At 43.9% G+C, this 72089-nt stretch overlaps 1 protein-coding gene and 1 non-coding gene across 2 annotated transcripts; both read right to left on the bottom strand.

Annotated features, from left to right (window-relative positions):
* Positions 1-19029: 19029 nt before the first annotated feature.
* LOC124803409 (facilitated trehalose transporter Tret1-like) lies at positions 19030-63350 on the bottom strand. The gene is made up of 4 exons (XM_047264593.1): positions 63109-63350; positions 43805-44084; positions 29575-29862; positions 19030-19467 (listed from the first exon to the last, which is right to left on the bottom strand). The coding sequence occupies exons 1-4, from the start codon at positions 63348-63350 to the stop codon at positions 19030-19032; spliced, it is 1248 nt and encodes a 415-aa protein (XP_047120549.1).
* Positions 42981-43054, bottom strand: Trnat-ugu. The gene has a single exon. It is a non-coding gene; the product is annotated as a tRNA-Thr (tRNA).
* Positions 63351-72089: the final 8739 nt, after the last annotated feature.

The raw sequence follows: 72089 nt of genomic DNA, 5'->3' as shown, positions 1-72089 counted from the left end.
CAGATTCGAGCGTGTTTGCTCATGACGTCACCAAACTGCGTGAGACTGCTGCAGCGACCAGCAGCCATTTCACATCAGACTTTGCAAATGACCAGCGTGTGAGTGAAGCAGGCACTATTCAGTTGATAGGACTCAATCCTCCCCATGAACACCCAGAATTTCTACACTTACCCATGTTTCACTTCAGTAGCAATGCTTACCCGTACAGGTAGGTTTGTGATGGCAGCTGACATTACTGCACATATGAGGGTGTTGAATAACCGATGCAACACATTTTTCTCTGCCAATTTTGGTTGAAAAAATTGCAAGATTCGTTGTCGGACATAGTCGAATATTCCTGCTCCAGCCCCTATGGTTTTTTGAAGTTCCGATAGATGGCAGCACTATATGTACCCTTCATATGGCGTCTGGAACAGAAGTACGTTCCAAGCAGAATGCTGTTATTGAGTTTCTCTTGGCGGGAAACGAGAACGTCGAAGATATTTAAAAACGCTTGCAGAATGTCTACGGAGACCTCGTAGTGAACAAAAGCACGATGAGTCGTTGGGCGGGGCGTCTGTCACCATCGCAACAACCTCCCATAAACCTGTACGATCTATCGCATGTCGGCCGGCCGCACACGACTGTGGCTCCTGCGATTTTTGGAACATGCGCATACTCTAACTGGAGGTGATCGACGGATCGTAATTAGACATCTCGCTGCTGAACTGGACGCCACTGGTGGTGGTGGCGACACTCTCATCCACCAGCTGGAGTACTCAGTGGTGTGTTCTCCCTGGGTTCCTCGCCGTCTAGCAGAAGACCAGAAAGAGCAAAGGTGGACCATATTGTACGGTAAGAGTCTGATCGTGACTATTTTTTGTCCAACATTATCTCAGTTGATGAAGCATGGGTTCATCACTACGAACTGGATACAAAACAGCAATCCATTGAGTGGCACCACGTCATCTCTCCGCCAAAGAAAGCGTTTGAAGCTGCATCCTCAGAGGGTAAAATCATAGCGACGGTCTTCTGGGACTCTAATGGGGTTATTCTGCTTGATGTCCTCCATGCAACATGGTGCAACGATCAATTCTGAGGTGTATTGTGGTACTATTAGAAAACTGAAGAAAAGACTTCATCCTGTTTGTCGCCACAAAAATGCAAACGAACTTCTCCTTCTCCATGACAACGCAGCACGTCACACAAGTCTACGCACCAGACAGGAGATCACTGAATATCCTTGGAATATTCTTCCACATCCACCCTACAGCCCAGATCTCACACCTTCAGATTTCCATTTATTCAGCCCAATGAAGGTTGCATGCTGTGGGAAGCAGTACATGGGTGATAATGAGGATATCGATGCAGCAAGGCGTTAGATCCGACTTTGATCAGTGGAGTGGTATCATGCAGACATACAGGTCCTGCCAGTAACGTGGCCTTAAGGCTGCCGCACTGAATGGAGATTATGTTGAAAAATAGGGTTTTGTAGCCAAAAGAACGGGAATCCTGAATAAAATCAACAGTCTTGCAGAAAAAAAGGTGTTGCGTTACTTATTCAACACTCACTCACTTTTCAGCAGGCATCGTAAGAAAACTACTGTTACAAGAGCGCTAATGTGGGTAATAGTATGCGCTGTCCTTCTAACCCAGGTCACACCCTGTTACCTTATTTCCAAAATGCTTAAAATACTATTGTGGATAGTAGCTAGCAGTTGTTTTATGTGAATTAGTTGAGTCAGCGTGGCGTAAATGCTTCGACAATACTCGAAAAGTGTCACATCAGTGAAATTTGGCGGACTCGAAAAAGCTTTGCAAGAGTGCTGTATGATGAACATGTATTGCAAGGTAACGAAACGAACTACGATCAACTGTGATCATTTCAGTACAAAAATCAAAAGACCGTTTTGTAAAATTGCATATATTAAATAGTTGTAGTTCTGTATTTTGCCGCTGCAGATGAATACTTCTACAGTGAAGAGCCAAATAAAATGTTACATTTGCCTAATGTTGTGTAGGGCACCCGCGAGCACTCATAAGTGCCGCAGTACGATGTGGCATGAAGTCGACTAATGTCTGAAGTAGTGCTGAAGGGAACTGACACCATGAATCCTGCAGGGCTGTACATAAATCCGTAACAGTACGAGGGGGTATAGATCTCTTCTGAACAGCACGTTGCAAGGCATTACAGATAAGCTCAATAATGTTCATGTCTGAGGAGTTTTGTGGCCCGCGGAAGTACTTAAACTTAGAAGAATGTCCCTGGAGCCACCCTGTAGCAATTCTGGACGTTTGGAATGTCGCATTTTCCTGCCGGAATTGCTCTAGTCCGTCGGAATGCACAAACGACAATAATGGATACAGGTGATCAGAGAGGATGCTTATGTACGTGTCACGTATCTAGAAGTATCACGGGTCCCATATCAGTGGAACTGCACACGTCCCACACCATTACAGAGCCTTCACCAGCTTGAACAGTCACCTGCTGACATGCAGGGTCCATGGATTCATGAGGTTGTCTCCATACCCGTAAACGTCCATCCGCTCGATACAATCTGAAACGAGACTCCTCCGACCAGGAAACGTGTTTCCAGTCAACAGTCTAATGTCGGTGTTGACGGACCCAGGCGAGGCGTAAAGCTTTGTGTCGTGCAGTGATCAGGGGTACACGAGTGGGTTCAAATCAAATGGCTCTGAGCGCTATGGGACTTAACATCTATGGTCATCAGTCCCCTAGAACTTAGAACTATTTAAACCTAACTAACCTAAGGACAGCACACAACACCCAGTCATCACGAGGCAGAGAAAATCCCTGACCCCGCAGGGAATCGAACCCGGGAACCCGGGCGTTAGAAGCGAGAAAGCTACCGCACGACCACGAGCTGCGGACTACACGAGTCGGCCTTCGTCTCCGAACGCCCATATGGATGGTGTTTCGTTTAATGGTTCGCACGTTGACACTTGATGGCCCAGCATTAAAATATGCAGCAATCTGCTACAGCGTTGCATTTCTGTCACACTGAACGATTCTCTTCAGTCGTCGTTGGTCCCATTCTTGCAGGATCTTTTTCCGGCCGCAGCGGTATCGGAGATTTGATGTTTTACTGGGTTATTGATATTCACGATAGACTAGTGAAATAATCACACGGGAAAATCTCACTTCATTGCTCCATCAGAGATGCTGTGTCTCATCGCTCTTGCGTCGTCCGCCCCGGTAGCTGAGTGGTCAGCGTGACAGACTGTCAATCCGAAGGGCCCAGGTTCGATTCCCGGCTGGGTCGGAGATTTTCACCGCTCAGGGACTGGTTATTGTGTAGTCCTAATCATCATCATTTCATCCCCATCGACGCGCAGGTCGCCGAAGTGGCGTCAAATCGAAAGACCTGCACCAGGCGAACGGTCTACCCGACGGGAGGCCCTAGCCACACGACATTTCCATTTCCATCGCTCTTGCGTCGACTATAACACAACGTTCAAACTCATTGAACTCTTGATAGCAGCATTAACCGATCTAAGTACTGCGCGAGACATTTGTTTTATATAGGCGTTGCCGAACGTGGCGCCGTATTCTGCCTGTTTATATATATATATCTCTGTATTTGAATACTCATCCCTATACAGTTTCTTTGACGCTTCAGCGTAGTACTTTGAGTTCTCGTAGAGAAATGAAGCAATACGCCGTATACGAAAAATACCTGTGTAAAACGATGTGTCATAACCGCAAAATAGTGTATTTGGGGTCGAATACAAGAGCTGGCAAGTAATAAAACAGTTTAGTACCAGTTGCAAAATGTATAAATCAGAGAAAATGCAAAGTTAGTGAAAACTGCGAAAAGCTGCTGTTGGACGCAAACCTGAGCGTGACGGTCGAAGTACAAACGCAACAGAAAGCGGCTGAAAATAGGTTTTGGATTACTGTGACTGCTCTTGTTTCAAACCGCAGGTAACGGGATGTCAGTAACACCGTATCTGATGGATGGTTGAAGACATCTAGCGACTGCCACCACAACACAATTTTTTCTTAGTTGCAGTTGGCATATTTGATATAACGAATTGCCGTATTACTGTTATTTTGAATTTCTATACCCTACTTTAGTTTAACTCTAGTTGGAAATAACCACCATTTTTAAAATCTTTTCCTTACTTGTCCTACGAGCTATATAGTTATTACCAATTTTTTAAGTCTTCAACGCTGGACTGTACAATTTACGTTTTTGGTTTTATCCTTTGTTTTGCTGTTGTCTTTCATAAATTTTAGGTAATTACCGTCTAAGGACTATATCTTTTCCAGACAGTTTGGAAGAAGCCTTAGGAATGGAAGTCGCGTTTACGCTAAGAGCGATATGCATCGAATGCCTCACTCTCGAACCTCACTGTCGAGGCGGCGAATTTGTACGTTGTTTTTTTGCGCTTACGGTGGAATATCATTTGTAACGGTGTAAATAGTAATGACTGAAGGCCTCCGTCGACACGCAAAACATTGAGCGTTTGTGGAAATCCTTGAAGTTATCTACTGCATTAAGAGAGAGCGTCTTCTCGACGAAAGAGATGAACCGTATATATTCCGATGCTTATACTTCCGTCACTTACACCTGTCAGGGAAGCATCTTCATCTCAAACTCTCCCCATAGTTCTCAGAGGTATTGCGCCACTTTATCCTGGTTACGGAAAACAAAGAATGCTGTCGGCTGCCTATACCACATGTGGCAACGGCTGGACGGTCAGGCATTTGCAATATATAGCTCGTAGTGCGCATGCAACTTGAGATACCCAAGGCTTCTTCCAAATTAGCCTTCCTCACACAGTTTTTGCGAATTTTGTATTTGTATTTTGATTGTGAAATTGATGTACCGGTATGTGAATTACATCCTTATCTTTGTAATCCAGTATATAGTTCTATTTAGTTCCTCAATTTGTGACTGCTTCTTCTTGTCCGTCACCTGTTGATTACATTTAGGGAACCAACGTGACGGAGATAGGAACGCACAATGATAAGATTTTATACGTCGACAGACAGGTTCTGCTTCATATTTTGGATATTTCGACAAGTTGCTCGTAATAACAGCTTGGTGGTAGTTAACGTGCCTGATGCCTTACTTACCAATTACACTGAAAGAACAATGCGTTGTTTTAGTGTATTTAATGTTTAATGTTTTAATGTTTCTTATAATTTTATGTTTTAAAAACGATTTGGCGGTTTTTACGAGCTGTTACCAAACAGAACATCACCAGACCTGAAGTTGATTGTTTGCCAACCGAAACCGGTTGTCTCGTTACTGTTACATTGCGTTGCGATCAAGATTACTATAATATATAATAAACTAGTTGACAAACCCGGCACTGGTCGCCTGCTCGCGTTTTCATTTTGCGATTTCTATTAGAAACTAAAACAAAACTGATGTTTGTAGTGAAGTATCAAAAAAAAAAAAAAAAAAAAAAAACAAAAAAAACCTCATTTCCGTGTATTCGTGTGAACATCTTTGAAATTATGGAACGGTCGCACACAGAAATATACATAATGTACTAATGTATAAGTACAGTATCCAAATTAAGAAACATGATTCCGGACACTTTCTATAGGTTAGGTGCAGCTGCTTCTCGTGTCTTCAAGGCGGCATTGTAAACGTCTCTATGGCAATGCCTCTTCGTAACTCTGCAGACGGCTTCTGTTTTAGACTGCACTCGTTTGCGCTCCGAAATTGAAAGATGTCAGAAGCGCTGCCAGGTGTCAGGGATTTCATTAATTTGACTCGGCTGTATGAGTATCTTAGTAATAAGAAAAAAGTGTATTAAAACTTCATGCATGATGCGGCAACATCTCACGCATCTCAGTGCTTACGACGTCATATCTCTTGAACTAGACGTCTTACAATGATGTATTTACAGGGTGTTTCAAAAATGACCGGTATATTTGAAACGGCAATAAAAACTAAACGAGCAGCGATAGAAATACACCGTTTGTTGCAATATGCTTGGGACAACAGTACATTTTCAGGCAGACAAACTTTCGAAATTACAGTAGTTACAATTTTCAACAACAGATGGCGCTGCAAGTGATGTGAAAGATATAGAAGACAACGCAGTCTGTGGGTGCGCCATTCTGTACGTCGTCTTTCTGCTGTAAGCGTGTGCTGTTCACAACGTGCAAGTGTGCTGTAGACAACATGGTTTATTCCTTAGAACAGAGGATTTTTCTGGTGTTGGAATTCCACCGCCTAGAACACAGTGTTGATGCAACAAGACGAAGTTTTCAACGGAGGTTTATTGTAACCAATGGACCGAAAAGCGATACAATAAAGGATCTGTTTGAAAAATTTCAACGGACTGGGAACGTGACGGATGAACGTGCTGGAAAGGTAGGGCGACCGCGTACGGCAACCACAGAGGGCAACGCGCAGCTAGTGCAGCAGGTGATCCAACAGCGGCCTCGGGTTTCCGTTCACCGTGTTGCAGCTGCGGTCCAAATGACGCCAACGTCCACGTATCGTCTCATGCGCCAGAGTTTACACCTCTATCCATACAAAATTCAAACGCGGCAACCCCTCAGCGCCGCTACCATTGCTGCACGAGAGACATTCGCTAACGATATAGTGCTCAGGATTGATGACGGCGATATGCATGTGGGCAGCATTTGGTTTACTGACGAAGCTTATTTTTACCTGGACGGCTTCGTCAATAAACAGAACTGGCGCATATGGGGAACCAAAAAGCCCCATGTTGCAGTCCCATCGTCCCTGCATCCTCAAAAAGTACTGGTCTGGGCCGCCATTTCTTCCAAAGGAATCATTGTCCCATTTTTCAGATCCGAAACGATTACTGCATCACGCTATCTGGACATTCTTCGTGAATTTGTGGCGGTACAAACTGCCTTAGACGACACTGCGAACACCTCGTGGTTTATGCAAGATGGTGCCCGGCCACATCGCACGGCCGACGTCTTTGATTTCCTGAATGAATATTTCGATGATCGTGTGATTGCTTTGGGCTATCCGAAACATACAGGAGGCGGCGTGGATTGGCCTCCCTATTCGCCAGACATGAACCCTTGTGACTTCTTTCTGTGGGGACACTTGAAAGATCAGGTGTACCGCCAGAATCCAGAAACAGTTGAACAGCTGAAGCAGTACATCTCATCTGCATGTGAAGCCATTCCGCCAGACACGTTGTCAAAGGTTTCGGGTAATTTCATTCAGAGACTACGCCATATTATTGCTATGCGTGGTGGATATGTGGAAAATATCGTACTATAGAGTTTCCCAGACCGCAGCGCCATCTGTTGTTGAAAATTGTAACTACTGTAATTTCGAAAGTTTGTCTGCCTGAAAATGTACTGTTGTCCCAAGCATATTGCAACAAACGGTGTATTTCTATCGCTGCTCGTTTAGTTTTTATTGCCGTTTCAAATATACCGGTCATTTTTGAAACACCCTGTATGTAAGTAAATTCAGTGGCATAGGTGAATACTGTCTGCAAAATGTGTTGCGAATGGCGTTAATAGCAAAGAAGTACTAAATTTAAACGTCAAGCATGATGTGGCAGATTTTCACGCATCGTATCTTAGTCATTTACTAATTTGCACGTCCAGTTCTGTTGGACTAAATTGGTGAGCGAATCTCCAAGGTCATGGAACTCATCAGTACGTGAAATTAGAACATAAAAGTAATAACTGATAAAAAATAATATGTTTACTAACACAGAAAAAATCATAATAAAACGTAAGAATAAGCTTAAGTTTTCAAGGAACTCTCCAACAGAATAGAAGGAGTGATCCATGAGGAAAGTCTTCAGTTTCGATTTGAAAGAACGTGGATTACTGCTAAGAATTTTGATTTCTTGTGGTAGCTTATTGAAAATTGATGCAGCAGTATACTGCACAGGTTTCTGCACACGAGTTATGGGAGTGCGATCCAAATGCAGGTTGGATTTCTGCCGAGTGTTAACTGAGTCAGAGCTGCTTATTCTTGGCACTAAGTTGATATTGTTAACAAGGAATGACAGTAAAGAACTTATGTATTGAGAGGCCAATGTCAAAGTACCCAAACTAGTGAACAGCGGTCAGCGGTCGACAAGAGGTCCGTGAACTTACACCACTTATTGCCCGAAGCGCCCGTTTTTGAGCCAAAAATATCGTTTTAGAATGGGAAGACGTAGTCCAAAATATAATACCATACGACATAAGCGAATGAAAATAAGCAAAATAGACAAATCTTCCTGTCCAACGATCACTTACTTCAGATACCGTTCGAATAGCAAAAATGGCAGCGTTAAGTCTCTGAACAGGATCCTGAACGTGGGCTTTCCACGACAGTTTACTATCTATCTGAACACACAGAAATCTGATCAGTTTCGCTAATCGTATGCCCATTCTGTGAAATTAAAATGTCGGGTTTTGTTGAATTGTGTGTTAGAAACTGTAAAAACTGAGTCTGACTGTGATTTAGCGTTAGTTTGTTTTCTACAAGCCATGAACTTATGTCATGAACTGCACTATTTGAAACCGAGCCAATGTTGCACAAAACGTCCCTTCTGCCAAGCTATTATCATCAGCAGCAGAACTATTTTACACTTACCCGTAATACTAGAGGGCATATCATTTATATAAATAAGGAACAGGAGTGGCCGTACCCCACTCAGACCCCAGATCACAGCCATTCTCAACACTGTGAATAAAAGGTCCTTTGCTGTCTGTTGTTAAAGTAAGAGTTGAACCAATTGTGAGCTACTCCCTTATTCCTTAATGGTCCAATTTCTGGAGGAATATATTGTGATCAACACAATCAAACACCTTAGTTAAATCAATAAATATGCCTAGCGTTCTAAACCTTTTGTTTAACCCATCCAGAACCTCACAGAGAAAAGAGAATATATCATTTTCAGTTGTTAAACGACTTATAAAGCCGAACTGTACATTTGATAGCAAATTATGTGATATAAAATGATCAATTATCCTTACATACACAGCGTTTTCAATAATTTTAGCAAACACTGATGGCACAGAAATAGGTCTAAAATTGTTTACATTATCCCTTTCTCCCATTTTATAAAGCGGCTTTACTACTGAGCACTGTAATCGCTCGGCAACTGACAATGCCTAAAGAAAAAAGTTATAAATATGGTTAATTACCGGGCTAACATGTGCAGCACAGTATTTTAATATTCTGCTAGGCACTTCATCATATCCAGAGAGTCCTTAGTCTTAAGTGATTTAATTATTGACCCAATCTCCCTTTTGTTGTATCACAGAGGAGTATCTCAGACATCAATCTCGGAAAGATATTTGCCAAGAGAGTAATATGACTCCCTGTAGAAAATGAATTTTTATTTAGTTCACCAGCAACGCTCAGAAAATGATTGTTAAATACTCTACACATATCTGATTTATCAGTAACAGTAATATTTTTACTACGAACTGACTTTATATCGTCGACCTTATGCTGCTGACCAGATACTTCCTTCACAACTGACCATATGGCTTTAATTTCATCCTGTGAATTAGCTATTCTATTTGCGTACCACATACTCTTTGCCTGCCTAATAACATTTTTAAGCACCTTACAATACTGTTTGTAATGGGCTAGTGTAGCTTGATTGTGACTACTTCTAACATTTTGATATAATTCCCGCTTTGTTCTACATGGTATCTTTATCCCACTAATCAGCCACCCAGGCCGCCATTTACTGCTAGTACCCCGTTTAGACCATTCCAGTGGAAAGCAACTCTCAAACACCACCAGAAATATGTTAAGGGAAGCATAGTTCGCACTTACATGTGAGATTTGTTTGAGTACAAAAGCCTTCTAGTGTTAAAATTTGTGCATCGTTGCCTGAAAGGCCATTCACCCTCTTACTAACAGAATGCCCATCTAGTAATGAAGAAAGCAATAAAAGTATTGTCTGCAGCTGTGCTACTGTTCCCCTGCACCCTAGTTGGAAAAAAACAGTCTGCATCAGATCATATGAATTTAGGAGATCGACAAACATCCTTTTTCTTGCACAATCATATAAAAAATTAATTCTGAAGTCACCACATATAACTAATTTCTTGTACTTCCTATGAAGTGAATCAAGAACCCTTTCTTGCTTGAGCAGAAATGCTCTGAAGTCAGAGTTAGATAACCTATAAACAACATCAATTATAAGTTTACTTCCACTAAGTTCAACTGCCCCTGCACAACATTCAAATATCTATCGAGTGCAGTGCTGTGACACATCTATTGACTCAAACGGAATACTGTTTTTTAATTATGTTGCCCTTGCCCCACTCCCAAGGAACTCGTTGAAAAACAGCCAACTAATATATATTCTGGTAAAGGAAGCTTCTGAATCGTCTAATTATTTAAGTTGTGCTCCGATGTACCAACAATACCTCCAGGAGTAATATTTTATCGGAAAAGGATGAAGGAGAGTTCGAAGACTAGTGCCCTTTCTGTGGGTCACTAATGATGTGTTCGGGCACTGCTTACATCAACTCAGACCTGTATCTCACATGGCTACAACATTCTGAGAAACACACACAGGCAACAGAAGAAAATCCAGTCTTGCTAATTTTTGACAATCACTCGTTACATTTGAGTCTGCATGGCGTCCTTTATTGCAGGGAGAATGACATTCATGTGCTTACCATTCGACCACACAGCAGCCACAAACTGCAGCCACTGGATAGCTGCTTTTTCAAGCCGCTGAAAGGCTGTTATTCACAAGAATGCAACCAGTGGCTCATTAACCAGATTCTGGATATGTAATTAGGCAAGAATTTATTGCTGAATTGTTTGAAAACTCTTGTCAAAGGATGGCCATAATGACAGACAACATATGCGGCATATATACAATCGATTGTCAGATATTCACCGAGGAAGATTTCCTGCCCTCGACTGTTAAAGATCAAAGTGACAAATTTAGTGATGCGTCCACAGTTGAAACTGGATCTCTCTACAGCCAAAATTCACAGACATCTACAAATGAACCACAACCAGGACCAAGTACCTGCGTTTCCCTGAAAGACATAATTCCTGTGCCAAGAAGAAAATAATGCTAGAAAAGACAGAAAAAGGAAATAAAGTCAGAAATAGTATCCGGAACGCCATTAGAGAAGCAACTGAAATCCTAATCAACAGAACAAGAAGTAAAGAAACCAAAGAGGACACTACCTGGTTCAGATCAAGCAAACAAAACGAAAGTAAGGCAAATCTTAAATACGTCAGCGGAAAATGAACATACTTTTCACTGTCCAGGCTGTACTGAAAAGTATAATAATCCACCAACAGAAGACTGAATTCTGTGTCTCAAGTGCGAGGAGTGTTAGCATGAACTCTGCACTTGTTATGAAGATCCTGGGCACTTTATTTATCTCTGTTAAACAGCTTTTCCTCCGATTGGAATATTTTCGCATGTTTTTCTTCACACGCTCTAGGATCGTTTATTACATCAAACATCATCTACAGAAACTGTTATACGCTGAGAAACAAGGAAAATTATGGAAGGTATACTACGTTCATGTACGCTATAAATTAAATAAGTAAGAAGAACTGAATGACCCATACGTTTTTCTCATTTAATAATAATGCGCAAATTTAACCACTAGAAATGCACTCTTGCCCCACGGTCGGATAAGACTGCGCGTTTGCATTCTATTTTTAACTAAGTGCGAGTTACACTTTAAATTGTAACTATGACTTTCGGACTTTGTTAGGCAATAGTTAATTTGCTTGTGAAATATCAGTTAAAATATAAGTGCAATTTGTGAAATTTTCTTCAGTATATTGCTAATTAAACTTTAGGTGCACAATCTTGCCCCACTTTGCTTTGTGTTCGAAGCTCTCTATGTTCGAAAGCAAACGGTGTGGAAGACAACTTTTGTCCTCAGAGCTAATGCTGAAAGTGTTCACTGGAATGTATCTCCATTCGTATACACAACAGTCGTATGTACGTTAACTCTTGCGTTCGCTTTCTAAGACGTTGTTATTAAGTGCTCTAGGAACTTCACACAGGAAATTACTTCGACCCTTAGCACTGCTTTAGTATATATTATCAACCCCTCTGCCGAACACATCCACCAGATCGTGATGATTTGATTATTTCTGGGCAATTCAAGTGTTACTTATATCTCATAGGCTGCATGCCGGTAAATATAATGAAGTCATCAACGGGGCAGTTTCCAACATTTGAGGAGCCGGTTTTTAGATTTGCTGCTATTTGTGCATTGTTTTTTGTCCGTATTAGGTCGATACAGTTTCATACGTACTTGTGACGTCAAATGAATATCTGGATTCTGGTGTATAGCCCATAATGGAAATGGCGGTACAGAGTAAACGGATACGAATATTTTCGCTGTTGTAATCCAGTAAAACTCGACACTCACTAGCGGTTCTCTGTCTATGTACGTACTGTGCAAACAGTGTAACATCAAGTTACTCCGCTTTATCGTTAGAGAGGCCTTTAAAATTCGCATGAGTTTTAATTAATCCAGTGAAACCACTAGATAATTATTTAGAACGCTAGATGTTTCATGCGCAAAAGTAAGGAAAAAAAGGTACCATTTTCATCGCAGTGACATGGCGTATGAGTCACTCGCACGTTGTGTTTCTGGTCCATTTGACAGACAGGGAGTAGGGGGTGTCAGTTAGATCCTTCACTGACGCGTCTTGCGTTTGACCGCAGGTACGAGAACCACTATATAACATAATTATATGAAAACCAGTACCTCGATCAGCTGACGGGTGAATAGTGAAAGAAGTCTTCTTATGGAGTAAACGTTAATTTTTTTATTGTAATGTTTGAACTGATTCTTTTTGTTATAACGTTGAAGTCTTAGGAAGCAGTTGGATTCATGGACTGATAAATGACATGAAAAAAATCTGTCCACAAATAATGTTGTTTTACAAGTAATAAATTTTTGATACATTTTTGTAAATCAGGTCATTGAATTACAGGCTTAGAGACTAAAGACGTGACGAGCAGAGCTAATCATCTATTTAAGAGCATTTCATTATGATTTCTTTGAATTTATTGATAAGGATCTTTCTGCAACTGTCTCATTAATGTATGTGTGTAAAATTAATATTGTCTTTCTTTTCTTCTGTTCACTATACGAATTTCTTTTTTATGGAATCGTCACTACTGGTAACAGGTTTACAGAAAGAACATATATAAATTTAATTTCTGTATCATTTAAAAATGGCTGCGCCTACAAATTGTGTGTTTAATTAAGTGCCTATTTGTATTTTCTTTGTTAGGTTTTGTTTGTGAGAGACAAGAGTAAGAAATAAACAATTTGGCATGCCCTTCTTTGGAAATGCACTGTGTCATTAATTCTACCTGCTCAGGAATTAACGCTTGGTGTTAGTTTCAGAATGTTATTCAGCATATTTAGCTTGCATAACTTTTGTGATTTGTAAATAATTTACTATGAGCTCAAAGTTTGCGCAGTAACTGTTGCTCTTTTCTCTCCCACATGCAGTGTTGTCCATACCAGACTCAACCTGACGTTTTAAAATTATTGGCTGAGAGAGTAAATGTCAAAAATAACAAGAAGAAATTTCCACAGAGATTTAAGTTTCCCTATGCAACAGACATAAGTAAAGATAGAGGTTTCATTGTTATTATGGTACTTATTATTCTTTCACTTCTTTTTTATTGTCATAACTTGCGAAATATCGACTCCTAGCATAGAAGTCATTGATTTCTGAGTCAGAAACGTAACTGTGAATGGCACATACCACAACTACTCTCGTGACTAACTTAGATTTCATAGCTCAGTGATGATCGTAAACAAGGTGAAGCGTTGGTAGGAACTGAAAATGATCCCATTCAGGATAGATTCGCTTACCTGTCCTTTCTGTAAGATTACCAAAACGGTGTTGTTGCACAATGGGAACATGTTTGGATGTACCTCTTTGTCCCACAAAGTTCATCCGCGAGGGTTTTAAAACAATAGTAACAACCGAAAGTAACAGGAAAGAAAGTTTTATTGCTGCAGTCATATCAACTTTATAGTGACGTTACTAGGATAGCGTTCAGGATATACTAAAATGTCTTACTATCCATGGGACACTATGAAAGAGAATGAGACATAATAATGTGAGAGTTTTATAAGGTATGCACACTGTTTTGGCTAGAAACAATATGTTCCAAGATGTCTTGTTGACACACTCACACATTAAGCGAGCTCACAGAACGCTTTACTGTGAAAAGGATTCTTTTAAAAAATCCGGACACAGAAATTTCCAGCATTACATGAGTTACAAACTGGGATGTACTTAGATCCAGAGACTCAAAAGTCGATAAAAATTAAGGTTCTGAGGCGACAAAATAGTGTATGATGTGACTCACAACAACAGGTACCTCAATAATTAAAGTTTTCCTATATATTATACTTACTGATTTAATTTTGTTTCAGTATCTGTAGTGGATTTAGCAGGCGTCATGAAATGTAAAGAGCCATTTTCTGGAAAAATCGTACATGATGGATAAAGCAAGTGAAATCTTTGGCAATAGCATAACAAACATCTTACACATATTTTTGTGTAATGCTTCATAAGAAACTCATACGTTGTATCTGTGCACTTTGTGAACTGTGAACTAGCTTAAGCAAACAAAAAAGGAGAATTTAGTGAACATGAAATAGTGCAGGCGGTTATAAAAATTATGCACAGCTAATGATGTAACTGTAATGTCTTTGAACTCCATTTTATCTGAGCGAACTGGTAATAGCCATTGCACTAATGTTGGTAATTTCGCAGAATTTACGTAACTTTTAGTGTTTCATGTGCAATGAGAATACAGCGGATCGCTCAGTTTCTAAAGCCAGTGCTTAATTTCAGATATAAACCAGAATAACTGCGATAGTCAGTTCCGTTCCGCTTAGCGCTTAATTACTGGCACTGACCTTTTCAAAACTTATCCCAGAACTTCGGTGTTTGTTTCGAAGAATAATGTTGCTGGGGTAGTGGACTGCCACCGTCTCTGTGTATCTGTCATATAAGCTTCTGGTTCTACCTAGCATATGACAGTGATACAGTCGGCCAACGGGAGTAAGACACCGAAGTACTGGGAGGCATTGACTGGAGTGTGGTAGTCGCCTTAGTCATGGAGGCTGTAATTTAAAATTAAATGCTGATACATGCTGCTAGAATGCTGAGACCATATTGTATATGGACGGTGCCTTTATCTGGAAATATGATAAAGCTGTTTTATGTATGAAACATTCTGACAAGGGGACCGCGTCTAGTCGCCCAGAAGTTGTCCTGAAGTGGGGTCTCTAGATGGCCGAGCGTTTATAAAGAAATAGCATTTTTGGCGCGGATGGGGCGAGCCATGAGCCATTCTTGTCAGCGTAGTTACCAGGCAGCGGTTGGCCTATCGGAACTGGATAAAACAATTTCTCTGTTTTATTTCCCTTTTTTACGTTACCTACCCTGGAAATAAACCGAAATGATAGTGTATTCACCAATATTTTCATAAAAGCCTCCGAAAGGAAAGGCGTAGGAAAATGTGGTAGCTAATAAAATTCCAGGAAAAGATTGTAAGGCGTTCGCGGGAAGCTCGTATATAACATTACCTTTATTATTTTACAGTTGATGATTTACGCGTGCTGGTGTGATACTCATATTAGAATCAGGGGGAGCAGTAATTTTCTTAGTCCCTTGCACACATTATAAAAGCAGCAGTTTTACTATCACTTGTTTGTTTTAATGTTTCCACAGAAAAATAAACTCGGTTTACATTTATAAAAGGTTTTCCCTCATCGTACAGTCTGTCATCAAACCATGCCGAATAATGGCGAAGATAACTTGCAATTTACTGTGATATGTATTTTGATGCAGTCTTCTCGGGATGTGAATTCTTTTTTTCTCTGGATGAATTAAAAGCAGGTTTGAATATTTACGATCAAATGCCTTACATAACCATGAAAATAGATATCGTATGGATGCAACAGCGAAACGCACTCGCAGGGAATGACTTGAATACTGCACGATGGCAATGCCTCACCTCGAAAAATCTACTAGTATGATTATGAATTCGTTTGTCTTCCTGATGAGTTAATTGACAGAGAAAATATGTTCTCCTTCACGTGGCGTTAGTCACATCAGTCAAAAATTTTGTTGTGTTTGTCTGTTGCTAGATTTTCGCGCGCGGAGTGGCCGCGCGGTTGGAGGCGCCATTTCACGGATTGCGCTGCCCCTCCTGCTGGAGGTTCGAGTCTTCCCTCGGGCATGGGTGTGTGTGTGTGTGTGTGTGTGTGTGTGTGTGTGTGTGTGTGTGTGTGTGTGTGTTGTTCTTACAAGGGAACCTCCCCATCGCACCCCCCTCAGATTTCATTATAAGTTGGCACAGTGGATGGGCCTTGAAAATCTGAACACAGATCAATCGAGAAAACAGGAAGAAGTTATGTGAAACTATGAAAAAATAAGCAAAATATACAAACTGAGTAGTCCATGCACAAGATAGGCATCATCAAGGACAGTGTGAGCTTAGGAGCGCCTTGGTCCCGTGGTTAGCGTGAGCAGCTACGGAGCGAGAGGTCCTCGGTTCAAATCTTCCCTCGAGTGAAGACTTTAATTTTTTATTTTCAGACAATTATCAAAATTCAGGCACTCACACATAATCAACTTTGCTCTCCAAAATTCCAGGACATGTTCAGATTTGCTTGGACTTATGCAGGATTTGACGGTTTACACACGGAAAAATTTGAAAACATTAAAAACATATGTTTTGACAGAGCACAGGGAAAACTATGCGACTGTGAAAATGTTGCATTCATTTGTTGCCGTTTATGTGACAAAATCTTATGTTTTCATCACTTTTTTGGGGTTGATTATCACATCCACAAGAAAACCTAAATCGGGCAAGGTAGGAGAATCTTTTTATCCATTCGCCAAGTGTACAAGTTACGTGGGTCGACAACATATTCCTGCCATGTGACGCACATGCCGTCACCAGTGTCGTATAGAATATATAAGACGTGTTTTCCTGTGGAGGAATCGGTTGACCTATGGTCTTGCGATCAAATGTTTTCGGTTCCCATTGGAGAGGCACGTCCTTTCGTCTACTAATCGCACGGTTTTGCGGTGCGGTCGCAAAACACAGACACTAAACTTATTACAGTGAATAGGGACGTCAACGAACGAACGGACAGATCATAACTTTGCAAAAATAAAGAAAAACTTTTCACTCGAGGAAAGTCTTGAACCAAGAACTTCTCGTTCCGCAGCTGCTCACGCTAACCACGGGACCACGGCGCTCCGGAGCTCAGATTATCCTTGATGTTGCTTATCTTCTCATGGACTACTCAGTTTGTATATTTTGCTTATTTTTTCATAGTTCCACACAACTTCTTCCTGTTTCCTCGATCGATCTGTGTTCGGTTTTTCAAGGCGTATGCACTGTGCCAACTTATAACGAAATCTGAGGGGGGTGTGATGGGGAGGTTCCCTTGTTAGGATAAGTTAGTATAAGTTAGTGTAAGTAGTGTGTACGTATAGGGAACGATGACCTCAGCAGTTTGGTCCCTTAGGAATTCACACTCATTTGAACATTCTCCCAGATTTTACTGGAAGAATGATGACGTTCCCACATTTTTCCTTCTACTCATCCACCGTTTTTTTCGAATCCTCGGTCTAACGAGACAGTGCTCGCTCGTAGGCATACGTAGACCTTTGGCTGTAACGTTCTTGGAAGGTTTACAGTATACTGCGCTGTATACGCGTGAATCACTTTCTCCATATCCCGTCGCGATGGTTCAGGGTTTGGTTACAAGTCTTTTCGTAGTCGCGACCTGGAAAGAGAACATAGGTATGTGAATATTTTATTATACGTAACGCTACAGTGTTTCGATTGACGTCGACGAATGAGAATTCTCGACTCACCTGTTTGATCAGACGTTTTAATTACAATGCCTTCCTTGGAAAGTTATTTGCAGAGTACTTGTGGACGCCGTAAGTACAATCCTTTCATGGAGATTTATTTTCAATCCTTTTCATACTTTTTATAAAAATATTAATACGTACAGTATATTGAGCATTATATCGGTTTATTTCCTTGTAAGTAACCTAAAACTCTCTCCTGCCTAACAGGCCTTCGAAGGCCTTCGACTGCCGTGTCATTCTGAGCTTAAGACGTCACTGGACACGGATATGGAGGGACATGTGGTCAGCACACTGGTCTCCCGGTCGTCGTCAGCTTTCGTGACCGGAGCCGCTACTTCTCAGTGAAGTAACTCCTCAGTTGGCCTCACAATGTCTCTGTGTACCCTCCTTGCCAACAGCACTCGTCAGACCTGAACTGTCATCCATTCTAGTGCTAGCCAAGCCCGACTGCGCTTGACTTAGGTGATCTGACGGGAACCGGTGTTAGCACTGCGGCAAGGCCGTTGGTAACGTAAAAAGAGACAATAAAAAAAACTGATTCTCCCAGAGATACTTGAGTCTCCGACCCTCGGATAAGCGTAATCTACTCTTTCAGCTGCACCATCCACGCCTGGGGACTACAATAACGCAAATGACTTATCTCTCGCCAAGCCCGCGTTTGACTCCCATTAATATCACGCTCATTTTTGGCCAAGCCCTGTATGTACCATAAAGTTGGATGAAATCGGTAATGACGACTAGGCACGATCACCTGTGAGTACGCAGACTCCGTTTCTCTACTGGCCGAAATACACATGTTTTTTTCGATACAGTTTAAGTTGACGTGTCATGTTTTGTCGGCGAATAGTCAGATGCACACTTTAAATGTTTCTGGGCAGCAGAATTTCGGTCAAAACCTGACGTCGCGACAGTATGTGTACGTAGTGGGTGCAGAACGTAATTTTGCAACATATTTCGGATCAGTCCTCCAGAAGGGGCGCAGTCCAACATATGGGGCAATGTAGAAGTATTCTGGAAGCATCACTCCCGTGCAGGGTGAAACTGAACGTGGCAGACTAAACGTTACGTATAAAACTGCGAAACACGTCAGAAATATCTTCGGGACAAGTAGAACGCGTCAATGGGAGCTGCTAACGATGACATCCTTTCCACCGTTGAGTTCCTTGAGGATGTCCTCCAAAGGTCATCCCTTGGTTTCCGGCAGCAGCCACCATCCGACGAGGCTGCAAGTCAGACAGGCAGCGGCGAAGAACCAGAAGGTGCCGTACACTCCCATGGACTCCGACATGGTTGGGTACAGTTTGGTCAGGATGGTTGCAGTGACACAGACCATCGTGTACATGGCAATGGCAGCCAGACCTCTGATCCTCGGAGCCGCGATCTCGGAGAGCACCACATATGGCAGTGGGTTCAAGCCAAACGAATGCATCAGCACGTATATGGACAAGCATGTGGCAGGTAACCATCCGACGGACGATATGTCTACGTCTGTCTCCTGCTTGAGGTACATGTAGACCCCCAAGAGGGCGACGCAAGTTCCAATTACCGCATTGGAGAGGAACAGCAGGGGTCGTCGACCGAGGCGATCCATCGCCAGAGCGGACGCCAGACCGCCAACAACCTGTGCAAACAGAAGAAAAATGGTAACTGTACGCTTGGAAATGTCTTTACCGTGTTTGTTTTCGAAATATTAGGTTATTGGGGATGCGATTGTGTAAGTAGTTGTATAAATCACGTCTGAATTCACATAGAGTATTATTCATCCTGGACTTAGTACACCGAACAAAAAATTAATCACCCACAGGAGACATCAAGGTAATGCGCTATCGAAACGTCAGTCAGAAGCTTCTGCTAGATATTGTGTAACTGAGGAAACATATAAATTCCATTTCTCACTGTTTGCTTTTGTGGTTCCCAGTTCGAAGACTGCTTTGATGCAGCTCTCCATGTTACTATATACTGTGCAATCCTTTTCATCTCCGAATAACTGCCACTGATATCCGTACTGTTCTCTTTGTCTACCTGTACGATTTGTACCCCCCCCCCCCCCTCTTCCCTATTTGCCACTAATACTAAACTGGTGATCCCTTGACGCCTCAGAATGTGTCCTATCAACCTATCCCTCCCTCCCAGTCAGGCTGAGCCTCAAATTTCAATTCTTCCCAATTCTGTTCAGTAGCCTCTCGTAAGTAACGTGATGCACCCACCTAATCTTTAGTCCTGCTCTCTCTGCCACTGAAAGTCACTAATTCCCACTATACATAACTGCAATCTACCCATTTCTCCAGAGTGAGTTTTTCACTCTGCAGCGGAGTGTGCGCTGGTATGAAACTTCCTGGCAGATTGAAACTGTGTGCCGGACCGAGACTTGAACTCGGGACCTTTGCCTTTCGCGGGCAAGTGCTCCACCAACTGAGCTACCCAAGCACGACTCACGTCCCATCCTCACAGCTTTACTTCTGCCAGTATCTCGTCTCCTACCTTCCAAACCTCCATCCCGAGTTCGAGTCTTGGTCCGGCAAACAGTTTTAATCTGCCAGGAAATTTCATTCCCATTTCTCTTTTCAAATTTTCTGACCTACTTACTCTGGGTATAGCTCTAGTTTTGTTTCCTAGATGACGACACCCTCCTGAGTAATCCCCGTCCGGCGATCCAAACTGGGAACCATTCTACCACCTGGATATTCTGCCCACGAGAAGGCCATCATCGTTTAACCATACAGCAGAGCTGCGTGCCCTCGGGAAAAGTTACGACCGTAGTTTCCAGTTGCTTTCAGCCGCTCGTAGTACCAGTACAACAAGGCTGTTTTGATTAATGCCACAGATCAGTATATAATCTAGACTGCAATTAGTGAAAACGCTACTGGCCCATTCTTGGAATCACATGTTTCTCTGGTCTCCGTCGTGGCTGCAGCTACCATACGGCTACCTGTACCACGGAGGCACGCAAGACACGCCACCAACGGCAAGATGCCTAGTTCAAGGGAGGGGAGGTGAGCAGTTCCTCACCGTATTGAGGCCATTATTAATACTTAGGACTGTGTTACACGGTATTAGTGTGACATATCCGGGAACGACTAAATTTTTATCTGTGTGCTGCTGTTTTCTCCCTTGAAAGCTTGAAAAAGCTCGTCTGGTATTATTGATACGGGAATGTGTAGAACCATGTTAATTTGGACAAGAAGAAACTGAACGTATTTTAAAACTAGGGTAATCGAGATACGTTGAAATTGAATTATCAAGTACGAAATAAACGAGTATTGAAAAGAACCTACATTGTTAAGGCGTTTGGTACAGTTCCCCACAGTCGATTAATGAACGAAGTAAGAGCATATGGACTATCAGACCAATTGTGTGGTTGGATTGAAGAGTTACTAGGTAACACAACGGAGCTTATCATTCCCAATGGAGAGAAGTCTTCCGAAGTAAGAGAGATTTCAGGTGTACCGCAGGGGAGTGTCGTAGGACCGTTGCTATTCAAAGAAATGGTTCAAATGACTCTGAGCACTATGGGACTTAACTTCTGAGGTCATCAGTCCCCTGTAACTTAGAACTACTTAAACCCAACTAACCTGAGGACATCCACACACATCCATGCCCGAGGCAGGATTCGAACCTGCGACCGTAGCGGTCGCGCGGTTCCAGGCTGTAGCGCCTAGAACCGCTCGGCTACCCCGGCCGGCCGTTGCTATTCTGAATCTATATAAATGACCTTGTGGATAACATCGGAAGTTCACTGACGCTTTTTGCGTATGATGCTGTAGTATTTGGAGAGGTTGTAACAATGGAAAATTGTACTGAAATGCAAGAGGAGCTGCAACGAATCGACGCATGGTGGAGGGAATGGCAATTGAATCTCAATGTAGACAAGTGTAATGTGCTGCGAAAGATCCTTTATCATTTAGATACGATATAGCAGGTCAGCGACTGGAAGCAGTTAATTCCATAAATTATCTGGGCGTAGGCATTAGGAGTGATTTAAAATGGAATGACCATACAAAGTTAATCGTCAGTAAAGCAGATGGCAGACAGAGATTCATTGGAAGAATCTTAAGGAAACGCAGTCCGAAAACAGTACACTCGTTCGCCCACTGCTTGAATATTACTCACCAGTGTGGGATCCGTACCAGATAGGGTTGATAGAAGAGATAGAGAAGAGCCAACGGAGAGCAGCGCGCTTCGTTACAGGATCATTTAGTAATTGTGAAAGCGTTACGGAGATAATAGATAAACTCCAGTGGAAGACTCTGCAAGAGAGACGCTCAGTAGCTCGGTACGGGCTTTTGTTGAAGTTTCGAGAACATACCTTCACCGAGGAGTCAAGCAGTATATTGCTCACTCCTACGTATATCTCGCCAAGAGACCATGAGGATAAAATAAGGGAGATTAGAGCCCACACATAGGCATACCAACAATCTTTCTTTGCACGAACAATACGAGATTGGAATAGAAGGGAGAACCGATAGAGGTACTCAAGGTACCCTCCGCCACGCACCGTCAGGTGGCTTGCGGAGTATGGATGTAGACGTAGATTAAGCGGCTAAAATGGACACCATGTCCAGTAGAAAGTTGCCTGTCTAACCGTTTCCACGGGCAAAGAAATAAAAAAAAGTGTTTCATACATTGCTGACAGATTTTAAAAAATTTAAAATGCTCTCATATATTCATTATAGGGTATAATCTTGAATTAAAGGTGTAACAAAATTAAGTCAAGTGTTAAGGTTAGAAATAGTGTGTCGATGGAGCGTTAAGTCACAGAGCACAAATTACCCACACTGCACTGCGGTGACAAACGCCAGGGCTTACCCCCCTACATCGTGACGGACATTCTTTTGTCCGGCGTGGTACAGCAGCTCGATGTGGCGTTGACTCGACAAGTCTGTGGAAGTCCCCCGCAGAAATATTGAGCCATGCTGCTTTTGTAGCTATCCATAACTGCGAAATTGTTGCCGGTGCAGGATTTTATGCTCGAACTGACGTCTCGGTTATCTCCCGTAACTGTGCGGTGGGATTTACGTCGGGAGATCTGGGTGGCCACATCATTCTCACGGATTCTCCAGAATCTTCTTCAAACCGATCACGAACAACTATGGCCCGGTGACGTGCCGCATTGTCATCCATAAAAAATTCCTTCATTGTTTTGGAACATGAAGTCCATGAATGGCTGCAAATGATCTCCCACTAGCCGAACATACCAATTTTCAGTCAGTGATTGGTTCATTTGGATCAGAGAGGACCCATTCCATTCCATATAAACAAAGTCCACGCGATGACTGAGCCACCATAAGCTTGCACAGTGCCTTGTCAACATGGCCGAAATCAAGCCCTACCATCGGCTCTTACCCACTGAAATCGGGATCATCTGATCAGTTCACGGTTTGACAAACTGCCTGTTGGCTTATGCCTCGGGTTCTTCAGCCGACGTTCATGTAATCATTTTACTGACGTTTCGCCAGCGCGGGTGGCTGGCATTGTCAAAGCTTCACCCTCCATCGCCGATGGTGATCTGGATCCGAGCTCGCGGCCGCAGACTACATGTACCCGGCGCGCCAACGTCCGAGGGCTTCTCCGCGGTCATTTCCGGTGCAGTTCTCCTCTTGCTACCTGCGACGGTCGTTTGCTGCAGTACGGGAAGCCAGTATCCGTTTACCTTAAGGCTTTCCTCTTTCTTCTTGAAGCTGTTGGCGTGTTTTTGTATTTCTACAGCTTCTCTGAACAAGCGCGTGTGATAGTGCTTCTCTACAGCCAGAACTTCCGTGTCGGCGAATTATTAGAGAAGCACTTTCACACGCGCTTGTTCAGAGAAGCTGTAGAAATACAAAAACACGCCAACAGCTTCAACAAGAAAGAGGAAAGCCTTGAGGTAAATGGATCCCGGCATCCCGTACTGCAGCGAACGACCGTTGCAGGTAGCAAGAGGAGAACCGCACCGGAAATGACCGCGGAAAAGCCCTCGGATGTTGGTGCGCCACGTACATATAGTCTGCGGCCGCGAGCTCGGCTCCAGTTCACCACCGGCAATGGAGGGTGAAGCCTTGACAATGCCAGCCACTCGTGTTGGCGAAACGTCAGTACAATCGTTAGATGAATGTCGGCCGAAGAACCCGAGACAGAAGCCAATAGGCAGTTTGTCAACAAGTGGCCACGAAACCCTTAATAGTTTTGTAGTTCACGGTTTGCCAGTCGTCTAGGATCCAACCGATATGGTCACGAGCCCAGGAGAGGCGCTGCTGGCTATGTCGTGCTGTTATCAACGGCACTCGCGTCGGTCGTCTGCTGCTATATAGCCCATTAATGCCAAATTTCTGCGAAGTGTCCTGACAGATACGTTCACCGTATGTTTCACAATGATTTCTGCGGTTATTATACACATTGTTGCTTGTTTGTTAGCACTGACAACTCTACGCAAACTCCGCTGCTCTACGCCATTAAGTGAAAGCCATCAGCCACTGTGTTTCTCGTGGTGAAAGGTAATGCCGGAAATCTTGTATTCTCGATACACTTTTGACACTGTGAATCTCGAAATGTTGAATTCCCATTTGAAAATGGGATGTCCCATGCGTCTAGCTCCAAGTACCATCACGTGTTCAAAGTCTGTTAATTCCCGTCGTACAGCTATAATCACTTCGGAAATCTTTTCACATGAATCACCTGAGTACAAATAATAACTCCCCCATTGTACTGCCCTTGTTATACCATGGGTACGAGATACTACTGCCATCTGTAAATGTGCACAGAGCTATTCCTTGACTTTTGTCACCTCCGAGTATATTCATTCAGTATTTGAGAATGAGAGCACTCATGACTTCCAACAAACTTTACACATATTTTCGAAACTATTTGAAATATTTCTTGCTGCACCCTCCAAAAAGCCGGACGTACTCTATGGCTGAATCTAGGGAAGTAATGTAGAGAACAGCCGGCCAGGGTGGCCAAGCGGTTCTAGGCGCTTCAGTCTGGAACCGCGCGACCGCTACGGTCGCAGGTTAGAATCCTGCCTCGGGCATGGATGTGTGTGATGTCCTTAGGTTAGTTAGGTTTAAGTAGTTCTAAGTTGTAGGGGACTGATGACCTCAGATGTTAAGTCCCATAGCGCTCAGAGCCATTTGAACTCTCCAAAAAATTATGAAACGAAAAGAGTTCAGAATGGTTCAAATGGCTCTGAGCACTATGTGACTCAACATCTGAGGTCATCAGTCCCCTAGAACTTAGAACTACTTAAACCTCACTAACCTAAGGACATCACACACATCCATGCCCAAGGCAGGATTCGAACCTGCGAGCTTAGCGGTCGAAAACGAAAAGAATCTATCGCTTACTAGATTTTCGCTGTTGATGCAGTAAAACTTCGGCATTAGGCGTGAGGTTTTTAATTCATTACGTGTCTGCGACCAACTCTATCCGAACCTCATTTTGTAGGCAGTATTCACATGCATCACCGGATGCAGCGGCAAAATTATATCACTGTACGACTCAGAGTTCAGGAGTGTGGTATCTTAAACACTGAGATGCGTGAAAAACGGAGCACGATTAAGGTATCGTAGGGAGAAGGTCACTGGTAGATGACTAAAAGAAGCCTGTCGAAGACGCTTAACGGGAGAAGAGAAAGAGACAAGCTAGTGAGACATCTGCTACTGCATCTAGGAACAGTTAAGCTGTAGAATGAAAAATCAGTGGCTTAATTTGGCAAACTGGCGTGCCCAAGGCAAACTTGAACTTCGTCTGCCCTGCCACCCACGGTCCCTGCCGACATCTCTCAACGTTTTTGTTTCATCGTATTCGCTGCGCTGCTTAGCCTGGTTCTTCCCTTATTGGGATCAACAACACTTCACGTTAAATTAACAAGTACACATTTCAATAATTGTTTTTCTTGTGATATAATTCAAAATGTGTAACATGCAATTCAAATTCGTGTTTCTTGCAACAGTAACGCGATTCCTTTTGCATTCTTTAATTGTCCTTCACTACAAATCGTAATAAACAATAAATACAAAACACATCGTCATAAATAAAATTGAAATGCATTTCTACACGAACTAGTGTTAGTCAAAACTAGAAGAAAAGTTGCTATAATTGTGTGTCCGGAAACCAGTACGTGTTGTGACGTGGGCCTTCGAAGATGGCGTTCACGGCCTGCATTTAAGTATGAGGCAGGATTCCCGAGAGTTGGGATAGTAAATTACCGCATCATGCACGAGGGGGTAGATGACAATCCTCGAGCAGTTATGAAGATGAAGAATCAAGATGGCTTCTTTAATGAACGCACAGTAATTATTGGTGCAAGACTCAAAGGGCAAACACTTCACCAAACGGATTAACAGGTGCTGTGTAACAACTATTTCTGCCCGATAAATTACCAGCATTTTTGGAGAATGTTACCCTTGCAGAAAGACAATGACGGTGCTTTATGCACGACTGCGCAGCACCCCATTTCGTACGGATCGTGCAACAGTACGCCACCACGACTCTGCGTGGCGATCCGGTAGCACGGCCACCCCTTTCACTGCATGTACATCAGTTTCATTTATAGTTACGAGGAAGTATAAAGGCACTGTGGACGCCCAGCCCATCGGCAATGTGCATACGTCAAATGGGCGTGTGAAGAAAGCTCGTGAGGCAATTCGGATGGAGCCAGATGTATTTGAAGAAGTGCGTGATTCATTGCCAAGAAGGGTTGAAGGATGTGCCAGAATGTATAGTAACCACACGCAATACTGCGTATACAGGGTGTTTCACAGTCCATTTTACACACTTCTAGAGATTGTAGAGGGGACTAAGTAGGTCAAGTTTTGCATAGAAAGCCATGTTAAAAAACGTCATCCAAGGACGCTACAGAACGTCAAAGCTATAAAACGTAAGAGCCTGTAGATGTACATATACAGGGTGTTACAAAAAGGTACGGCCAAACTTTCAGGAAACATTCCTCACGCACAAAGAAAGAAAATATGTTATGTGGAAATGTGTCCGGAAACACTTACTTCCCATGTTAGAGCTCATTTTGTTACTTCTCTTAAAATCATTTTAATCATGGAATGGAAACACACAGCAACAGAACTTACCAGCGTGACTTCAAACACTTTGTTACAGGAAATGTTCAAAATGCCCTCCGTTAGCGAGGATACATGCACCCACCTTCCGTCGCATGGAATCCCTGATGCGCTGATGCAGCCATGGAGAATGGCGTATTGTATCACAGCCGTCCGCAATACGAGCAGGAGCACATTTGGTGCCGGGGTTGCGTAGACAAGAGCTTCCAAATAAATGAAAGTCAAGAGGGTTGTGGTCAGGAGAGCGTGGAGGCCATGGAATTGGTCCGCCTCTACCAATCCATCGGTCACCGAATCTGTTGTTGAGAAGCGTACGATCACTTCGACTGAAATGTGCAGGAGCTCCATCGTGCATGAACCACATGTTGTGTCGTACTTGTAAAGGCACATGTTCTAGCAGCACAGGTAGAGTATCCCGTATGAAATCATGATAACGTGCTCCATTGAGCGTAGGTGGACGAAACTAAAATGAGCTCTAACATGGAAATTAAGCGTTTCCGGACACATGTCCACATAACATCTTTTCTTTATTTGTGTGTGAGGAATGTTTCCTGAAAGTTTGGCCGTACCTTTTTGTAACACCCTGTATACGGGGTGATTCTGTGATGATACTACAAACTTTCATTGTTAATGGAGACGGGTAAATGTATCAATTTGAGGTAAGGGTCCGTGGTCCGGAAACGAGTGAATCGAAAGTTACAACCGAAAATCATTCTGATACCCCTGACAGTGGAATACATATACCGGTACTGTTGCTACTATGAATGTAGGGTATGCAACTTTCAGAGGTGGTAGTGTGGGCCAAGACTAGAAAAGATGTCCAGTAATCATGGATTCTAAACTGTACACGTGAGGAGCTAGGAGCATTTGTTCATCTTCGCTAGTATGAAACACATTTCTATTGAACAATGTACATTTTCGAACTCATGTTTACTAGACACTTTTCCTTGTTTTGGTCCATACTAACGTCTCTGAAAGTTACCTGCCCTGCAATCTCAAAAACAACAGTTGCAGTACGTGTTTTCATGTACAGTACATGTACACGTACTCCACGGAATCACCCCGTATATACACACGTTTACAAGCGCCGGCGCCTGTAACTTTCTCTGTAGCATCGTTGAATGACATTTCTGACATGGTTTCCTGTGTCAAACTTCATCTGATAAGTCCCCTCTACAACGTCTAGAAGTGTGTAATATGAATTACCCTGTAGTGTCTGCTTCCACGTAAGAGACGGGAGAGAAAAGACAGACTGGTCCTGTTGTGTATATAGTTCCGCGTAGTCAGCGCGTACACAACTTTCCCAATAGAGCGCGCCCCACTAAGCACAACAGCGCAGGTGCAGCGCTCGTCCGTCTCCGCACTACGACATGGCGCTGTCTTAGAGATGGACCAAATTCTGCTTCCGCCGATCCGCGTATTAATATGTAACGCAGCCAATGAGATTGCTGCTAACGTAGAACCTTTTCTCCTCGCGAATCACACTCGCGCAGTGATACCTGAACGCTCGAGGTATTATAATGAGTGTAAAGACCTCCGACTAGTCAGTCTACATCAGTCTACATTTGTCTGCACTAGTCTGCATCAGTCTATAGTCAAGTTTCAGTCTGCGCCTAATAAGGTTATCATATTCCTGTACATAGCCATGTAGAGAAATGTATACACACTTTGTCAAGTATCAGAGATATGTGAAAATAAGATTAACGTACCAAGACCAAAGGAACTTCAGATTGTCAATTGTAAACAGCATCCAGAATCAAGTTACGTAACATCTATGATTTTTATTATTTTAATAAATGTGTGTGAAAATTAATCAAGTTCTGTTTAAAGTTGGTCACTGTCAATCTGCTACTCTAAGCGTGCAAGTGTCATTTCTAGCGTCTGACCTAACGGCAGAAGATAAACACGCCACCATAGGACCACGAGACATATTGCTGACACTCGCCTACTTCGTTAGAGCGACAAGTCAACTAATCTGATGGTGTGTGTACCGAAGGTCTTACAGTAAGCACACCACAGGTCCCTATCTCAACACAAACTGGTCTGTGGACGTAAAATTATAGTCATTTTTTTGTTTTGACCAATTCCTGCAGAAACATTTTTTTTATTTTAACAATTTTATTTTTATTTTAGAAGTTCTATACGCTCTTCGTGCTTTTGCTGTGTTGCTCTCTTCGTATAATGAAAGTGGCGCCACATTGCAACCAAAGGAAGCACAAAAAGACGGTCTATGTATCGAGTAGTAACAGGACTTACTGAAGTGTAGCTCCACAGGGTCGAATTTAAATCTCTTCATGAATCCTTTCCATGCATTTCCGTTCCCTCACTATTTTAATGAACTTCAGACCATTCCTTACCTTTTCTTATTTATATTCCCGTTCCTCTTTCTCTCGCTTCTCCTCCTTCATTCCCTTTTTCTCCTACCTTCACCTTATTTTTTACTTATCAGTGTGGAAACGGCACCCAGTGCATACTCTTAGGCTGATATACCGTAGTTGAGCCACTAGAGCTCCAAAAGGCTGGGTTGTGCATAACGCATTGCAGAGGATGTCTGGTGTAGTTGTAATTGTAGAGATGAAAATAACAGCCAAGAGGTACGAGATAAGAAAAGACTGAGAAAACCGTGAATCCAATCGAAACGCTTGACATGGAGGCTGCTGAGCTCTGAGGCAATAACGTACCTGCAAAGCACCTAAGATGATCGTTGCCATCTCGGAGGGTACGGATCCTCCAGCCTCATCGAACATGATGACGGCATAGTTGAGCACAGCGAAGGAACCGCAGAGCTGCAGGTTGGTGCCTAGGTTGATGGCATTGGCGAAGCCTCTGAGCGAGGCCCTGCAGCAGAGTTCCTTGAGGGTGACGCGTCCCGTGCCACCTTCTTGGTCTCCGGCCAGCGATGCCAGAATGCGTGCCATCTCGTGCTCCAGCTGTTCCTCTGAGATCCCTCGACGCAGCCACCTCAGCACCTATAATACAGGAAGCACGCCCAACTCACTTAATGTCCTAACTGAAGCATAATGATGCCGTGAAAGCCACGGATCAGTGCAGTCAGACTGATGCGGTATATCTAGAATTGCAAAAAGAACTTTACTCGGTACTATATCAATGATCATTAAAAAAGGATACAATCATATTGAGGATTTCTTGAACGGCATATGCCAGGCAATGTATTGGAGCTCCTCCTGTTTTGCTTCTACGTCCATGTTCTGCAAACGTCACTGAAGTGCGTAGCAGTGGGCACTTCCTGTTGTACCAGTTATTGGGGCTTCTTCCTATTCCATTCATGTGTGTGAAGCATGTCTGTTTAACGCCTTGTAGCATGCAGTAATTACTCTAATCTTGTTTTTGCGATCCCCAGGAGAACAATGTTTAGGAGATTGCACGAAACTCCTAGTCACCACTTATTGTTGGTTCTTGAAACACTGTAAGTTGGCTTTTTTGAGATAGTTTGTGTCTTTCTTCATGTGCCTGCCTGTTTCTTCAACATTTTCATGACACTCTCTCAGCGTTAAAGGAAACCTGTGACCATTCGTGCTGGTATTACTAGTGTATATTCAATATCCTTCATTACTCGTATCTGCTACATGTCTCACACCGTTGAGTAATTTTCTAAAATGTATCGTACGTGTGTTTTACAAGCAATCTCGTTTGCAGGCTGATTGCATTTCCCTATTATCCTACCAGTGAACCAAGATTTGTCACCTGATTTATCCATACTTAGTGTTGTGCTGGCAGAAGAGCCAACACGGTGTTACGAGTGGAGGCCGAAATGCATGCGTTTTAGCTCGCGCAGGCTGGCGTGAGGAGGGAAGGACTATACTGCCGTGAGGTCTGGAACATGACAAGGAATTAGAATTCAGAAAGCGGACGTAATTAGTTTGATACTTAACTTTAATCCATCAATGATGAACGTCGCTCTTAACGGTACATGATTCACAATATTATCTGTTCAGAATAGTAACTGAACATGGCGCCTTGCTAGGTCATAGCAAATGACGTAGCTGAAGGCTATGCTAAACTGTAGTCTCGGCAAATGAGGGCGTATGTAGACAGTGAACCATCGCTAGCAACGTCGGCTGTACAACTGGGGCAAGTGCTAGGGAGTCTCTCTACACTAGACCTGCCGTGTGGCGGCGCTCGGTCTGCAATCACTGTGGCGACACGCGGGTCCGACGTATACTAACGGACCGCGGCCGATTTAAAGGCTACCACCTAGCAAGTGTGGTGTCTGGCGGTGACACCACACTTAGTCTGTGTGATCTTGTGATACCATATTCTTACAGCTACACTCAGATATTTATATGAGTTATACAATTCCAATTCACTGACGTGGTAGTCAAAGGGCACAAAATCTCGAGCTGCACAAATATTGAAGCAGGTCTTTGTAATATTTTCAGGTGATGCAAAGACTAATTACTTTCTTTGAAAGTACAGTAGTTCTTGTCTGAAAGATGAAATCTCTTCTAATGAACTAATCCTGTTAGAAATAGGAGCTAAATACAGTATCAACATACAGGCTACAAACAAGATATTTGAGAATCTGATAACAGGAAGTGAGTACATAATCAACACGAATGGAACGGGAATGTTCAGTTTTTGTTTCTTGACATGCTTGTCGAGAACTAAGCCTGTTTGGAAGAGTACCTAAGTGCAGCGTCAACACACAAGTTACATACAAGACAGTGAAGTATCTGATAACAGAAAATGAATACATAATAAAAAAGATAGGGTAACAAGCGAGCTAAAAGCAAAGGAAATAAGGTGTATAATAAGGGAAAAACTAACATTAAACCAGGAAACAAAAGTGAAGAAGAAAAAGTGTACATGAAAATAAGAGATAAATTTGGGAAGAACATGCCCTTATCACAATAGCCGACGTGGGAGCCATATAGTCGTAACGAAACAGGAATAATACAGTCACAAGTCTGCAAAATTTCTAGGAGAAAGTAGCAGAATGAAGTTAACCAGTGGCTCAATATAAAGATAAAGGAAAATACACAGGAACTTTAAAAAAATTTCACACTTATTCACAAAACAGGAAATGAAACGGCTAAAACAAAAGAATCCCAACGCACCAGCTTTACAAGGAATAACAAAATTCATAAGCAGGACATTCCAATCAGACCAGTTGTGTATTTTAGAAGTGTATCTACGTATTATTCGATCTGGGGCCAGCGCACCTGCCCAAATCCTGTACGAGATGTGACGACAGCCAAGGCCATCTGGGAACGTACAAAAATACGATAAACATAAGAATAAGAAACATCCACAATCGCAAGCAAATAGCACACGCTTTGCGACAACAATGAAGTATCGTACAGGACTCGCAGCATGTTGAAAGAATCAACAAAGACTGAAAATAGCCGACAGGGTGGCCAAGTCTTTACAAAAGAGAGTGAAGACAACCAACACTAGCACAGACAAACACAACACATTTCGAATCTGTCAACTCACGTGTGAAGACTGTAACTCAGTTTTTAGTGGACACAAAGGCAAAAATGTCAGGATTAGATGCAACTATGACTAAGAGGGTAATTACGACTGACAGTAGCAGTTGCACATTTTTTTATGGGTAGGCGGCAAGCACCAAAAGACATAAAGACCAACCTAAAAATTGTTAAATGCAGCAACAAGCCCACACAGAAACTTACAACAGAAAAAATTACCCTATACCACAAGCCACAATATGAGGACATAATGAATACACAGGGCTCTACAATAGAGCCCCATTCTCAGCGCTCTCTCTCTCTTTCTCTCTCTCTCTCTTTCTCTCTCTCTCTCTCTCTATCTATCTCTCTCACAGACACACACACACACACACACACACACACACACACACACACACACACACACACACACACATTCCATCCTGTAGAGAAATAGAAAATTGGAACCAGCAGAGGGTAAACACACTCAATTTAAATACACAGGCTCTACCCTACTGCTCACCAACTTACATAGTTCGTTTATAATCAACATACAACCGCAACATTTTCTAAATTTGTTACTTTAACTTAACAAACGGTAATAAAATAACAAAAAAAGTAGTTATTGACAGTTGAATACAATGACAGTGCTGTATTCTAATATTAGCAACGCAGGAAAAAAGCAGTAGTTTCGCTTGAGGCCTAACATTTTCATAAATGTACGTCATATAATAGTGAAAAATCCTAATCAATTGCAGATGACAACGTGGAACAAAATATCAGCTATACTATGTCAGGTAGCCACATAAAAAATTATGTGAAACTAAGGTATTTTTTCTATAAATAATTTAATAAATCTGAATACCGTAACTCAACACTATATTTATTATAATGGAAAATTTCTTTACATGTTATTTGACAGATAATACGTGAACACGCTGAAACTGGACAGGAACATCTTTGGGAGTTAAACAGAACAATCTGTGTTTGCTCAAGTGATTACTGTATTTCCATAATTATTAGATTAGGCCAGTTACAGGAAATACAGCGCACAGAAGCATTTAAGCAGTCATTCTTCCCATGTTCCACTCGTGGTTGGAAAGGGAACAAACTCTAACACCTGGTAGAATACCAAGTAACCATTGTACTGCTCTTCACAGTTGTTATTAGAGTATGTACGTAGCTGTGGATGTGAATAAAAGATTGGGCGATTACGTAGCAGAGCAGCGTTTTTCTTGGAGAAAGTAATTCATATTCACTCAAATATTATTAATCAGTTATTTCAAACGCACATGTGAAATACACTGACGGAAAAAAATCGTGACACCAAGACGGAGTTGTCCGACATACAGGAAAGTTGTTAGAGGTGTTGCTACATCTGAAAGATGAAAGCTATTCAAATTCCCCAGCAGTCGCATGAGCCGTGCTAGTAGCGTCGCTATGAAGATGCATCGCAGGTTCGCTTTAAATACACACTGTAACAATCATAAGCGTTAGTTACCTTTGGGACGGGAGGTGGTACGTTGACGTTAGTGGAGTTTATCGTCAAGGCGACAAAGACCCCTTTGTTAACACAGCATTGAGTCTGAACGAGGTAGTGAAATAGGGATGCATTATTCCTTCTGCGATATTGCAGAAAGACTTAGCAGGAATGTAGCACATTGTACATGATTGCTGGTAGCGGAGATCACGAGGAATGTACGGTTGTAAGGAGACCGGGCTCCGGAATACCACGTGGCACTACCGAGAGGGAAGACCATCGTGTTCGGCGCATTGCACTGCACCGAAAGCAGCAATTTAAGCCGCATTTGGCACCACAGTGACGTAACGAACTGTTACAAGTCGGTTGCTTCGAGGACGACTTCGAGCCAGACGCTCTGTAGCGTGCATTCCATTACCCCAAACCACCGCCATTTACGACTTCAGTGGTGTTAAACGAGAGCCCATTTGGTCGGGAGGCGGCTAGAAGAGGGCCTGCAGCCAATGTGTTTGCATTCTAGACGCACTGGATCTACACCTGGGGTTATGGCCTAGGGTGCGATATCGTACGACAGCAGAAGCTCTCTCGTGTTTATCCTACGCACCCTGACTGCAGATCTGCATGTCAGTCTGGTGATTCGACTTGTGCTGCCATTCATGAACAGCATTCCAGGGGGTGTTTTATGACAATATAATACTCTCCCACATACCGTTACTGGGACACAACATGCTCTATAGAGTGTCGAGTTGTTGTCTTGACCTGCACCATCACCATATCTGTCTCCAATCGAGCACATATGGGACTTCATCGGACGACAGTTCAAGCGTCGTCCACAAACAGTGTTAACGGAACATGTATTGACCAATCCAACAGACATGGAACTCCGTCTCACAAATTGACATTCGGCACCTGTCAAAACATTTCGGACACGCTTGCATTCAACATTCTGGCTGTTACACGGGTTATTAAGGTACCAGTATTTCATATTTGCTGTTGTGGACTGGGAAGACAGCCAATCCACAGTGATGGGTAGCCGAAAGGCACGCGTTTATCTCACGCAGACTGGCATGAGGTCTGGAACAGGACAATCTCTTGAGAATTGCAAATAAAGTACGAAGATCTTGGAATACTTTAATCCATAATTGGAGAACATCGCTCTTGTTGATACATCAATAATAATCTCAATATAAACTGGTAATGGCGCCTTGCTAGGTCGTAGCAAATAACGTAGCTGAAGGCTATGCTAACTATCGTCTCGGCAAATGAGAGCGTATTTGTCAGTGTTTCATCGCTAGCTAAGTCTGCTGTACAACTGGGGCGAGTGCTAGGACGTCTCTCTAGACCTGCCGTGTGGTGGCGCTCGGTCTGCAATCACTGACAGTGGCGACACGCGGGTCCGACGTATACTACCGGACCGCGGCCGATTTAAAGGCTACCACCTAGCAAGTGTGGTGTCTGGCGGTGACACCACATTTGCAATGGCTTATCGCCCGCTAACATTAATCTGTGATCTCCCAGTGTTAATCACTTAAATATAAAAAATGGTTCAAATGGTTCTGAGCACTATGGGACTTGCCATCTGAGGTCATCAGTCCCTTAGACTTAGAACTACTTAAACCTAACGACATCACACACATCCACGCCCGAGGCAAGATTAGAACCTGCGACCGCAGCAGCAGCAGCGCGGTTCCGGACTGAAGGGTCTAGAACCGCTCGGCCACAGCGGCCAGCTATATAGCTAACGGCCTCTCCTACTTACATGTATTACCATGACAAACCTATTCCCAAAGTTTCATTATCTTGCTTTGATTAATTTTTGGTGTTGCGACTTTTTTCCCGTCAGTGTATAACAACCTATGAAGAGTAATTAGACACGTTAACTGCATGAATGAGACTACAGGTATATCGGGAAGAATACTTAGTCACATTGATCGCGTCTCCTCGGGACCATGGCTAAACAAATGACAACATCTTTATTTCGAAATGAACTTAGACACAATATTTACGACCTCAATACGTTTTAAGACATTCAAATAAAAATGAAAATGTGTGTCAAACAATTTAACTTATACCAAAAAATAAACTCCTTGTCATAATATGGATGGAGGAAAATGGGGTTGAAATCAGTGAAGATCCTCAGAAATGAAATAATATTAGCGAAATTAAAAAAAAAAAAAACAGCGTAATTTGTGAAGTTACAACCATTAAAAATTTTTGTTCTACCAAGATTGCCGGCCGAAGTGGCCGCGCGGTTCTGGCGCTGCCGTCTGGAACCGCGAGACCGCTACGGTCGCAGGTTCGAATCCTGCCTCGGGCATGGATGTGTGTGATGTCCTTAGGTTAGTTAGGTTTAACTAGTTCTAAGTTTAACAGTTGAGTCCCATAGTGCTCAGAGCCATTTGAACCATTGTCTACCAAGATTACGACCCTGATTTCGTGCTTTTCGCAGGCATCCACCTTAACCGTCGGACTATCTGAGAACCGGATGATCAAAAAGTCAGTATAAATTTGAAAAAGTAATAAACCACGGAATAATGTAGATAGAGAGGAAAAAATTGACACACGTGCTTGGAATGACGTGGAGTTTTAATAGAACAAAAAAAATATTGCTGGTTTTGTACTGCTACCGTGACGGGTGAGAGGTACGCCGATTTGCTACAGAATCACATCATTCCCAGCCTGGCTGATAAACACCTGCTGGAGCGTACGATGATTATGCAGGATGGCGCTGCACTCCATATTGCTAGACGCGTGAAAGATCTCTTGCGCGCGTCGTTTGGTGATGATCGTGTGCTCAGCCGCCACTTCCGTCATGCTTGGCCTCCCAGGTCCCCAGACCTCAGTCAGTGCAATTATTGGCTTTGGGGTTACCTGAAGTCGCAAGTGTGATCGACCGACATTTCTAGGGATGCTGAAAGACAACATCCGACGCCAATGCCTCACCATAACTCCGGACATGCTTTACAGTGCTGTTCACAACATTATTTCTCGACTACAGGTATTGTTGAGGAATGATGGTGGACATATTGAGCATTTCCTGTAAAGCACATCATCTTTGCTTTTTCTTACTTTGTTATACTAATTATTGCTATTCTGATCACGACATTTTTCGATCTTTTGTATTTTTTTGGTTCTAATAAAACCCCATGTCATTCCAAGCATGTGTGTCAATTTGTACCTCTCTATCTACATTATTCAGCGATTTATTCAGTTTTCAAATTTATGCTGACTTTTTGATCACCCGGTATATTTACAGTCGTGAATCGATCTTAGATTGCCACCAACTTTTTTTACGTGAGATTTTCGAACAATACAGATAGGGATTGTCCAGTGGGGGATGTGGTGGTAGAATACCATTTTGAAACGGATTTCGAGGAGGATCGTGCCGTAAGCATTAAATTCGTAGGAATTAATTTAATGAAGCCAGCGGGATGAAATGAATAACAAGTAATATCAGCGAAAACATGCTCAGAAACTCTCTCTCTCTCTCTCCAACATTTAATGCGGGTGAGCGTCGGGTAGTATAGGAAACGTAAATATTTTCTAAATTATATTTTCTTTAGCTTGCATTGGGACATTTTTCACACTAAACCATTCTGTGACTCGTTGCTAAATTGGATTTTGAAACTCGACGTCATAACTTTAAATTTTCGCTGGTTTTTAAATATATTCTTCCACTTTTTTCATGTTGGTCTTTTAAAGTTTTGCACAGTTGTATCGGACATGAAATTGTTATGCGTAGAGAAGTCATATTTGTTAGGAAAAATTGTAATTTGATCATAAATGGTCATAATATTGAGCCTGTCCATCAGTTCACCTAGACTGTGGAATAATGTCATTGATGAAGTCTGCTGCTCGCTGCAAACTCGTAGATTCAGTTGTCCTTAGCCTTAGGTCTTCATGTCTTTTCGTAGAATCACAGTAAAAGTCTTTAGCTGCTTTCACTTTTTTCTTACTGAAACTTTGCTTTATTTTCAGGTGCTCTGAATATTTGTACTCTAGGTTTAAAAACTCGTCCTTACTGAACGGCGTATGCCGCTACCCAAATATTAACATGATCGCAGAATACTGTTTCCTGTTCGTCGATGAATGTCCTCACGAAAAAAAAACACAAAAAAAACTTTTATTTTTATGAAACATGATTCGTGGCCACTGTATTTTAAGTTAATTCACTGTAGAAAAGAGACTTTACTAATACGAATTTTAAAGGAAATAACTCTCCTCGTACTTTCAAAGTGATACTTCAGCATGCTTAACTGCACAATAGCAACTGATTCCTGGCGGAATCGTTGACAAAGCAGTTCTCAATTCTTCGTCGATGTATCTGAGTACCCCTCCTCCCCCCCTCCCCCCCCCCCCCCCCCCCTCTCTCTCTCTCTCTCTCTCTCTCTCTCTCTCTCTCTCTCTCTCTTTGACATTTCAGTTTGGGTCAACGCCGAGAAGCACATTTCACACAAATATGTTACTGAATGAAAATGGTATACGGGCATGGATGTGTGTGATGTACTTAGGCTAGTTAGGTTTTAGTAGTTCTAAATTCTAGGGGACTGATGACCACAGATGTTAAGTCCCATAGTGCTCAGAGCCATTTGAACCATTTGAAAATGGTAACAGCACATTAATTGCCAATTGGGAGGTAGCCCGTATTCACTGCTTATTGACATCAAAAATGCATCCAGAGGCACGTAGAAAAATTTTTATTTCAGTATTTTGCCTGCTTTCAAATCTGCTCGTTCCTATTTTAAGCCTAAACTTTAATTTACGAAAAATGTTTGGAATCCACGAGTGGATCGCGAACATTGTCAAAATTTTCAGAACTCTCTCCAAAATATTTTTTGAAATTCTGCTCCAAGAAAAGAACGTGCTCTTTAATTAAGCCCATCAACATCTTGTTACGGTCAGTATGGGGTCATACATTTAGGAACATATCACGTGACCCATTTTCAATTGCCTGTATCCACAAATTTAACTTTTTAATAAATCCTTGAATATTAACCATACTAGTTAGAATATTTTCGTTTTCATTTGCATTTTTCTCCTTAATTTAGTTAAGTGCACTAAAATACCCGAAAGACACGTCATCTTAGATACTCATCCATTGTCAGCAAATAAATCCATATACTTATGCCCCTCAACAGCCAAAAATGCAAGTGCCTCCTCGTCTCTAAGCTCAAATGATTGCATTAACATTTTACCTAGAGTTAACAATCGTACTTCTGTACGCAGAAATGCAGTGTGCTGTGATCCAAATTCTTCACACGACAAGTTAAAATGGCGCATATGTAGGCACCGCAGTTCGATGAAGCTGATGTTTTTAACTACTTCGTCCTCCACGATTTTCAGTGGATATTGATTGCAAGGCGGACTAACATTGGCTTTGCTGTGAATGAGACAATGGTCGGTTTATAAGTTAGGATTTACTCCGCACCGTCCGGAGTGGCCGTGCGGTTCTAGGCGCTACAGTCTGGAGCCGAGCGACCGCTACGCTCGCAGGTTCGAATCCTGCCTCGGGCATGTGTGTGATATCCTTAGGTTAGTTAGGTTTTAGTAGTTCTAAATTCTAGGCGACTGATGACCTCAGAAGTTAAGTCGCATAGTGCTCAGAGCCATTTGAACCATTTACTCCGCGTACTTTACTCACGAATCCTTTCAACTGGCCTGTCATATAAGTAGCTCCATTGGTGTAAACACTAGCACGTTAGTTCATCCGGACCAAATATTCGTTAGCTATACTTAATATCTCTTCACTGGTTGCTCGTTTGGATAGCTCTTTGGAAAAAAAATTATTTGCAATTACATCCCCATTAACATACCTTAAATAGGAAAGAAGTTCAGCGTGACCGCCAATGTTGATGGACTTGAAATCAGAAATGAGAACTTACGACTGGTGTTTATTCTCTCCTTCAAAATGTCTTTGATGCACTGGACATGTCGCTAACACGGCTGCTGTTTGTGTAAGCAGAGAGAGGAATTTCTGAAATTTTAGTTACAGCTTCTGAACCAACGATTATTTTTACCATTTCTTTACGCACGAGCATTGAGAACCTTTCTGGTATTGTGTGTTTTATTTTTATCTTTACGATAAGTTAGGCTGCCTTACAGCCACCTTCCTGTACTTTGTACGAAACACGTCCCTATGTAATCGTGAGCTTCACTTATTTCTTATTTTGTTCCGATACAACAACCGTCTAAAGTAATTCACGTCTTCACTATAGGGAGGAATGTTTTGTTGACAGATGTAGTTTCAATTTTGTGGGCATTGCTGCATTTTTTTACCACACACAACTCACTCGGGGATCTGAGCATGCTGTGTCACTACACAAAACAGTAAGATAAATAATTAAGATGATAATTATCATGTTGCCCTTTAACTACGTTCGGTTTCTTTTTTTTCGGGCCAGAGGGTTCCACTACTTGCACTCAAGGCCAGACCACTCCGTACAATGAACTAATCCATGCCGGAAAAAAATAGTTTATTAGCACTGTGACAGAAAATACTGATGTAGCAATCACAATATTCGCACTATTGCAGAGCACAGTTGTGATAAAACTGAACTGAAATACTCAAACAATGGAAAATCTAGGATGTAATAATAACAGTATAGTTGAATTGAAACACTACGTTGTTGTCTGACAGTCTATGGGTCCTTTGGCGGCGAAAGAGCAATAAAGTTTCAGAAACGGCTACCAACTGGGAAAAAATGTGAAAACAATGGAATAAAAATAATAAAAGGGGGTCATTTTTGTCAATCCCCAGAATTTTAGGGAAAAGAACGTACAGCCAGCCGCACATAAATATGCGCGTGCAGTGGTGCGGGCGAGAGTACAATTGCTCAAGGAAAGCAAAGTAAAACAACTATATCGAGTAAATACATAAAATTTATTTTCAGTAGGAATATCACTTTTATCAGCATGCGTTAAATAATTAAAGAATGAACAAGCACCTTTATACTTAAAATCGAAGGAAATAAATTACATTTAATTTATTTGAAAGAGTAATAATACGTGGTATGTCTAAAATCGAACTCCCTTAATTTCTTATAATAACATCTAGAATACATGAAGTGTCTGAGATACTGCAGCAACTCCGTGTAGGTAAAAGGACAGGCGATTTGCAAGATGTGGTGCTCACCATTTATTTCTACATCTAACCGTGGTTAAATAAGGATTGCTGGCTTAACAACATCTACCAACCAAGGCAGCAGAAATTACAACTATGCCGACTCATAAGATGCCAATACATAAACATAAGGTAGCGGGAAGCAGCAATTCCTCAGATGTTCTAGCCACAGTATCACAATAAAGGATCACCAACAAAAACATGGCGACCAGACATCTGTCATCCAAAACACGCCACTAAGACCAGACTAGCGTAAAGCTGCATGTGTGATTCAATGCCTTCAATGAGCTGCAAAGCTACTCCCTTGTGGGACGCCAGAGAACACTTCACTAAGAAACGAAGACCAGAAAAATTCGGTGAGTAGCAGGAATCGATGCGAGTGTACGTATGATTTAGTTGCACTGTATCTAATTGGGTGATATTTTCATCTAGCAACAGAAAGGCATTTTCAGAATTTAAAATTAAAGGAATAACTATATTTAACGACCATTCATTTGGTAAAGTCGTAAACTGGAAGTTCTGTGTGGAAATTTTGCCAGAATGCGGGGAACCGTTGTGCACCCAAGAGATTGTGGAATGTTTAACAGCAATCCTATACAGAAAATCAAAAGCAAAATTAATATTCTCTAAGGCTCTCAGCTAGAAGAATTGCAAAAACAAGAAGAACTAATTGTTAAGAGGATGAAAGCGATAGTTTACTTGAAAATAATTAGAATTCGAGAACATACCTTCTCTGCTTCTGCCAGATTTCTGGGTGGAGAAAGAATTAGACGATTTCGATGTAGATTTAAATTAAAAGTTAAAAATTGAGGTGGATATTATTAAAAGTACACGAAAAAAACATAAATAAGGGAGAGGATGGAGTGAGGCTTAGGAATGGGGAATCGAGTGGGGGAAGGCGCAAGAGGATGGGGAAGGGGGAGTATTGGCTAGGTGACTGTAGATAACAGAAACGCTGAAAGTATAAGTCATGAGGTCAAATGTGATCAGAATGCCTTTTGTCCTCCTACTGACGAAGTTTTAATCAAATTCACATATGTTGAAATTTCCCATATTACATGAACTTAATTGCCGCATTGTTTACACTCTATAATATTTTCTGGGCTTTTCTTATGCTAACTGTATGCCGGCCGGAGTGGCCGAGTGGTTCTAGGTGCTACAGTCTGGAACCGCACGACCGCTACGGTCGCAGGTTTGAATACTGCTTGGGGTATGGATGTGTGTGATGTCCTTAGGTTAGTTAGGTTTAAGTAGTTCTAGTTCTAGGGGACTGATGACCTCAGAAGTTAAGTCCCATAGTGCTCAGAACCATTTTGCTAACTTTGTAATGTGATTATTTCCTTAACACATCAGCATTCTATTCTATCCTTTTCCATAGTGAAAACTGATGGCTTCTGTGAGAGGTCCAGCATAATTTGGAAGCTATGTTCTCTGAGAACACTCTTATTAACGTTTACTGTTTCTGAAAAACTTCTTGTTTTTGACTCAATGAATGACTTACGCAAGGGATTTCCGCTGAATATCAACTGCCTTTTATGCCTACAAGACCACCTCATTTTGCTCATAAATCACCTTTCGCGCACATTTTAATTCACTACCGATTTTTTGCTAAGATAAATACTGTAAAGTTGTCACCATCTGTTGAAGGTGAATACAGAGTTCGTCAATCCTCTGTCTTCATTCGATTCTTTCCAGAGATAAACTTCATAAGTATCACTGCAATATTGTGTGTCTGATATGAAATTGACGCCCACGGTATCCAACAGAAGTTTTTCTTTACACACCATCACAGTGAGTGTACGTTCTTTTTGTGAAAGTAAACCTTCATAGATTGTACTTAAAGAAGACATAACTGTCTATGCTGCTCTTTTTGAGTATTCAATCCTGTTGCCAATACCCACAAGATATTAAACTATGTATGAAGATAGTAACTGTTTTCGAAAGAACAGATACCATTGATGACCGTGCAGCTTCTCTAGAATAAATGATAATCAATTGAAAACCTCAGCTGCCGACATGTGTTGTTGACACACCTCGATGTGGACAGCTGAAAGTGTGTGCCCCGACCGGGACTCGAACCCGGGATCTCCTGCTTACATGGCAGACGCTCTGTCCATCTGAGCCACCGAGGACACAGATGAATAGCGCCACTACAGGGTCTTATCCCTTGCACGCTTCCCGTGAGACCCACATTCCCAACTGCCCACAATCTACATACGTAATGTTCCTAATAAATACTTTGCCGTTCCACTCATCACTCGCGCCCACCAAGGTGACGATTCCCGTAATAGTTCGGGCAACCTGTGCCCATTCGCACAGACGAAGGACAGGTGGATAGAGCGTCTGCCATGTAAGCAGGAGATCCCGGGTTCGAGTCCCGGTCGGGACAGACATTTTCAACGGTCCCCATTGAAGTATGTGAACAACACCTGTCGGCAGCTGAGGGTTTCAATTAATTATCATTTAAATTTTGTCTGAACAGGCCTCGGAATACCCACTGGTACCGGCCAACCACCGTGTCTTCTTCAGCGATAGGCATCTTTGGATGCGGATATGGAGGAGTAAATGGTCGGCACATTGGTCTCCCGGGCATCGTCAGTTTTGGTGACCGGAGCCACTACTCAATCAAGCAGCTGCTCAACTGGCCAGGTGCTGAATGGACCCCACTTGCGACTAGAGCTCGACGGATCCGGACGCTCACAAACACGAGTGCCACTCCAGTCTGACAGCGCTGAACTTTGGTGATCTGAAGGGAAACAGTGTAACAACTGCTGTAAGACTGCTGCCGCTTGTATCCATACATGCCATTAAATTGTGGAAAAATGTAGTTACTACATTGTTGCCGTAAAAACTGAAAAAACAGCCCTTGCAGCAGCTATTACCTTTCTCGCCTGCTCATACCGATGAACGGTTGCCAGCCTGTACGGTGTCTCAGGCATGAAGGCGAAACAGATGATGAAGATGGCTGCAGGGGCGATGTTCACGTACAGCACGGTATAGTAAGGCAGGACGGCGCCGATGACGTAAGCGAACAGCAGGCCGCTGTTGCACAGCAGGGGCAGCAGGCAGCCCAACCTGCCCCGCACCTCGTCGCTGGTCGTCTCGCTGACGTACAGCGTCGTCAGCATCAGCGACCCGGCGCTCTGCGCACCGGCCAGCACCCTGCAGGCAGAGGTGCAAGATACTGAAGACACAGACACACAAACGTACGGACTTAAAACTAAAACTCCGGTGACAAATGTAATGGGATAGCGATACGGGCATATGCATTCGGCCGCGGTGGTCTCGCGGTTCTAGGCGCGCAGTCCGGAACCGTGCGACTGCTACGGTCACAGGTTCGAATCCTGCCTCGGGCATGGATGTGTGTGATGTCCTTAGGTTAGTTAGGTTTAAGTAGTTCTAAGTTCTAGGGGACTTATGACCACAGCAGTTGAGTCCCATAGTGCTCAGAGCCATTTGAACCGGGCATATGCAGACTGGGGTTGTGTTGCGTACACGAAGTATAGAAATGGCACTGCGTTGCCGGAGTCATTTGTACTCAGGTGATTCATATAAAAAGGTTACCAACGGGATTATGGCCGCACGATGGAGGCTTTGAACGTGGAACGGTAGCTGGAGCTAGACGCATGGGATTTTCCATTTTAGAAATCTCTAGGGAATTCAGTATTCCACAGTGTGAAGAGTGCGCCAAGAAAACAAATTTCAGGTGTTGCCTGTCACCACAAACAACACAGCCACAGGCAACACAGTGACCGACGGCCTTAACCAGGGCCGGCCAAACGCTGCACAGTGTGCGGAAGTGATGCACATGTGCGCACGTGTGTGACAGCGAGCGACAGCGACATCTGTTACTAGACATGAGTCCTAAATGAACGGCGGCGGCTCCACTTCCCAGTTTATGTGGTACGAGCAAGAGAGCAACATACCCAGTCTCGTTTACCCCTGGTAACCGTAACCTTAAGACAGAAGTACTGAGAAACGGAAAGTACTGTGAAAAAGCAAAGGACGTCGTTTAAAAATGACTGGGAAATGCAATTCTTTTTTGTAGCTGTTGCTGAAAACTCACAATGTTTGCTGTGCCGCCGAATAATAGGCGGCCAGCGTAAGTTTTAAATTGAAAGACACTACAATACATATCACAAAGACGAGTGTAGTGTACTCAACAGTGAATAAGGCAAGCAAAATTAAATGTCCTTAAGAAAATGGATGAGACACATCAAATCGGTTATCATTTCTCGTGACCATTGATAAACTTGTTTGGATTTATTCCTTTCATAATTAAAAATTATTGTTTACTAACTGTGCATTATTGCGTCATTCTGCTCAATGTTACATTATTATCAGGAAATTTACTCATTAAACCGATTGTTCCAATCTATACTTACATTTAGGGTTTTTTTTTAATGTGTGAAGAGCTACGCTCAGCTGAAGTCGATAAAACATAACATTCATCTAATTGTCGGTTATTATGAAGTTTTCAGACGTAACTGATGAGAGACATAGCAATAATGGTATAGAAATAACAGATGATCATCGAAAGGTCTGCGGTCATCGTTCTGTTCAGAGGTCAATGATACAGAAATTGTGTGGGTGTAACTGAGGGCACCGAGAATTAGTTATAGGAAACCTTGCATTAGTTTAATGTTAATTGAAATCAGGAATAAGGTTCGTTGGAAGTCTCTAACTGCTCTCTTTCTTAAGTACTAGATCAAAAACATTACGCGTATTTACGTGCCGTCAGTCAAGCTGCCTTAATAAAAACTTGTCTTACTGGGTTAAGCTGTTGACATAAAAGTAGACGTCTCAATGAGTAGACTGTGACGGTATTTTAAATGTTTAATACGCGAAATACCTTCCCATGGTTGGCAGCTAGCCGTGAAAAGACCACTAGAATACGCCGGTACATCAAATGGATAAAGCGACACCTGTGCGTAGAAACATGCACTACATGAACGCTGACGGCTGCGGCGTGCACACTGTGACCCGGAAGTTGCACGTGTGCAGGAGCACCGCACGCGTGCAGAATTTCTGGCCGGCCCTGGCCTTAACTACTGAGAGCAGCGACGTCTGCGTAGAGTTGTCATTGTTAACAGACAAGCAGCGCTGCGTGAAAGAACCACAGAAATCAATGTGGGACCTACGACGAACTTAAGAGCTAGGACAGCGCGGCGAGATTTGGCGTTAATGGGCTATGTCAGCAGACGAACGCCGCTAGCGTCTTTGCTAACAGTACAACATCGCCCGCAGCATCTCTCCTTGGTCCATGACCATATCGGTTGGACCCTAGGCGACTGGAGAACCGCGGCCTCATCAGATGAGTCCCGATATCAGTTGGTAACAGCTGTTGGTAGGGTTCGAGTGTGGCACAGTCCCCACGGGGTTGAGTTTACGTGGAATGGACTGGGTCCTCTGGTCCAACTGAATCCATCATTGACTGGAAATGGTTATGTTTGGCTACTTGGACTTCATTTGTAGACCTTCATTGACTTCATGTTCCCAAACAATGATGGAATTTTTATGGATGACAATTGGCTGTATCACCAGGTCACAATTCGCGACTGGTTCGAAGAACATTCTGGACAATACAAGCGAATGTTTTGACCTCGCTGATCCCCCGACAAGAATTCCATTGAACCGTTAATTGGAAGGCCAGATCGTGTACAAATCCCGTACCGGCAACACTTTCGTAAGGGTGGACGGCTCTTGAGGCAGTGTGACTTAATACATCTGGAGGGGACGTCCAACGATGTGTTGAATCCACGCTATGTCGAGATGGTGCACTACACTGGCCAAAAGGAGTTCCGACACGACATTACGAGGTATCCCATTACATTTGTCACCTCACTGTAAGCACTCCTTCGGAACTGTGGCATGGAATTTCAGGAGATGTGGATGTGAGCTCAGTGACCACAATACTGGTGACGTCCTTAAAAGGAAACATTGGTTGTTTTGGAGCTCTGTAAGAAACGTAAACCTAGTACCAGGCGGTCAAGTGATCGTCTGCTGCTGAATTAAGTCATCGCAGTTATGTGGTTTACACATGGCAGTCGGTTTAATAGAATTGGTGCAGTAAGGTGGGTCGACGTGAAGAAGCAATAGACTGGCAGAAAAGAGCTAGTCTGGCTTGGTGTGCTCATGACCAAACAGTGATTTAAGTTTCCAGAATGAGATTTTCACTCTGCAGCGGAGTGTGCGCTGATATGAAACTTCCTGGCAGACTAAAACTGTGTGCCCGACCGAGACTCGAACTCGGTACCTTTGCCTTTCGCGGGCATGTGTTCTACCATCTGAGCTACCGAAGCACGACTCACACCCGGTATTCACAGCTTTACTCCTTTCTTTCAGGAGTGCTAGTTCTGCATGGTTCGCAGAAGAGCTTCTGTAAAGTTTGGAAGGTAGGAGACAGGATACTGGCAGAAGTAAAGCTGTGAGTACCGGGCGTGAGTCGTGCTTCGGTAGCTCACATGGTAGAGCACTTGCCCGCCAAAGGCAAAGGTCCCGAGTTCGAGTCTCGGTCGGGCACACAGTTTTAATCTGCCAGGAAGTTTCAGTGATTTAAGTTGCCTGGCTGTTCGGTGGAAACAAGATTATGGACTTTCATCGCGAATTCTTAGGCTGAATATCTATTACGCTCACAAACTATTGCTTTTGCGAGCTATCACTATATTTTGTATTGTATGGCTTATTACACAGACACCAATTGTAACAAGACTACAGAGGAGTCATATACCTTTTGGGTCAAACTGAAACAGGGGTTACTGGGGTCACAAACGATTATATTGAGATAGGAACTCAATGGTCGGAAATGCATATTTATCGTGTTATAGACATACACAGAATAACAACAAAGTAGCTCCTCCTAACCATTGAAAGTAAAGACTGCCAGTCTCTATGCATGTATTGTAAAGGCGCAAGCAGATCCTCGGTGTCTGTTATAGACTGGAACAAGTAGCGGACGACCAGATTTAGCTCGTAGCTCGTGTGTCATGTAACGTCAGCACGTATCGCAGTGCTGCATTAACCTGTGCCACGTGCAAAATGGCTCTAAGCACTATAGGACTTAACATCTGAGGTCATTAGACCCATAGACGTAGAACTACTTAAACCTAACTAACCTGACGACGTCAGACACATTGTTGCACGAGGCAGGATTCGAACCTGCGACCGTAACAGCCGCTTGGTTTCGGACTGAAGTGCCTAGAACCGCTTGGCCACAGCGGCCGCCACGCCACGTGCACACCACTATCCCTGATGTCAGTTGTCCAATGCATATGACAGCTTGTGTGTTTTCATGGTGAGCTGCGTTTCTGTGTACAGTGCATGATGCAGAGTCAAAGATGGAAAATTACTCGTCACGAGAGTTGGCAGACATGCATTTAATGTATGGTGAGGCAGGATGTGGTGCCAGTAAAAAAGCACAAAAGTGCAAAGAACGCTTTCCCAACGCGTGTCATCTTAACTGGATACCAACTTACGTGAGACACGGTTCACGCCGCAGAGATTCAAAATGGTTCAAATGGCTCTAAGCACTATGGGACTTAACATCTGAGGTGATTAGACCCATAGACTTAAAACTACTTAAACCCAGCTAACCTAAGGACATCTCACACATCCATGCCCGAAGCAGGATTCGAACCTGCGACCGGAGCGCTCGCGCGGTTCCGGACTGAATCGCCTAGAACAGCTCGACCACACTGGCCGGCACGCCGCAGAGCGCCGGCCAAGGTTCCCGCCAAAGAAATGTCTGAACACCAGACTTCGAGGATATGGGTTTGAGTAGCCTGGCCACTCAGAAACAAGCACCCGTCAACTTTCCAGCGAAATGCAAACTTTGGTGGACAAGGTATTAACCTCGTATGGTAAAGAACGTTTGCAAGCACTGGGACCAACGGATCTTGAGCCTCACGTTCGCGTCTGTCAAGCGATTATCCTCCGCAGTGCCGTAATGCCGAACTTCGTACGGTTTGTTCAAGAATGAGGCCTCATTCAACATTGATGGTGTTTTCAACAGCCGCATCAGCCATGCCTGGAGTGAGGATAATCCCCACGCCTCCCTCGTCGGTGGCCACCAGCAATGATTTTCTGTCAACGTTTGGGCCGGCCTTCTCAAAGATCACCTAATTTCGCCTTATTTGCTGCTATTTAGGAAGCAATAGGTTGCAGAATGTTCTTTATTAACTTAAGAAGGAAGCGTTTCGACTGGATAGGGTATTATCAGGTTATCTGGAAATATAAGGGGCGACTATATTACAACTGCGGCGTCGGCCGCGTGGGGTAGCCGCGCGGTCAGGGGCGTCTTGTCACGGTCCGCGCTGCTACCCCCGTCTGAGGTTCGAATCTTCCCTCCGGCAAGGGTGTGTGTGTTGTCCCTAGCGTAAGTTAGTTTAAGTTAGATTAAGTAGTTTGAAAGCTTAGGGACCGATGACCTAAGCAGTTTGGTCCCATAAGATCTTTCTACAAATTACTCCGGCGCGTCCATACTCTCGACTACTATAAAAGCGAAATAACCTTCAAAACCCGACTGAATAAAATTATGCAGAGAAACGTAATGTACCGGGTGATGAAAAAGTCAGTATAAATTTGAAAACTTAATAAACCACGGAATAATGTAGATAGAGAGGTAAATATTGACAAACATGCTTGGAATAACATGGGGTTTCATTAGAACAAAAAAAAAAAACAAAGTTCACAAAATGTCCGACAGACGGCGCTGGATAGCAAAACGTCAGTGACTGCGCATGACAATCGTGTATAAAAGGAGCTGTAAAGAGAGAGATAATCGGACCTCGAACGTGCCTATGACCACGTATGGCATTTCGGTCTCCTCTTCAAGCTCCAAACCTTCGCCCTTCCCATTAACTACGTCTGTCTGGTCGGCTCCTTTCCCTCCCGCCGTCCTTCCTATGTCACCATCCATAACACAGATTCCTACACCTTTTTCCCCTCTGCCGGTGTGCCCCAAGGCTCCGTCCTCTTCCCCTTCTGTACCTATTGTACACGGTGGACATGCCGCCGCCGTCAGCCCCCCGTCCACCTTCTCCAGTTTGCCGATGACACCGCCTTCCTTGCCCTTGCCCTTGCCCCCACCCTACAGCGCTCCCAACACCTTCTCCAATCCCATCTTGACCGGTTCACCGCTTGGTGCAACCCGTGGTTGCTCAAGGTCAATCCCTCCAAAACCCAGGCGATCATTGTAGGCAAAACCACCCCTTCCTTCCGCCTCCTTGATTTCTATCTCGCCATCTATGGCCGTCCTATCACCCTCACTCCCACCCTTAAGTACCTTGGCGTCACCCTCGACCGTCGCCTCTCCTGGACTCCCCACCTCCGGACAATCCAAGCCAAGGCACGCTCCCGACTCAGTCTCCTCAAGCTCCTCTCCGGCCGTATGTGGGGTCTGGACCCCTCCACCGTCCTCCACACCTATAAGTCCCTCATCCGCCCTATCCTTTGTTATGCCCATCTGGCTTGGATCTCCACCCCCCCTACCTTTTATAAATCCCTCCAAATCCTTGAACGTCATGCTCTCCGCCTCGCCTATCGCATCCGTCTCCCCTCCCCCACGCGGATCCTGTACGATCTCATCCCCTTCCCCCACCTCCTCCTTTTCCTTGAAAGGATACGGATCCTGTACACCTCCCACAAACTCGATCCTCCTCACCTGCTCGGTTCCCCGATCCTCTCCCACCCCCGCCCGCTGCTGCGCCTGTATTCCCATGTCCCGCCCGGTCTCCATTTCTCCACCCTCCTTACCCTCTCCCAAGGTGGCTTCCGCCAGCTCCCCCACCCTGATGATGTCCTCCTCCCCTCCATCTACCCCTCCTACCAACTTTAATCCTCCCTCCCTCTTCCTGTATCTGTTCCTTTGGGCACCCTCCATCCGTCCCCCCCCCCTTCTCCCCACTTCTCCCCCGGGCCTCCCCTCCCTTCTACTCCTCCTCCCCTCTCCTCAGCCATTGGCATCTCTGTTCTCCCCTCTCCACCCTCTCCACCCGCCCTCACCTTTCTTCCCCTCTTGGCAGGTCCCCGAACTCGCACACGCTATGTGGACTTTCGCAAGCTGGAGATCATCGCCATCTGTGTCTCGTGTGTGTGACGTCATTTAGTGTTTTCAGTGTCCGCCGTCATGCGTCTCCGTTTACTTGTGCCATCGGATTCATCAGTGTTATGTGCGCCGTGTCAACGTGTTTTCAGTGTCTTTCTCGTCGAGTGTGAACGGCTCTGTGTTTTTTGTGTGACTGTGACCACTATTTTTTGCCCGTCACTATGTTCATTTTCATTCTCCATTCTTGTACTGTGATTGTCAACTCTATGGCTGAAGAGCGGCGTAGCATGCCGCTGCCAGCCTACCTGATTGTTCAGGTGTTAAAATAACAATAAAGTAAAAAAAAAGAGATAATCAGATGCGCCAGCAGTCGCAGCATGTTGACGTTACCTGAAAAGGCGCTTTTAGTGAAGCTGTATTATCAGAATGGGGAATGTGCTAGTTCAGCGTTACGATCCTATCGTCATAGAAAGGGGATACGAACGGGTAAAGGTCCGTTGACAAATGCAGTTGTGGCGAGAATGATTTCGAAGTTCAAAGCCACGGGTTGTTTAGACGATAGACCCCGTAGTGGCCGACTGAGCACAAGGCGTAATGCTGCTGAGACAGTTCAGGAAGAATTGGGGACTGTAGCGGGTTCGTCTATGCACGGGGAAGTCAGCGGTCGTGCAGTCGAACGTCGCACCAGCATTCCATACACTACCGTTTGGTTGGCACTGAAGCGTACCCTCCGATGCTATCCGTACAAAATCCATCAGCATTATGAACTGTTACCTGGCGATTTAGTGAAGCGGAGGGCATATACGGTGTGGGCGTTTCAAAACATGGGGGAAGATGACGATTGGTTGAGTAACGTGTTGTGGACCGATGAAGCTCATTTCACGCTGCGAGGGTCTGTCAACGCCCACGACTGCAAAATTTGGGCTACCGAGAATCCTAGAACTGTCGTGGAAACTCCATTGCACGACGAGAAAGTCACGGTATGGGTTGGATTTACAACATCTATCGTTATCGTGCCTTTTTTCTTCGAGGAAATACGCGATTTTGGTTTTGTAACTGCTACCGTGACGGGTGAGAGGAACGCCGATATGCTACAGAATCGCATCATTCCCAGCCTGGCTGATAAACACCTGCTGGAACGTACGATGATTATGCAGGATGGCGCTCCACCCCATATTGCTAGACGCGTGAAAGATCTCTTGCGCGCGTCGTGTGCTGAGCCGCCACTTTCGTCATGCCTCCCAGGTCTCCAGACCTTAGACCGTGCGATTGTTGGCTTTGGGGCTACCTGAAGTCGCAAGTGTATCGTGATCGACCGACATCTCTAGGGATGCTGAAAGACAACATCCGACGCCAATGCCTCACCATAACTCCGGACATGCTTTACAGTGCTGTTCACAACATTATTTCTCGACTACAGCTATTGTTGAGGAATGATGGTGGACATATTGAGCATTTCCTGTAAAGAACATCATCTTTGCTTTGTCTTACTTTGTTATACTAATTATTGCTATTCTGACCAGCTGAAGCGTCATCTGTCGGACATTTTTTGAACTTTTGTATTTTTTCTGTTCTAATAAAACCTCATGTCATTCCAAGCATGTGTGTCAATTTGTATCTCTCTATCTACATTATTCCGTGATTTATTCAGTTTTCAAATTTATACTGACTTTTTGATCACCCCGTAAATCACGTTGAAAATCAGAAATTGTCTGTCAAACAGCATCTGTCCAGAAGGCATGATACAGCAAAAAACATACTATACGACAACCTATATGGAAAACATTCAAAGTCAATGAAGTAAAATCATCGGGATCAGACATTTGTAGAGAGCGCAGGAGGAACTGAAAGTGCGTGTTACGAGGTGCATTCAAGTTCTAAGGCCTCCGATTTTTTTTGTAATTAACTACTCACGCGAAATCGATGAAACTGGTGTTACTTCTCGACGTAATCGCCCTGCAGACGTACACATTTTTCACAACGCTGACGCCATGATTCCATGGCAGCGGCGAAGGCTTCTTTAGGAGTCTGTTTTGACCACTGGAAAATCGCTGAGGTAATAGCAGCACGGCTGGTGAATGTGCGGCCACGGAGAATTTCTTTCATTGTTGGAAAAGCCAAAAGTCACTAGGAGCCAGGTCACGTGAGTAGGGCGCATGAGGAATAACTTCAAAGTTGTTATCACGAAGAAACTGTTGCGTAACGTTAGCTCGATGTGAGGATGCGTTGTCTTGGTGAAACAGCACACGCGCAGCCCTTCCCGGACGTTTTTGTTGCAGTGCAGGAAGAAATTTGTTCTTCAAAACATTTTCGTAGGATGCACCTGTTACAGTAGTGCCCTTTGGAATGCAATGGGTAAGGATTACGCCCTCAATGTCCCAGAACATGGACACCATCATTTTTTCAGCACTGACAGTTACCCGAAATTTTTTTGGTGGCGGTGAATCTGTGTGCTTCCATTGAGCTGACTGGCGCTTTGTTTTTGGATTGAAAAATGGCATCCACGTCTCATCCATTGTCACAACCGACGAAAAGAAAGTCCTATTCATGCTGTCGTTGCGCGTCAACATTGCTTGGCAACATGCCACATGGGCAGCCATGTGGTCGTCTGTCAGCATTCGTGACACCCACCTGGATGACACTTTTCGCATTTTCAGGTCGTCATGCAGGATTGTGTGCACAGAACCCACAGAAATGCCAACTCTGGAGGCGATCTGTTCAACAGTCATTCGGCGATCCCCCAAAACAATTCTCTCTACTTTCTCGATCATGTCGTCAGACCGGCTTGTGCGAGCTCGAGGTTGTTTCGGTTTTTTGTCACACAATGTTCTGCCTTCATTAAACTGTCGCACCCACGAACGCACTTTCGACACATCCATAACTCCGTACCGAGCGAGGTGGCGCAGTGGTTAGCACACTGGACTCGCATTCGGGAGGACGACGGTTCAATCCCGTCTCCAGCCATCCTGATTTAGGTTTTCCGTGATTTCCCTAAATCGTTTCAGGCAAATGCCGGGATGGTTCCTTTGAAAGGGCACGGCCGATTTCCTTCCCAATCCTTCCTTAACCCGAGCTTGCGCTCCGTCTCTAATGACCTCGTTGTCGACGGGACGTTAAACACTAACCACCACCACCACCACCATAACTCCATCACACATGTCTCCTTCAACTGTCGATGAATTTCAGTTGGTTTCACACCACGCAAATTCAGAAAACGAATGGTTGCACGCTGTTCAAGTAAGGAAAACGTCGCCATTTTAAGTATTTAAAACAGTTCTCATTCTGGCCGCTGGCGGTAAAATTCTATCTGCCGTACGGTGCTGCCATCTCTGGGACGTATTGACAATGAACGCGTCCTCGTTTTAAAACAATGTGCATGTTTCTATCTCTTTCCAGTCCGGAGAAAAAAAATCGGAGGCCTTAGAACTTGAATGCATCTTGTACCTTATGGAGGTGACAATATGCATAGCAGCGCAAAACAGGGCCTCGCGCGCAAACCGTAAACAGCCGTACACTACAACGGTCCCAGAGGCCCGTTCGTATTCACATAGAGTGTTGATTCGTAAAAGACGGAAAGCCTGTGTATCGTCTTTTTTAACACCGGCAGTCATCTGGCGACGGATAGACGTGCTGCAAGCATACAATAAGGGAAAGCTGTCTCATGGTGCCCTGTCACTATGATCGGAAACGAAAGACCCGGAGCAGAACAAATATAAAAATCTCTGGACTTAGGCCTGAAGCTATCTGGTGCTTTTTGAACCTCGTATCACCCATTGCGAGGCATAGGTTTGAAAATTTGCTCAAAGGTGGCTGCACCCTACCTCTGTTAAGATACGAAAGATTGGCCGCCTGCTCGCCGGAATGGCCGAGCGGTTAAAGGCGCTTCAGTCTGGAATCGCACGACCGCTACGGTCGCAGGTTCGAATCCTCCCTCGGGCATGGATGTGTGTGATGTTCTTAAGTTAGTTAGGTTTAAGTAGTGCTAAGTTCTAGGGGACTTATGACCACAGCAGTTGAGTCCCATAGTGCTCAGAGCCATTTTTGATTGGCCCCCTGCGACTTCACGCTCGGGGTCAGCGACGCTTCAAACTGTGAGTTGTGGATACAGGCGAAAATCAGGTCACAGGTCAGTTCATGTAAGGTGTAAGGTGGGGTAATGATAGCACGTTGGCACTAAATTTCACCAGAATTCTGCCCAACACCATCATGGACGTGTCACTCGATGTTAAGATCGCCTCACACGCTGTTATCCACATTTCAATCCTTGTTTTGACGCCTCTGCGATGGAGGTCAGAATGTGCCGAGGTGGACGAGGAAAATATTTCAGATTCGCCGCAGCTCATAATCGAAACTAAATGGTCATAAAGGTTGGCACAAAGGACGTCAATGAAACTACCCTTCCCTTGAGGCAATGATTCCCACCCTTTTTGCATTTTCGTCGTGTGACGAGTAACAGCACGTTGTTCTTGACAACCTTTGACATTGCTGACACCACCCGGACGATTGAAACGTTCTCTAAGGACATCGTGAAGCAGTAACCCCATTGAACGTGATCGCATCCCTTTGTGGTGCAGTGAGACCTCAGTTTTTGATCTGGTGTACAGGATGGAACTACTAGGGACCTTTGAAACCCATTCGACGAAATGTGAGCTCGACCCGAAGCAACGAAGGTTACCTATATTTTTCCAGTCCTCCTGTTTCGTGCTTTCCTGTAAAATGACCATAGGTGGGTGTGACTGTGACACATGCGTAAATAAAAAGGCAAACGGTGATCCATCTAAGAAATACCCCCCCCCCCCCCCCCCCCCGCCACCCAGACCCCACCCCAAGATGGAAACACTCTCGGTGCAAACCATTCGCCTTTGCTGACCACTTTAAAAATATACCTGTATGGAAACAACCCATGACAAAGTCCTACGGGCTCACAGATAGGCAGTCCCTTCGATAACCCTCCGTTATGGGTGGTTTATTAGCAGGCATACCAGCAGTAGCGTAGCCCGTCCGCAAGCGCCTAAGACTCTAGTCAAGGACTCTCTTCATACAGGTACACTTTTAAGGTGCTCAACAAGGTGGGCAGATGGCACCGAGGGTGGTGTTAAATTGGGAGGAGTGGGGGGGGGGGGGGGGGAGGGGAGCTTAGAACAATCCTTTTATATTTTTATTCACACACGCGTCAACGTATCAACATCCCACCCTTCTATGATCAACACAACAGAAGGGAGCGGCATAGGAGAGCAGTAGAAGCATATGCAACCTTTGCTGCTTCGCATTCGCTCAAATTTCATCGACTGGTTTTTGAATAGTCTGTATTGGTTTCACCCTGTACACCGTAGCAAACATTACGGTTACACTGCATTCCGAAGGGATGCGACCACGTTCAGTGGGGATCCTAGCCTAGGATGTCCTTTGAAGGCGGTTGAACCATACGGGACGTATCAGTAGAGTCAAAGATCGTCATGGACGGCGTCCTGCTTCTCATCACGCTGGGAAATTTTGTTTCCGACTGGGAGACGTGGGGCAATTCTAAGGCTACCTCGTGTCGATTTCTAGCGGCGGTGTGTTTCAAATATTTTCACCGGTCGCCCATAAGAAAACCGCATGAATCCAACGCTCGGCGTTGCGGTTCTGACCTCTATCCCAGAGGCGTCAAAACAAGGGGTGAGATGGGGGGAAAACTGGGTGTGACGACATACCCATTGCATGACACATCCACGGTGGCGTTGGGTATTATTGTGGCGAAATTTGGTGCCAATGTGACAGCACATGAACTTCTGGCCTTTTTTAGCATGTATTGACACTTTACTGTTTGAAATATCACCAAGCCCGAGGGTGATGTCGCAAAGCTCCACGCTTTGGCACTATTGCAGACGAACGTTCTAGGCCAACTTCAAATTCATATGTCGCAGTGGGGACAATTATGAGCTTTCGAACAAGCGATGCTTCAATTGTGGCGCGCGGTGTATTCTAAGTAGTTCCCTTGTGTTGGTTGTACGGAACAACGTGCTTACGTTATCGAGGTTGCCCGCTTTGCTCAGTGGCTGTCACGAGAAATATTGAATGAGTGCACTAGGTTAAGAATTAGCTTGTGTGTAGCTTGCAGAGGGAGCGTACTAACTTGCAACCACTTGTTTGATTCATACTGACAACTGATGCGAGATACGTCTAGGACTTCAACATATGTGAACATGAAGAAACAACTCTCAACCAATTTCGAGAAAATCGAATTTCAAATTTTAGATATGCTCATATACTTTGTATAGCAGGTAATAGATAATATCTGTCGGAACAAAGAGGGAACAAGAAGGAAGTGCACTGATTAAAAAAAGGTGTATGACAGGGATGTAGTCTTTTGCCCCTACTGTTCAATCTATACATCGAGGAAATAATGACGGAGATAAAAGAAAGGTTCGGGTGTGAAATTAAATTTCAGGGTGAAAGGATATCAGCGATAAGGTTCGCTGATGACATTACTATCCTTACTGAAAGTCAAGAAGAATTACCAGTTGAGCTGAGTGAACAGAGTACGGAATACGGATTGAGAATAAATCGAAGAAAGGCGAAAGTAATGAGAAGCAGCATAAATAAGAACAGCGAGAAGCATAATATCAGAATCAGTGAAGCATGCGAAATTAAGGAATTCTGCAATATAGGCAGAAAAATAACCCGTAATGGACGGAGAAAGGAGGACATTAGAAGAAAATTAGCACAGGCAAAAACGGCATTCTTGGCCAAGAGAAGTCTGCTAGTATCATAGACAGGGCTTAGTCTAGGGGAGAAATTTTCGAAATTCTGTGTTTGGAGCACAGCGTTGTATGGAAATGAAACATGTACTTTAGAGAACCGGAACAGAAGAGAATCGAAGCATTTGAGATAGTGCTACAGAAGAGTGCTGAAAATTAGGTGGACTTATAAGGCACTGAGGAGGCGGTCCACAGAATCGGCGAGGAAAGGAATGTATGGAAAAATACTGTCAAGAAGAGAGGACCGGATGATGGCATATGTGTTACGATATCTGGGAATAACTTCCATGGTACACAAAGCTGTAGAGGGTAAAAACTGTTGAGGAAGACAGAGGATGGAATAGATCCATCAAATAACTGAAGAGGTAGGTTGAACGTGCTCGTTTAGTATTTTCATAATCTTTATTCGGGAAAAAGGACAAACAATTGTTTAGTAAGGAAATAAGAAATAAAAAGTAGGAAACAGGACAACTTTGAATAGCCATTTTACTCATGTTAATGTCCCTACAGTTGTGAAAATTAGAATTTGTAACCTACAGAGGACTGCATGATTAAGGATGTTACTGATCGTAAAAACATGGAAAACAGTAACCATTGTGATATACCCCACATGTAATGAACGGCGAATTTTTTTCTGGTGCATCGTGTTTCCAGTGTGCCTATTGTAAAACAGATTTCGTTTACGTTCATAGCCGGCAGCGGTGGCCGAGCGGTTCTAGGCGCTCAGTACGGAACCGCGCGACTGCTACGGTCGCAAGTTCGAATCCTGCCTCTGGCATGGATGTGTGTGATGTCCTTAGGTTAGTTAGGTTTAAGTAGTTCTAAGTTCTAAGGGACTGATGACTACAGATGTTAAGTCCCATAGTGCACAGAGCCATTTGAACCATTTTTACATTCATAAACAGTCCTCGGTCATCACACAATTTCTCGGCATACCTCGCATATCGAAGGATATCACCCAATATTGGTTCAGACAATGGTGTCCGATCGAACTTTTATGCAATCCTCTCGACAAGCTCTCTCTAGTCTGTTCGATACTGAAAGCGGAATACTTTAGTCGTTTTGTATGGTTCTCCACCTAACTATAAAAATGAATGTCGCAAGGCTGCGCGAGTTGGAGGACTTGTTGGACGGATTACTTTATATCGCACATTGGCAGAATTATGTGGGAATGAAGAAAGAAGTACCAGCAGCGAAATTCGATTTAGAGACCTCGTGCTTATAAAACTAAGGGCATAGTCTCTCGGCTGTGGACGCCTTGAAAACTAGCGGTCAAACAATTTACCCCGTCCGAGCAAGTTTCGAAAGGCCCAGTGGGACCGACCGGCCGCCATATCATCCTTTACCGATAGGCGTCACTAGATGCTGATACGGAGGGTCAGTACACCGTTCTCCCGGCCGCAGGCAGCTTTCGTGGCCGAAGCCGTTACTTCCCAGTCGAGTAGCTACTCAGTTGGTCTCACAAGGGATGTATGCACCCCCTTGATAAAAGCGCTCGGCAGAGCCGGATGGTCACCGATCCAAGTTTTAGCCAAGCCCGACAGCGTTTAACTTCCGTGATCTTTCGGAAACCGGTGTTACACTGCGGCAAGGCCGTTGTTGTACAAAGTACCAGCTTCAAAACGCTGTAGAAAGAGAGCCACTGTTCAGAATGATGTCAAATTTGAACAGCATATTATTGACGCAGTGGGAAACGTCATGACAAAAATAACACTTAACGAAAATTTTACCGATAGATGGTGCTGTCATAGTCTTGACGTAAATGGGGTCGTCGGCTACGATGATAGACAAACGGCATCAGTGGTCTGAGTTTCATTTACACCATGTGTACTGTTCAATGTGAATGACTGCACAAGATCGTTAGTCAACAATTATGGGCCTGTTAGGTGAGCCCATCCACCACGACAACATCGCATCACATCGGCGGGGGAAATAAGCTTTTAATTGTCCTGAGGCCAAAAACTGCATAAAAAGTAAAATAACATTGGTTTCTAAACGCCGTGAGACGGGCGCAAGACATGTTGAATAACCTGTCCGCCGTTTTCTGGTAGACGCAGATATCGAGAAGCAGTGTGTTCTGTACAGATCGGAGTGTCTCCGGGATCAAGTGCAGAATGCATCACGTAATGTATGCCTTCAGTTCAGCTACGTTAGTATCTGGAGCTCTGAGTACATCATCTTTCAGATAAAGGCTGAAGTCAGGCGGACTAGGATCGAGTGATCTGGACGGCCAGGCTGCAGGGAAATGACGGCTGATAATTCTAGCATTACCGAAATGCCTCTGCAGCAGCGCTTTACTGTGGAATGCGGGGAGGAGCATCGTCTTGTATAAAAATGCTCATACCCACAAATTCACCCTGTTGAAGTGTTGCAGCAGTTCTAGGCGCTACAGTCTGGAACCGCGCGACCGCTACCGTCGCAGGTTCGAACCCTACTTCGGGCATGGATGTGTGTGCTGTCCTTAGGTTAGTTAGGTTTAAGTAGTTCTAAGTTCTAGGGCACTGATGACCTGAGAAGTTGAGTCCCATAGTGCTCAGAGCCATTTGAACCATTTTGAAGGGTTGCAATGACGTTGGTGCGCCAAAGACTCTCATAGGGTTTACCAGTGACGGAAGGAGCCGCACGACGCATCCCTCAAAAAAATACAGCACCCCGATAAACGATGCCATCAAGCCGCTCCATACAGTCATTACTGCGGAATGGAATGGTACCGGCTGATGTGCGTGAGGGGTTTCCCATTGCCCTTATTCCGCAATTCTGCGTATTGACACGGCCTTGGAGATGGAAATGGGCTTCGTCTGTCCACAAAATGTTCCAGGGAATGTTTGTCTTCCTGGCAGGCTAAAAAGAAGCAACTCTTGAAGATGGGTGGTTTTGAATGGATAGCAATGCAGGATGCTTCGTGGGATTTTATGCACCGTGCTTGCAGGCATGTCCAACGTCCGATCAATTCCTCTTGCATTGCGTGTTTGAACACCACCACTCGACCACTCCTGCAATGCTGTGGCCATATCTTCGACGGATGCCTCAGCAATTGCTTGTCTCTCCCAGTCACATTTAACCTCAAAAGAACCTGTCTTTCCGAATTTTGTAATCATTTTGTCCAGACCCTTAGCAGATATCTGGCCAAAGCCTTTTTTCATACCGTTGGGTGTCCGGTACTTCTACTGGGCTACTGGCAAACAGTCACCGTTCTTGTACAAGAGCTTTACCAGCGGTACGCAATCCTTCATGCAAACAGTCACGCTGAGCGTCTCGAACTCAAACTGAGAACAGCTGTGTGCCACGCCTCTGGTGGTGTGCATATCCTGACGCTATTGGTCAAATTTTCTTAACTTTAAACTTTTTTTTTGTTCCATGACGTTGTCCCATGCGTCAATACATGCTGTTCAAATCTGATGTTATTTCTACAGCGTTTTGAAACAGGAAGTTTAATTACGGACACCCTGTATGTAACCATGCATATTGTGAAAAAGGAAATCGCTAGATGTGAGAACATGTACAGAGAAAGAAATGATTACAACTTGAGAAGTATTGCATGACATATTCAAAAGAGAGAGAGAGAGAGAGAGAGAGAGAGAGAGAGAGAGAGAGAGAGCGTCACAAACAGGGGAAATCAATAACGCTTTGGTCCATCTCTGGCCCTTATGCAAGCAGTTATTCTCTTGGCATTGATTGATAGAGTTGTTGGAAGTTCTCCTGAGGGATTTCTAGCCAAATTCTGTCCTGTTGGTGTTTTAGATCGTCAGAATCACAAGACGGTTTGAGGACCTGTTACGAAAAGCTATGGTGTCCCAGACCATCACTACTGGTTGCCAGGCCATATTGCTGGCTACAGTTAACTTATCATTCTACTTCTGTCAGTGGCGTTTCCAGACCTGTATTCGCTGATCATGGGGGCTGAAGACATTTTTACTTCAGTCGAAGAGATTCCAGGCCAAAGAAGTGTCAGGGTCCTCCAGCCACATTGGGATTTTGGCCATCTAAAGCAATAGTTGCACAGAATTTGGCACGATTTCCCTCAGAAGGACATCCAATAATTCTACCAGTCAATGCCGAACTTGCTTGAATAAGGGCCAGACGTGGACCAACGCGTTATTCACTTGCTCAATTAGTGAAGCTCTTTCTCTTGAATAAACCGTCCATTTTTCTGAAACTGTGGTCATCTCTTTGTATGTACATGTAACTCGCATCAACCGATTTCCGTCTCATTCGGATAATTCCATTGTGGTGCGTCCTTTTTAGAGTGAAAAGTGTCTGACAAAAAGAAATAGAGCACCCAGAAGGAGAGGAGGAAAGCAAATCGAACTTCACAGGTTGAGAAAGTATGTGATACTGTGTCAATGATTTCAAAATGAAGTCGAAGTACAAAGAACTTGCCAGTATGAGGTCAATAACCAGTGGCCTGGATGCACACACTGATTCGATTCGGAAGGGTGTCATAAAGCCGTTGTATCCTCTTTGGAGTGCAGCTGTTGTAACTCGTCCTTGATGCCCTGATACTGGGACTGGGATGGAGTTGACATTCGAACTGATCCCACACATGTTTCATTGGACACACTTCCGGGGACCTTGCTGGCCCGGGGAACGTCTGAACATCACACAAGCAGTTCATGGAGATACATGCATGTGTGGAGGAGCATGTTTCTTTCGAAAAATGGCGCCACAATACTGATGAATGAGCAATAACACAGGACGACGCAGGATGTCCCCGATGTACAATTGTACCGTCAGAATTTCTTCAATGTCTAACTGCCATGACCTGAGTTATAATTATCCTGTTACAGATATTGTTGAATGAGTTTACGAGTATAGAAACATACGACATAAATGGCTGTGTCTTTTGATTGCAATGAGTAGATAGTGTCTGACACAAATTTAGAGTTAATATCTCAACCCGTTTCTGAAGAAAGAGGAGGAGGAGAAGCGGGGGGGGGGGGGGGGGGAGGAGTCTTAACAGATAGACAGAAAGACTGACAACAAATGAAAAAAATTGTGATATACTTACAACTTAACAATTTTCGGGTTTTTTAATTAACTTTTCCCGTGAAACTTTGCTTCTTGACAAATTTCATAATTCTAAGTCTACTGGAAGTACCCTATAGGTTTTGATGAGCTAATTTGTGAGTACCAAAATATTTGAGATAATTTCATGATTCTATGTACCTTATAGATTTTGATGACTTAGAAACTTAAATTTCATACAACGCCAAGGGACAGTAGACTTCATTATTTGATAGAAATTTCATCTTGAAACCTCTAGCCATTCCTGCGAAACAAGGGCCTTAGTAGACATACAGACAGGTGTTTTTACCAGTTTAGTGGAATGGAACCCAGAAAACCTTAAAAATTAGGATTTCATAATACAGTGACCATGCTGTCTAAAGATTTTCACTCTTACCTTGCTACAAAGAGGGCCTCAACGGAAGTCGAGAATACCTTGATGATCCAGCTGGCCAACAGCGGAGTTATCGCGACATATCCGAGCATTTTGCGGCCGATGTGTGCACTGACCGCCGAGAACACGGGAACGAACACGAGCGTGGCCACGATTATGAGCGACGCCAGCCAGGATGCCTCGTCTACCGCCAACGGCCGGTCTCTGAGGTCGCCCTCCGCAGACAGCAGCTGCGGCAGCGCCATCGCCGGCCACCCCATGGACGAGCCCAGGGCGAACATGTTCAAGTTCACTGCGCATGCGCAACAGTGTGTCGAGAGTGGCTGCACCACTTACTAACTGTTTAACACTAATAAGGGACGTCTTTGACCTAGAACGCGAGGAACCATTCTTAGACTAACGCTCGACCATGTAAAACACAGTGGTCTGTGTTATTTCCATGCAAAACTCCGCACTTGTCTGCTAGCTCCATCAGATGATGGCATGTTATAGCTGCCCTAACAATTTCTCGAGTTGCGTGAATGGTATAGCTGTCTCTTGGAGTGTTCGGATACGAGTTACTATGTAAACTGTGTGTAATGATATCAAGAGATTTAGTCCGATGAATGTGGTCCAAATATTGGGGGCAAAGTTGCGGCGTGCTGAATATGAAAATGAAATCAGGGTCGAAGATAAGGAGTTCGCGGATATATTATACTACATAACAACTCAGAAATGGGATGACACAGAAATACGTGACGTTAAGGTGGATCGATAAACTGAATTTGAAGGACAAGAAGAACCTGAACCTGAAGGTGGCTGTTCAAGCAATACACGACGTTCATCCATAGAGCAACTGAAACAATCCAGTCAAACCGAGTACGAACTCTCTCCTGCCAAACAGTCGAGGCCCAGTGTATTAGAAGATACTGATGACAGCGTACTAGAAAACACTTATGAAGATCATTACAATATTGGCTTTAGTTCCTAGAGCAAACTAATGAAGCGCTGTAGGTGCATTAAAAGTAAATTAAATTGTAGATTAATTCAAAATTACGTATGTAGCAAAAGGCGAACAGGAGCTCGTTTCAAAGATAACAGACGGTCGCAATTACAAACTATGAAAGACCATGTAATAATGCAATTTGATAGGTGGTGGTGGTGGTGGTGGTGGTGGTGGTGGTGGTGGTGGTGGTGGTGTGGTGGTGGTGGTGGTGGTGGTAAGTTCCTATGGGACCAAACTGTTGAGGTCATCGGTCCTAGGCTTACACACTACATAATCTAACTTAAAACAAACAAACACACACACACACACAGACACACACACACACACACACACACACACACACACACACACAGTGGTGGTGGTGGTGGTGGTGGTGGTGGTGGTAAGTTCCTATGGGACCAAACTAGCGCGGTACAATTTGATAGACCAAGGTCATCTAGATCTAAGTTCACTGTTGGCATATGCAAATGTGGGCACTAGAAAGCTTCTAAAATTGTTGGACTGGACAATTTCAAAGCTTCGATTTCTCTTATCGACAATGTTAAGAGTAAATGTGGCATTACATCCAGGCATATTGCTACATTCGTCACAAGTAAGAAGGCGACAATAACGTCAGAAGGCACAAAAGTTTATAAAAGAAGTGAACACCTTTATCAGAGAGCAGGGTGTGGAAAGAAAATGTTTGGAAGAGTGACCAGAATAATTTCCAATGTGAAATGTCTTCCTCATAAACACTGTCTCACAGAGGAGAGAAAACTACAGCTAGGGTTTTGCAGTCTGTACGTAGCTCTACCCACAGCTACACAACCGATGTAGTTTTATCAGTGATACAGGTACACAACCGATGGGACTTTATCAGTGACACGTGTAGACAACCGATGTGGCTTTATCACTGACAGGCAGACTAGCAAATAAGTTATACATCTGTTTTCAAATGGCACAGGGCACTTTTGGCCGAAATATTTCAAAGAAACTCGAAACAGCTGTCCACGAAACATACATGTGCACGCCAGCAAAAGTAGAAAAATGACTAAAGAACTTCAAACTTTTTCTAACTCCAGTCCATGGCGAACATGTAACAAGTGAAAAGAGCCTATTGCTGTGTGATTCCTGGTCAGGTAATACAGATCGTACACTTGCAGATGCAAGTTTTCGACACTAAGAAGTTATGCTGAAGATATTGCCACCGATTACAACAAAATATTTCCAATCCCTTGATGTCTACTTCTTTCGGCAATATAAGCTCAATGAAGGATTGCTGATTTCTACATGGTCGTCATTTAATCATCAGACTTCATTCTGCGATTTACAATTAATTTTCTGCAGCAAAGTATACGTCTATGTTGCAGTATGATTGGTAAAAGGCATGTTATGACACTGATATACCCATCTCATCATTTGAAAATTTAATTAGTGTGGCTTTTGATATTGGACTGCTAGAGTGCGAAAGCGACTCTAAATTTAATAACGTGGCTATAGTGACGTGTGCACACTGTTCTCTTCCTCTTTGTTTTAACCACTTCATCGAAATCTGTAGCTCTATAAGGAAGAATATAAGCACTATCAGACGTGTGCGACAAGTGTGTTTTACGCTATTATAATTACTTTAAGCAAAGGGTTTCTTGCACTGTTGATTGGAAATGTGATGATACATTGACGTCACTGAATTACTTGTAATTCCCTCCTATGATATTGATATCATGTTACTTTTTAAATGTCACTTGTGGCCCAATGCTAACTTTTTACATGGAAGTGACACACACCACTATTTTTGTTTCTGATCGAGTGTTATTCCGAGCGTTCGAGATCAAAATTGTCCCTCGTTGGAATGTTTAACGCTTCTCCTCGCCTGTGGTACACACACTGGTGAGCCAGTACACTATCCCCACTGCCCACCGCGACATGAAATGCCACATGTTGGTGTTGCAGGAGCGTGACACGAAGAGAAAAGAGCGTAAGTGGAGCAGAGGCGAATGTCGAATCATTCTAATCCTTTCCTTTTCCGCTTTCCTTACCCTGCCCATCAAATCCCTCCCTTATAGTTTCACTTTCCTCTTATTACTCTCCCTCGCACCGCCTCCTCCACCCCTACCCCTCCAATCACTGGTTTCTTTCCACCGTTATCTCCCTCGCCCTTCTCCCCCCCCCTTTTGTTTCCACATCTAATTTTTTCCCATTTTAATTATGTACACAACTGCTTTACAGTACACTTTTACTTTATAGTATACAATGCGTAATGGCAAACATTCGTAGGTTGTTTCACAGACGAGCCAGTCATTAATGTGACCGCCACCTATGTTCGATGTCAACGTGCAAGTGGAATCGCTATTAATAGAGGGTATGTAAAGCGTGATTTTGGGGGGGGGGGGATGCGGAAACCGTGCAGTCGTTTTATTGTCGTAATGCGGAAACGGAGTGGTTTATCTGACGCTGAAAAAAAATGATCATTGGCTTTCGGGCCAAGGGTGGAAGAATTCCCGAAATGGCTATATTTGGAAACTATTTGCGGTCCAGGGTTACATCACCAATTACAGTTAAATTCTCTGCAAGTACACCAAGTCCTTTCATCCAGACATGTATTTTTTCATCATTACTAACTTTACGACAGGAGCGGGTATACAATGTAAAAGGCATATTACTATATACATAGCTAGATCTAAATTGGGTCTTGGCATCTATTCCTCAATGTCAGGTCTTGTAAGCGATGACATATTACTATATTCATAACTAGGTCTAGATTGGTTCTTAGCATCTATCCCACAATGCCAGGTCTTGTAAGCGATGACGTCTCGGTCAGCAAATGATTCCAATCCAGGTAGAGAGGCATTCTCACATCGGACAATAGGGAGAGTAAACCATTCACTTCCAGTACACCCTGTGGCTACGTCAAGACTGAAATTAACTCGAAATCCACGGAAAAAAATCGGTCCATTCAATATGACACTTCGTGCAGTTCCATTTGTGCCAAGTTTATTCTCCAGAGTTATTATGTGTTTGTAGACTGGCATGCGATGAGTTAATTTCACCGGCTAAGTCCGTTATCAGCGCTCTTATGTAAACAAGGTCATGCGCTCAGTATAAAAGCGGCCAACGCAGACCAGCGGAATCATTCCGCTGTGAGCTATATCTGCAACAGAATTGAAGCACTGTGGCTCGTCGACGTGTGTATCGTCAACGTCGTCATCGCTGTACATGGAAAAATGGGGGCTATACAAAACTGGGGCTGAGGCAACTGTAGCGCATCACTGGCCATAGATGACAGGGGCGAACGACGATTGCGGAGATGGCTACGGGCGAATACACTTGCAACTGACTGGCCAGATGAACCAAGGGGCTACCAGTAATATATCCTCAACGATAGCTCTGCGAACGTCGCTGCGTATCGGCCTCCGCAGCAGGTGCCTGGTGCAAGCACACTTGATGACTGCTGCTCGTCGGCGATGAAGGCTGGAATTTGCACGCCAGTACTGCGACTGGACTTCCGGTTAGCTGCGACAGAGATGAATCACGCTTTGTGCTCCATCGGACCGATCGGCGTGCGTGTACGGCCCTGGAACAATAGTCGGAAGGGCCCAGGCCGGAGGAGGGAGCATTATAGTCTGATGAATATCTCCGTAGCACTCACTCAGTAACCTCGTCCTTTGGGAGAAACAGCGCATCAAAAAGATTATTCATCTATCCTTCTTGACCATGTCTACCCCTACATGCAGTTTTGTTTCTCCTCGGCACCATGACACCTTCCATCTGAACAATACAACGTGCCAAACAACTGGCAGTGTACGTGATTTGCTTACCGTATTTTCCTGTTCACCAGACTCCCGGGATTGAAACCCAATCGAGAATATATGGGACCTCCTTGATCGGGCTGTACGCGTGTAATATTTCAGCCATGATATTAGGCTCCAGGAAGCTATTCCCAGGGCAGTGGAGATCCAAGAAGCATAGAGATGACGCAATGTGGGGTGAGGTACTGGTGACAGATGTTAGATTCGGTACCATTCCCGTGAGAAAGACCGCCTGCGTGATGCTGCTGCTCTGTGATTGGCTGCTGTGTTTGGCGGTAGGGCGACAAAACGTTAAACGTTAGTTGCTATTATTAATTAAACCTGTCATCCAAATTACTTCATTTTTTTTTCAAATAAACAACTCTCAACAGCCAGCTATCAATCAGTCATTTCAAAAGTATTAAAATCAAAGTATTACTGAAACAAAAGACTGAGGATATTACTGCCGATGCACTTGCTGGCTTGGCGCCCGAAATGTCTCGGGCAGTCCGGATCTCCAGTTCTGACCGTTCCAGTAGACAGACATGTTGTCTGTGGCAGGGTGTATTTCATGTTATTCTAGCCAAATATAATGACTGTGGAAAGATATGTTCAATACGTTGTGATCAAGAATAGTTTCTCGTGTCTATATCAATAAAAACGCGAATGGCATCCCAAATGAGTTATAGTTTATTCGTAGCAGCAGTTCCTTGCGAAGTTAATTTCAGCTTCAAGAAAAAGAATCCACCACGTGCTGTTTTCTGCGCTGGGGACATCATCATCATGAAGACAGCACGTTAGTGAAGTGTACAAGAACTCATGCATTCCACACAGGGCAGTGGAAACAACTAGGCACCTCACGTGTACTGCATGCACAGTACAAATGTGCTCAGTGACACGTCATCTGCAGTAATGCAGAGGAGGTAAAGGAGGATGAAAGTATTAACACTATCTCACTTTTATTCCTTTTTTTCTTGCCGTACGCGCCATTTATCCTCAACCGAGAAACCTAGCGCAATAAGGATAATGCTGATACATGGTGAAACAACGCTCTGGTGGGTGGTTTGCGGATTTAAATCACCTTGGGGTATGACCATGCAGTGCATTTGATCTGCGGTCGTCGCACGGTGGCGCTGGCAGCGGTGCACATACGCAGAGGTGTGTTGGTGAATTTCAGAGTACGGTGCAGCGAGTAAGTGTGCAGACGTTTTCAGACGTGCTAATGGTGACTGTGCGTTTAAGATGGCTCAAAGAACACGTATTGATGACGTTATGAGCGGTAGAATACTAAGGCGACTAGAGGCTGGTCAAACACAGCAGGTCGTAGCACGGACCCTCCGTGTGATCTGAAGATTATGGCAACGATTCCAGCAGACAGAATGAGTGTCCAGGCGCTACAGTACGGGACTTCTACAGTGTGCAACACCACAAGAAGACCGACATTTCACCATCAGTGCCCGCAGGCGGCCACGGGGTACTGCAGATAGCCTTCCTCGGGACCTTACCGCAGCCACTGGAACAGTTGTCTCCAGACACACAGTCTAAAGACGACTGAACTGACATGGTTTATTCGCCCGGATACCTGCAAGGTGCATTTCACTGACCTTTGGTCACAGGAGAGCCCATAAAGCCTGGTGTCAAGAACACAGTACATGGTCATTGGAACAGTCGTCGCCGGCCGGTGTGGTCGAGCGGTTCTAGGCGCTTCAGTCTGGAACCGCGCGACCGCTACGGTCGCAGGTTCGAATCCTGCCTCGGGCATGGATGTGTGTGATGTCCTTAGGTTTAAGTAGTTCTAAGTTCTAGGGGACTGATGACCTCAGATGTTAAGTCCCATAGTGCTCAGAGCCATTTGAACCATTTTTGAACAGTTGTCCCAGGTTATGTTCACGGACGAGTCCAGGTATAGTCTGAACAGTGATTCTCGCCGAGTTTTCATCTGGCGTAAACCAGGAACCAGATACGAACCCCTTAATGGCCTTGTAAGAGACCTGTATGGAGTTCGTGGTTTGATGGTGTGGAGTGGGATTATGATTCGTACACGTAGACCCTTGCATGTCTTTGACAGAGGAACTGTAACAGGTCAGGTGTATCGGCACGTCATTTTGCACCAGTATGTCCGCCTTTTCAGAAGTGCAGTGGGTCCCACCTTCCTCGTGATGGACGATAACGCATGGCCCCACCGGGCTGCCATCGTGGACGAGTACCTTGAAACAGAAGGTATCAGGCGAATGAAGTGGCCTGCCTGTTCTCGAGACCTAAAACCCATCGAGCACGTCTGGGATGCTCTCGGTCGACGAATCGCTGCACGTCTTCAAACTCCTAGTACACTGCAGGAGCTCCGACAGGCACTGGTGCAAGAATGGGAGGCTATACCCCAGCAGCTGCTCGACCACCTGCTCAAGAGTATGGAAACCCGTTGTGCGGCCTGTGCATGTGTGCATGGTGATCATATCCAATACTGGTGTCGGGGTACACGCGCAGGAAACAGTGGCGTTTTGTGACACATGCGTTTCGGGAAGGTTTTCTCACCTTACCACCAATACCGTGGACTTACAGATCTGTGTCGTGTGTGTTCCGTATGTGCCTATGTAATTGCGCGAGTTTTGTGTAGTGCCACGTTGTGTGGCACCACATTCTGCAATTATCCTTAATTTATGAGCATGAGTGTAGTCAAAGCACGGGAGTCGGCATGGCCCACATCCCTGTTGGTACGTACCAGAACCTCACTGGCGCTCTTCTTGCAAGTTCGCGCTGCAAGAGGTGGTTATTCAGACTTTAAAGATGTGATCATATTAATGTGACTGGACCGTGTAGTACGATTGATCTGTGATCTATACAATTCGACATGTGGTTACGTAATGTTGCTTTCACAACTGATTTACGTTGCACTAACGTATGATTATATTTCGTATTCAGTACAGAATCTGATGCCTAATAGATCCTTACTAGATTTGATAATTATCTTGGTATCGGACCATTTCTTCAAATTTATGCAACTTTGGTCTGTTCTCTACATTCAAAAATGGTTCAAATGGCTCTGAGCACTATGGGACTTAACTGCTGTGGTCATCAGTCCCCTAGAACTTAGAACTACTCGTACTGAAACCTACCTAACCTAAGGACATCACACACATCCGTGCCCGAGGCAGGATTCGAACCTGCGACCGTAGCGGTCGTGCGGTTCCAGACTGTAGCGCCTAGAACCGCTCGGCCACCCTGGCCGGCTGTTCTCTACATTACTTCCATAGATTCAGCCATAGAGTACGTCACATAAAATGACACCCTGCTATGCGATGTACGTCTTTGGCGTTCATTAAATTAGTAATTTCGACCGTGTGGCTTCGGTAATGGTGCCCTCAGACGTTTTTGGCGATCATTTTATGACACAGTTATGCAGTGTACGACAGACATTTTTGTTCTATTTTTGCCAGTCACTTCGTGAACATGTTTTCATTTATATACCGCTACATCTGCATCATATACCAAAGTTTAACATATTTCTACGACGTCTTCGTTTAAGGATGTCTGATCATGCTTAACATGTAACATAATTTCAATACTTTCTTCAATTAAAAAAAATTATAAATTTATTTGGTTTACTTGATACTAGCATAAAGTTACCTAGTATCTGCTACTAGTTCCTTTCATGGATTCTGTACGTTTATATCTTTTCAGCGTGGTACTTCAAAGTGGGCAAAGGCCGAAATCGTCATTGTACAACAGAACAAACATTTTATATAGTCAAATGGCGCAACTCTCATCTAAAAATTCTAGTTGTGACTAACCAGAAAATGTGTGGTGCAAGATTGCTTAATTTCAAGTACTACATCGTTGGGGGAAGTGGCAACAAAACGACTATCTATGTTGGTGTGTAGAATACATGAGTCTGGCGATATACCATCTGACTTTCGGAAAAGCATCATCCACACAATTCCGAAGACGGCAAGAGCTGACAAGTGCGAGAATTATCGCACAATCAGCTTAACAGCTCATGCATCGAAGCTGCTTACAAGACTAATATACAGAAGAATGGAAAATGAGAATGCGCTAGGTGACGATCAGTTTGGCTTTAGGAAAAGTAAAGGGACGAGAGAGGCAATTCTGACGTTACGGCTAATAATGGAAGCAAGGCTAAAGAAAAATCAAGACACTTTCAAAGGATTTGTCGACCTGGAAAAAGCGTTCGACAATATAAAATGGTGCAAGCTGTTCGAAATTCTTCAAAAAGTAGG

The sequence above is a fragment of the Schistocerca piceifrons genome, chromosome 6, assembly GCF_021461385.2.
Source record: "Schistocerca piceifrons isolate TAMUIC-IGC-003096 chromosome 6, iqSchPice1.1, whole genome shotgun sequence".
Classification (NCBI taxonomy): Eukaryota; Metazoa; Arthropoda; class Insecta; order Orthoptera; family Acrididae; genus Schistocerca; species Schistocerca piceifrons.
This window is presented reverse-complemented; position numbering and strand designations above follow the sequence as displayed.

Bases quoted from the DNA above. Each gene is read 5' to 3' on its own strand.
- LOC124803409 (XM_047264593.1), bottom strand. From the start codon at position 63,350: ATGGCGCTGCCGCAGCTGCTGTCTGCGGAGGGCGACCTCAGAGACCGG. The intron at 29,863-43,804 runs GTAATAGCTGCT...CCTGTATTATAG, and splicing joins GGTATGAGCAGGCGAGAAAG to GTGCTGAGGTGGCTGCGTCG. The intron at 19,468-29,574 runs GTACGTTATTGC...CTGTTTGCACAG, and splicing joins TCATCTTAGGTGCTTTGCAG to GTTGTTGGCGGTCTGGCGTC.